Source organism: Spermophilus citellus (assembly GCF_964194105.1).
Source record: "Spermophilus citellus genome assembly, chromosome: 15".
Taxonomy (NCBI): Eukaryota; Metazoa; Chordata; class Mammalia; order Rodentia; family Sciuridae; genus Spermophilus; species Spermophilus citellus.
Genome location: NC_138195.1, coordinates 52,644,900 through 52,716,988, shown reverse-complemented (window position 1 = coordinate 52,716,988; position 72,089 = coordinate 52,644,900).

The window sequence follows — 72,089 nt, the reverse complement described above, 5'->3', positions numbered from 1 at the left end:
AAAGGAGGCAGTGCTTTCAACCATGCCACTTAGCAGAAACCTCCCCAACAATTCATATGCAGTACCACTTTTCTACCTCTCATCCTAGAGAACCATCAATGAGCTGCATGGAGCATGACATACTAGCCATGAGATGCAAGTTCCCCAATTGTTCAGAAACAACACCTAAAATGGGATTAAAAGAATAATAATAAAACACTCTATTCACAGCAATGTCACATGTGGGGAGGCCAGCTCATCACAGCCAAGATTCCAGGGGAGCTTCTGGTCTTGATTCATCCCACTCCCTACTCCATAACTCAATATGAAATGTTCCCAGCATTTCGGAAATGCAAATGTGCACACTGAAAATGTTTGAAAGACATGAGTTTTTTTCAAATAAAGCTCAGTAATAACAAGCAGTAACCAAAGAGACAAGTTCTTTAGATTGCTCTACCCCCAAGCATAGAAACATGAACTCTGGCACCTGCTTAGCTGAGATTCATGGTGGCTTTGTGAAAGATTTCACATCCCAAAGGGACTACAGTTGAGTCATCACTGTTTGAAGGCCCTTTGATGCACATTTTTGCCTCTGAGACCCTCTGGCCAGTTGACTCCTGAGTCACTATGTACAGTTTGGGAGGAGGGTACATGTATCAGTTGCAAGACAGCTGACTCCTAAACCTTGTCCTCTGAACTAGAGCTCCTCTAGAAAAAGAAATCAGAGACAGAACCAAGACTTTTGCAAGTTCACCTCATCATAAACCTTGCAGGTAAAATCTCTTCCACTATTTTAGGCTTGGAAAGTTCCACAATTTAATTCTGAATTGCACAGAATTAAAAAAAAAAAATAAAATCATTTGTGAACTGGGAAAAACAATTCCTAGGACCACTCATTAAATTTTGAGTGTACTTTCTCACCCCTCTCCAACTCCTAAGATTCTAGAGAATCTGTGGCATGATAGGCAAGTACCCTACAATTAAGCTATACCCATGCTCTTTGTGCATTCTGTAGGGGAGGAAGCCACATGGAAACCAGGGCCTCCTGCCTGCAGGCCTTATGCATGCAGGCCTCTGGCAAGCTAGGCAAGGACTCTACTCTTTAGCGACAGCCTAGCCTATCCTGTGGTTCTAAGGAACTAACCAGTGCCCCACCAGTGCCTCACAGTGTTAGAGCAAGTGCTCGAACACTGATCCAACAGTGCTCTAACACTGATCCACAAGCCCATTCCCCCCCACCCATAAACTTTCAAAACACCTAGACTGACCATGAACTCAGGATCCTCTTGCCTCAGCCTCCCTCCCGAGTAGCTGGGATTACAGGCACATACTACCATACCAGCTAACTCTTTAACTCACAGGAAAGAAGAAAGAATACAAGAACCTAAAGAATTTATCCCTCCACCTTAACACAGAGCATACCTAGCCAATTTTAGTTGATCTACCTAATCATTCTCTCATACCTTTGACATTTCCCTCCATTTTTTTTGATAGGAATTCCAGATATATCTCTTGACCTGAAAATACTCCTATATATCTCTAAATTATAAGGAATCATTTTAATATAACCACGAGCTTATTTTTAAATATAAGAGCCTTTGGAAAAGCCCTGTTCCCCAATTCCAGTGTGAGCAGCCATAGACAGTTTTGTTGGTGACAGAAGCTGTCCCTTGAACACAAGCCTACCCTTGAAAGGTGAAAGCTCAAACATACCCACTCCCCAACACTAGTGCATGAGTCCACAGCCTGCCCCAAAAACACATATCTCAGTCCTCCTTAAAAGAGTCTCACCTTTGGAAGTCATGTTGACTCTATGGTCCTCAGGCCTTCTCAGTAGTAAAGTGAGGAACTCTGGAGCCGCATTCATTACTATAGCCAACACTAAACATGCCCAAAGTGGCCTCTCCTCAGACACAGACAGCCAACATCCCCCAAATCCTGCCCCAATCCCAACAAGGGTCCTGGGAAGGACACTCTGCTCCACCCTAATCCACACAAATCCCTAAACACCTCTGTTTACCTGAACATAACCTATCTCTTCAAATCCTATCTTCTGTTTAGCACTCCCTGAAACTAATCTTGGTTGGTACTATTTAATCCCCAATTGAACTTGAGGACAATGGGAACAGACATGTTTAGGTCATAGTGAGCCCCTGACCTTGCACCTCAAACCTTGCGCTCCTTTCTATCACACTATCACAACCCACACTATGAGGCAGAGCAGTCTCCATGCAAAGATGAGCCACATCACTTGCTATAGTATTGATTAAGGAGAACTGAGCTTGGAACAGGAGAGACCACAGATTGGAATTGCATAAAGGTAATATACCACAACAGATTAAACTTTTAAGAGCCTTAGATAGTGTTAGGCCAGGATGCAAAGAAAAGACCACATACTTCAATTAAGATCAAATTAAAGCAAGCTTATTATTTCAACTGGCCGGGCTGGGCTGTCTCTCCCAACACAAACCACAGGAACAAGACAACACTGCAGGTTTCTTCCAGCCCAGATTTATAGCCCAGAAAGTTACCCAAAGGGAGAGTTACAGATGACAAAACTCTGATGAGCATAACACAAATGCTAGTTTATATTTTTGCTGGCCTGAACATCAGAATTTATGAAGGTCATTAGAGCATCAGAGAGGGTCTTTGTATGGCCAGGGAAGGCCAAGATTTAGGAGGTGTCACTAAAGTTTCAGAGACAGCTGCTATCTGATGAGGGAAAGCCAGGCATGGGTGAGTTCAAGACATGAGCAGGCATTCCAACCAAGATCAGAATTTGTAGTCATTTTTCGTAAAGGCAAAATTAGTTTTTTATGTCTTTGTGGCAAGATGGCTCCCAATTTTTAAGAGGGAATCTGGCTGAGTTTATCAATAGTTTGTCAATAAAAAAATTCCTTCTCAGTACTAGAGATTGAACCCAGAGGCACTCTACCACTTAGCTACATCTCCCACACCTTCCTTTTGGGATAGGGGTGGAGGCTCAGGGTCCTGCTGATTTGCTGATGGGGACAGCCAACTTGCAAGTCTCCAGCTTCAGCCTCTGGAGTAGCTGAAATTACAGCTATGCACCACAGTGCCTGCTTAATTTATCTTGTTCTTCATACAGTCTTCTGATAGAACAAAAATCTCCATTTCACAAAGAAACTGCATGTCTTGCATTTTCTTCACAACTCTGGGAACCTGTACTTTCCCAAATGTGTGGGAGAGGTAATGATTCTTGAAAGTCTTTTTTGAACTTCTTGTGTAGAAAATCAACCAATGCTTAATAGTTTATCTCCTTCCTGAATCAGAGAATCTACATGTCCCTCTTTCTATTGAAGGAATTTAACAATTTTCTTTTCTTTTCTTTTTTTTTTTTTTTTTTTTTTTTTTTTTGGTACTGGGACTGAACCTACAAATGTATGAAGGCTGACTCTGCAGCTGAAACAGATTATTTTCTGCCTTATCTCTTAGCAGCCCTATGGGGATATACATAATTATACAGATGAGTCCTGAAACATAGAGAGATTAACTAATTTACCTGAATTCAAACCTTGGGGAGACTGACTACAACATAAAGCAGATGAAAATAACATTTGCAGTGTGTGGGTGGATACATATAATCCCAGAGGATTTGGAGGCTGAGGCAGGAACATCACGAGTCAAAAGCTAAACTTAGTAACTCAGGGAGGCCATACACAACTCAGGAAGACTCTGTCTCTAAATTGTTATAAGGCAGTCTATATGGACAAGGACCAAACAGACTCTGTTTTACTCTGAGACTTCATATCATGTAAGAAATGCTTCTCCAGTGGGAAAGCCCCACATCTGTACCCGGTAATAGTTACCTAGCATAATATACTTGGCAACACAAAATAGCAATTCTTTTACAATGTGAAATTGTTCTCTTTACTTTACCTTTTCTTGGGGGAGCAATATACCTTGTCAGAAATTAATTGCCTAAACATAAGTAATCTTTCTCTAACTTGTACTAAACTAGGGTCATTTTGATTCACTTCCCTTCTTCTTGCTTGCTGCTATGCCAACCTGGGAAGTCCTGAAGAAAATACCAATGTACCCATTGAATTGTCTCACTAACTGCCCAATTCAGCTTCTGAACTTGCTAGCTTACAGAACCCAGATGTAGTTTTTGCCTTTCAATATCTTAAAACACTCAAGTTTGGGGCTATTCCTTGCAGAGACAGTTTGGCTCTTGTAGGGAGAAGATATAGAAATGTAAATAAGTATATTTATTTTTTTAGGCAATATAAATATAGTCATTTATATTGGCTAAATAAAGTCTCTTCAATTTGACAAAATGGATTTGCTGTGTATTTTGAGTGACCTGGCCCACAACAAAATAAAATATACAAAATGGCTGGGGATGTGGTAGAGTTGTTGAGTGGACTGTGTTTAACCCCAGTACTCAAAAATAAATATAATATAAAGTTTCAACAGGGCAACTAAATGGCAGCCAGCAGTGCAAAACTTATATTTAAAAAATTCTAGCTGGACATGGTGGCAAACACCTGTAATCCCAACAGTTTAGGATGATGAGACAGGAGAATCACAAGTTCAAGCCAGCCTTAGCAATAGCAAGCAACTCAGTGAGACTCTGTCTCTAAATAAAACACAAATGAGGCCTGGGAGTGGGCTCAGTGGATGAGTGCCCCTGAGTTCATTCCTGGTCTAAGGAAAAAAAGCTGAAGGAATCCAGTTTTCTAACTTGATTCCAGGATATATATATATATATATATATATATATATATATATATATATATATATATATAAGTGTCTTTGTAACAAAAATGAAAAAAAAGGTACAAGGATCACATTGATGGGCAGTTAAATTCATGGAGGGTGGCAGCAGATGGGTCCTATGCTGTCTGCTTAGGACAACCTCTTTTTGGAGGCAATCATTTGTGTGCTTTGGACTACATGTGCTTTGGATTATTTTGGGAGCCAGAAGTGTTGGAGGACCTTGGAACTGAGAGAGTAGAGCAAACCAAAATTGGATTGAGCCACCAGCTGCTCCAAAAGCCATCTGCATTGTTCCAGGATCCAACCCTCCCCTAGCCACAGCCCCCTCTTCTGGTGCCTTCTTTGACCCATGGACTATGGCAGGTCTACCTCCAAAATCCAGATATCATGCTTCCTTTTGGAACTCTCTGCATGGGATCACAACTTATCCACCATGTGATAGGTGACCATGTATACCAGCTCTGAGGTCCCCACAAAGGACTTCATGAGAAAAGAAAAATTGTGGGGAGTCAGATTGGAAGAGCCCCTGCTAATGGGTGTGCTAAAGAGGATGGTGGTTTAAGAAGGCCAAGCAGACAAATATGGAGATAAACAAGGGTAGAAGGTGAAGGTGAGCAAGGGGATGGAAATGCAAGGAGGCTGCTTGGGTAGCTATGGCAAAGGGTAGCAAAAATTATATGGCAACATTGATACCAATGAGGATTCCAGGAAAGCAATGAAAGAAAAAATAATCAAGGCATGATGGTACAGGCCTGTAATCCCAGATACATGGGAGGCCGAGGCAGGAGGATCACAATTTGGAGCCTCAGCCTCAGCATTTTAGTAAGACTCAGCAGTATGTTGAGACCATGTCTCATAATCAGAAAATGAAAAGGAGCAGGGATGTAGCTCAGTGGTAAATCACCACTGTGTCAGGTCCCAAGCACCAAAAAAAAAATGGGGGAGGGAAGAGAGAGAGAGAGAGAGAGAGAGAGAAAGAAGAGTTTTTAAAAATATTAAAAGTCCCATACGTGGTCGTTTTTCACATGTTGTCTTAATCTAAAGGTGGTCACTTCCCTGTAGAGAGGCCCACCCACCCACTTTAGTCAGCACCACCACCAGAGGTAATGTGCTCTGCTGCCATTCAAACAAAACCACAATGTGAATTTGCAATACAGGAGACTCCTATGGTTTTTAATCTTTCAGAATACCTTAAAAAGAAAAATTTGCATTTAGTATTTACATTTTATATTTTTTTCTACTTCCATAGGGTCAGGCATTTTTAATGATCACAAATAACCAAATCAGCCTTCAGACAGTTCTGATTTCATTGTGGTGTACCATGCTCATTATAATCTCAAAGGAGGGAAAAAAATGAAAACAGGGGTTACAGTACACCAAACCTGCATCCCAGCAATTCAGGCGGCTGAGGCAGAGCATCCAAAGTACTCCTGGGCCATATGGCCAGACCCTGTCTCAGAATAAAAATAAAAATCAAAGTCTTAGGATGTTATTCAATGTTAGTGTCCCCTGGTTCACCCTTCAAGAGCAAAGAGACAGGAAGTTTCTTATTCCCAGCATTCCATTAACTATAGTGTCTGGGTACTGAGCTGGACTATAATTAGATAGTTTCTATGAGGTATTCTTAAAGGTCAAAGATAAAAAAAAATATATATTTTTTTAAATTCTCTATAAAATTGCTACTTTTTAAAATTTGTTGGTGCATTGGTGTGGAAACATGTTGTCCAATATTATACCAGAATTTTATATTGGTGAGTTCTTCTAACAGCCAAATCAAAGGGTTGACCTTAGATTGATTTCTCTGACTTTTACTTTTTCCCCAATGACTCAACATCCCCATCAGCTTTGTTTCCCTCTTTTCTCAGTAGCCTGAATTCACACCAGGAAGTGACCTTTAGTCCCCTCCTCCATCAAGCTGCTTCCAAAACCACCTGGACACACATCCCTACCCCCCACCCCACTGCACCCCACCACACTGCCTTGTTCTCATTCTTTCCTCCCCTCCAGTCAGGATCTCCTCAGAGCTCACTGCATGAATTACACCAAGGAATTAACTCTAAATGGCCCAATCTCATGGGTAATTTTCCTAAGTCATTAAACATATTAGCCAATCACTTGTTTGTTTCCCAAGTTCACATTCTTTATAGAAAGTTTGGCTTCAGAACATGTGATCTGAGTCCTTCATGCTCCCTACAGATGCCCATGACTGAAAAAGCCCAGTGCATACCAGGTCCTATGGATGGAGGTATGTGATGATGGGGCTGTGAACAGCCCAGCACAGGCTCAGGAACATCAACATTCAGGTGAACTTTCAAAAATACATAATCCCTGCATGGCAGGGTGGAGCACACCTGGAATCACAACTACTCAGGAGGCTTAAGTGTCAGGTCAGGTGAGGCGAGCAATGACCAAAGGAGGCAGATTTAAAAAGGCCGCTGAAGGAGTCTTTATTGAGATGTCACTCCGCGCACCTGGACCAGACCCACAGTTGGACAGGAGAAGGGTCTAAGGACAAACGGCGTGGGAGCTCCACCAGACTGGGATTTTATAGGGCTCATGGCAGGAAGGGAAGGGTTTGAGACAGGAAAGGGGATTTTTAGAGTCCCTTGATCTGAAGGAGTTGGTCAGGGGAGTTGACTGAACTCCAGGATTGGCCAGGGGGTTTTGTTGATGGACAGGAGTTAGTCAGGAGATCCCACTGATTGACAGGCATTTCCACCTACACCTGATTGATGTTCCTTTTCTGCTTGGGCTGCTTTGTTCTAAGTCACCACCAGGTCGCCAACACCAACCTAACTTCAAACAGGAGGACTTCAAATTTCAAGGCCAGTCTAGAACTTAGAGACACCCTCAGCAACTAAGCAAAACCCTGTCTCAAATTTAAAAATAAAATAAAATGGGCTAGGGATGTGGCTCAGTGGTAAATTGCACTTGGGTTCAATATTCAATTAAAAAAGAAAAGTAACAGTTCTTTTCTGTATGACAAAAAGAGAACCTAATCCATAAGGATATTTAATATGCCTGTTGAAGTCTCAAAACCACACCCCATAAATTGGGTGAATTTGGCAAACTAATCACTCAGCAAATTAGCTTCTAGGACATGAATTTTGTGGAGATGGTTTGATATCAATTACCCATTCACTGAGTTTGTATTTTCTCCACTAAAATTTTAGCAGCTTGCCTCATTCTCCCACATCACAGCTTTTATAGTTCACTCAACTGTAACAATGCTAAGATAAATTGCTAAGATACATTAGTTTTACATTGTTCAACTTCTCATTTTCTTTCAAGGATATATGTAAACCAGTATTCTTTAGGCCAAAATCATGCACAAAGTTTAATTTTCAACATGAGTAATCATCATTATTTGAAGAGTTTTTTTTCTAATTTACTTATGTAGTACTTGGGCTAAAACCCACCTGAGGGCACTTTGCCACTAAGCTACACTAAGCTGTGTGACTGGCCTAGAGCTAGCAACCCTGCTGCAGCCTCCCAGGCCCCTGGGATTCAAGGTGAAATTTGAAGATTTTTAGTCAGGAAAAATAATCTGGTGCCCCCTTTGCCCCACAAAGTCTCCACACCTTCCTGATTTTCCCTGCTTCCTTTGTCTTTACTTAATCCAATGTCCTGAGGACATTCCTGGTCACAATCCCTGAATACAGAATCAATGCAACATAGACATCTGACTCTACTTAATCCCTATTATTGATTTTTTTGTCAGCTGACCTAGATTGTACCCAATACAAGAGCCCCCAGGTTGCATTTGTCTTCGTCGATGTTGTATAGCTGGGATGAAGCATTATCCCTGCACTAAATGGGCCTGCAGAAACATTTCCTCCATATTTGAGGAAGGGAAGAAATCTGTCCTCCACTCCCATCATATAGAGCTTTGTTAATCTTTCTTTTTTTCCTGCTTCCAACTTCACCTTCATCCAACGTACAACAGACATTTCCAATTCCCTGATGTAAAACAATCAAACAAAAAACCTTCCCTAACTTGCCTCGGCTGTAGGATCCTAACAGGCTGATACTCAGTGGCATTCATGATCAGGACCCTTCCTACTTTTCCATTCTCCTCTTCCTTCACTCAATTTCACATTTGTTTCTTCAAGTCAAAACAGAAAACAAAGCACAAAATACTTCTCCTGATTGTCTGAAAATAAAGTGCTTTTTATTTAAAAAAATAATTTAGATTTCCTGCCCATTATGATCCTGAATAAGTGTGAAGGAAGGAATTTCCTACATCTTCACACATGCCTATTCTACTCTCTACCCATTTCATCAAGACACCCCTGTGGGTAGTATTTATCTCTGTACCCTGTGATACTGCACTGAAAATTTGTGTTTGGAGATGGGAGCTAAATTTAAAATATTTTTACCTAAAAGATAACTAGGTTAGACATGGTGGGTATGTGCCTATAATCCCTACAACCAGGAACCTGAGGCAGAAGGATCACAAGATCAAGATACACCTCAGCAAATTAGTGAGACCCAAAGAATTAACTAATTGTCCCTCAATAATTTAGCTGATTGCCTATTTTTCTCCTTAATTGGAAGTGTTATCTTCATCATACAATAAGTGCTTGTATATAAGAGCTCTATTAGTGGGTATAATTTCCCATTGATCTATTTATTGGGTTTTGCATATTGAATAACAAAGGTTTTTTTTATTATTACAGTTAATAATACTGTGTCTTCATACATCATAGGCCTATCTTATGGGGAAAAGAAAACAATTCTTGTTTTCCATGTTGAGGTCATCAAACCATTCTGAAAGGAGAAATGTCCAGAGGTAAGAAAGTCCTCTGCCAGCCAGGAGGGGACAACAGCACAGGATGTCTTGAGGTTACACAATTCTAGTTCCCTGTTTCATATAAAAGTCAAGTTTAACTGAAATTTACAAATAAAATTTACATAATTTTTGAACAAGACAAATAGAAAACAAAATCCTGGCCTAACCAATTATGGTAGCTCATTTGGATGCCTCCAAAAAGTAACTTTATTTTGGTTAACTTAGCTAGAGTTGCATCCAATCACACTGTATATGAGATGAAATCATGTTTGCCATCCACTTCTAATCAGAATGCTGGCAAGAACTACAAAACACTCCCCTCACCACACACACACCTTGTTTTACACTGGGAGAAACTAAGGAAAATAAACACCAACATCCCACAGCCATTTGGGTGTCAGAGCTGGGTCCCTCATGTCTTGCTGTTCTGCCACACTGCCTCTCAGCAGTGTTGGATAAAGCATCCAAAGAAATGTTCTCAGCAGCATTCCTCACCTCCCAAATATTTTGTAAATGTCATCCAATAATGATGCATTAAGAGAGAATAGTCTCTGTCACTGTGAGCTGCCTTAACTGGCTGAAGCCCATTTACATTACTTGTGGTTGACATTGATACTGTATCCATGGCAAAGCTCAAATAATGCAAACACCCTGCAGACCTAGAGTTCTTCTTGCCCTCAGTTAAAGATGCAGCAATCATATTTTGCACATGTACAAAGGATGCGAGTATTTATATCATTTGTGAAATTTTGCCAACTGCACAACCAGAGATTATGGGTTTATGTTTTGGGTATTAGAGTATTTCCTAGAAAACTGAAAATAAATACGTTATAAAATTCCAAAGCTCAATGTGTCACTACTATTATCCTGGATCCTGTCATGTCTGTAGCAAACACAGTTTGATCAGAGGAGGGATTTTTTTTTATTCTTTTGAAGAGGAAGGATTCTTTACATTATCCCATGGTGTCTTTTGCATCTGCAGGAATCCCACAGAACAGTTTTAATGTTAATAATAATAGGAGAAACATCAACTGAATGCTCACTGTGGGCCAGGCATTGTGCTAAGAGCCTAGCATGCTTTCTTTCATCTAATCCTCACTTTGACCCTTAGGAGACAGATTCTACTAGCCATTATTCCCAGTGGGCCTGAGGAATTAGTAGCTTGTTTGCAATCAGAACAGTGACTGATAGAACCAGGAATCAAACCTAAATCCCTGTAGTTCCAAAGCCTATGTTGGTAACCTGTTCAGAGACAACCAGTTGTAAATTACTGAGGTAGCCAGTAATTTAGTCCCAACTGGTATCAATATATTCACAGTGAAATATGGATGTATATTGATTCCACCATCTAATTTGTTATACAGAAATTACCCCATTTCTTCTTTAAGCAAGGGGTCCAATTGAAATGCTGTTAAATAGCATTTAGGAGGAGAAGACTTATCATGAGTCTGAGCAAGAACTGACCAGAGGAGAATCCTCTGAGGCCACACAGAAGCTGCACAACAGATCTGGGCATTGTAAAAGACCCCAGTGCTAATTCTGATTTGGCACCATAAGTTATTAATACAAGAGGAGGAATAGGAGAGTCCCACTCAGGAGAGCAAGACTGCATGTCAGGATTCACATGGGGCATTCATCCAAGTTCTGGGCAGTGGCACTGAGGGCTTTGGGTAGGCATGGACAGGTTCTTCCCTGAGCAGGTGCACAATTTGTTGTCCCATGGCAGCTGTGGGAGTGATGCCCCTATGCAGCTCCTCTGAACTGGCCACCAGGTTCCATTTCTAGTGTGAGGGCACACCCAGACTAGATGGAGTAGATCAGTAAATGCACATTGAGCTCCAGGGATTGTGAACTACAGATGACGTTTCTTCAAGCAGGACCAAGGTGGATGTTAAGAGGCTTTTGGGATTGGAGGGTGTTGGACAATCAAAGGAATGTGGCCAAGAACTTGGCAAAGCTCAATCATCCTGTGACATTGCAAGATTGAGAGCAGGGTTGCCTTGCAGAACCTAGCCTTCATTAGTGAACTTGGCCTTCACCACTTATAAGTCTTAAAACTGAGTAATTAATCCTGGGGTTCATAAAAGGTCAGCAAATATTTATATTGGTTTGTTTGTTGAAATGCTTTACACTTTTCAAACATATAGAGGATATGAAGGATAATTTATATATTATCAAAAGTTATGTTTACTATATTAGAAATAGAAACTGAAATTTTTTGAATGATTTTTTTCTGATGATTCACTTCAAAATAGCAACAATGAGTGAATTGCAATGAGTACACTTCACAGAAATTAGTCTCAACCATATGGGCCCTTGAAAGTAGTCCTGGGGCTGGGCATGGTGGTTCCCACCTGTAATCCCCATGGCTCCAGAGGCTGAGGCAGGAGGATCATGAATTCAAAGCCAGCTTCAGCAACTAGAAGAAGCCCTGTTTACTAAAAAAAAAACCCCTGCTGTGATTGTAGTTAAGCACCCCTGAGTTCAATTCCAGTACCAAAAAAAGAAACTGTAAAAAGAAAGAAATTAGTCCTAAGAATCATTTTGTTATAGAATATAAAAATCTCCCAAGAACTGATGCTAGGACACAGGTAGACACGATTGTAAATGCAAACTATTTTTAGTTGATACCTTGTTTCTATATTTTTTCTCCATGTATACTGGAAACACAGGCAATATGTAGAAAAGAAATAGGAGATTTCACCACATTATGGGAACAGAACTGGAATTATGTGGCAGAGGAAATTAGTGACAGGGAGGAGTTTGATGTTTCACATTTTATACTTTATTACTTTGTGCTCTAACATAACAAGAAAGTAAAGTGTGTGTGTGTTTGTGTGTGTGTGTGTGTGTTTGTGTGTGTGTGTGTGTTTTGAATCTTAAATTCACACTATTAGGCAACCAATCCCTAACATTGAGCCATAAGAATTTTTGTGGATTTAAATGTTCTTTGATAATTTCCCACTGAGCTAAACTCCTTTGGAATGTCCAACAAAGTATGAGAAATTCATGGCAACTGACTAGGGACTGAAACCTCCAAAAACATAAACTAATTCTGGTAAGGTGGACAAAACCTATTATTCCAACAACTCTGGAGGCTTAGGAAGGAGGGTCACAATTTCAAAATCACCTAAGCAACTCTGTGTCTCCAAAAATAAAGAAGGTCGGCAAACCAGCTAAGTGGAGAAGACCCCTGGATTCAAAAGTTAGGCCATCAAAAAAAAAAAAAAAAACTTAGACTAAGCATTATCACAGATATTAACTGTTGAAGGGGGAAAATTAACACAGCTAACATGATAACTTTATGTGGCTAACTTGATAACTTTATGTGAACATTCTTATCTGGAGATTCAGTGTTCTGTAAGAAAAGATAGCATTTTCCTGTGGAAACATCTAGAAGCAGAATTGCTAGGCATCTGCCACTTCAATCAACATTCCAAGTGACTGTCCAAATAAGACATTCCCCCTGTTAGAGGTGCTATTTATCCACCTATTCTCAGTCTCATTATATGAAGGAAAATATTTACAAAATAAAGGTTTGTATACTACACACCTTTTAAATGCATGCAAAACACGTTTTATTTTGTCATTTAATATCATTTCAGAATTTCACACTGAAATAAGTGTGAGATACATGACAAACATAGCATCTGAATCTCTTCACATGGTTCCAAGAGGGTGGGCAAAGGACAAGTATAAATGCAAGATTTCTTCACTGCTCCTGGTGTTGCTTAAATGGCAAGAACGAGTATAGCCTCTTTAGTAAAAAAACATAATGATAGCAAAATCAAAAGGAATCACAAAAAAATTCTCTATCCTTGGCCTGCTGCTACACAAAACACCCCAGGAGTCAACAGGATATTCAGGAAGAGCATCTCCAGCTGCATGTGTGAATGGTGCCCCCTAGTGGTCTGAGGGATGTAGCCTGCAGAGCTGGGTCCACAGGAGCTGTTGGACAGACAGGAAACTCTCTGGTGGAAGACTTCAAGGTGTTCTATGCCCTAGAGACCCAAATTGTAAAACTGGTTCCAAGTGAAAAGTTCCGTGATACCGCTGTCTTCGAAGTTTCTCTCAAAAACTCAGATCAACTATTTCCAAAGTCTCCGCAGGCACCCTCAGATATCATTGACCTGCATGCCCAAGTGATTGTCAGAACACTCTGGATTCACAAACAGGGACTCTCATTTCAGTGTAGGAGCCACCAGGAGTTCTTGAAGTTGCAGTAGCTGAACCTGTGGCTCAATAAAAGTTCTGCTTTCAGTGGGGACCTGGGCTGCTCTCTAGCAACTTGCTGTCCATGTAACACAAATGGTAGCCCATGTAGGAGGATGGAGGTATCCAACTCAATTATGGTCCAAGAAAGATTCTGCCAAGAATGTGAATTGTAAATCAAATGACACAGCAACGGCATATGCCTGCCACAGTACACCACAGGCACATTCACTGTGAGCACAGTGGGAGAGTTGATGGCTGGGGGGGAGATTTTTAAAGGCAAAGGTATAACGAACTACAACACATATTTCCAAATAATAAATCCTGGCAACTGTAGTAAAGAACAAGAGAGATGTAAGTTCAAAGTTAAACATACAATTTCTGGACACACATAGCTGCAGAAGTCTGTGCTAAAAGGCTGAATTCCAGCAGACTCTTGTAAATTCTTGTCAAGCAATCCTGGCTGAGATGTCTTCCTTCCTAATGTCCTAGCTTGGTTTTTGTTGGTTTGTTGGTGATGGTGGACACACATGAAAATCCATTGTGATACCAATGACACTGTCAAATTTCAGAGAGTCAAGGCTGTCCTGGCAGACTATAATATCCTGAAGATGCTGCTCTGCTTCAGTGAGGAGAGCAGCAGCCTTCAGACCCTGCCATTCAAAGGCACTGTAGAGGACCTTATCTCAAAGGTGGAGATCATTTGTGAATCAGGCTGTGCCAGATGGATCTACCTAAGCACACATTGGTTTGAGTCTCCCAAGTGCTGTCTTTGTGCCTGTTGCTGTGGCAGTGGCTGCCTGAGTCCAGCTTTCTCCAGAGCACTACGAGAGGCACAGTCAGGGATCTATGACTGCTGGGTACTGCTACCCCTCCAGAAGACACTGAGAGTTCAGGAAGCTGTGAGCAAGGGCTGTTAGCTGGGATAAAGGGGGTTGTAAGAAGGATTGGGGGAGTTGTTTTTTATTTTATTTTATTTTTTTTAAATTTCTAGAGCTTTTGTGATTTTTTTGAGTTTTTTGTTTGTTTTTTGGGTTTTTTGTTTTGTTTTGTTTTGTTTTTTAAGAAAATTTCCTACACTGAGCATCTTTATGTGCACATTCAAGAGACTCTTAGCTCTGACCCTGATAGCATGATTACAGGATGACTTGTGACAATAGGTCCCTAAAATTCAATGCCAAGGACTTCAGTTAAAATTTCAGCCAAGTCATCAAATGTTTCATATCTCTGCTCAGTTGGGCATGTTAGAATTGGGTCCTGAACTTGCAGTTGCTCTTGGTAACTCTGAGGCAGTTGCAGCTGTGGATTATAATATTCCCAGTCACTCTTCTGCTGTGGTCCACACAGATCAAAGAGGTCCATGTCCTGCTGCTGCTGCATCTTTCCCTGCACACTACTGACACAGGGCAAAGGCAAGCCATCAAAGAGTTCATACCCTTCACCCCAGACCTGCTGGTTTGGGGACCTGGGCTGCTCTCTAGCAACTTGCTGTCCATCGAGTGCAAAAGGCTCTGGAAGAACACTCAACCCCATTTGTGGAGTAGATGTGCACTGAATCTGAGACCTTGTGTCCTCTCCATTCTTTTGAGAATCCACATCCTGCTCATTTGGAATGGAGGGCAACTGCTGCCCCAAGACATCATGCTTCTCAGTCATTAAAAGTGGGTCCTGAACAGGCAGCTTCTCTTCATTACTCTGGGGCTGTTGCAGCTGTAGATTATAATATCCCCAGTCATTCTGCTGCTGTGGTACCCACAGATCAAACAGGTCCATGTCCTGCTGCTGCTGCATGTTTCCCTGCACAGTACTGACACAGGGCAAAGGCAAGCCATCAAAGAGTTCATAGCCCTCACCCCAGACCTGCTGCTTTGGGGAACTGGGCTGCTCTCTTGCAACTTGCTGTCCATCTAACACAAAAGAGTCACAGGAGCCATTCTTTTCACTGGGGAGTCCCCATGTCTCCACAGGAAAGGAGCCAGCGTTTCCCTGTGCAGCCTGCTGGAGGCAAGAAGGCTGTGCAGTGGTGCTGTTGTCATATTGCATCTGGGCCTCCTGGTGCCCTAAAACAGGATGATGCCCTTGGACTGGGAACTCATGTCTTCTCCTGGTGACAACTGCTCTCTGTTTCTCTTTTAGTCGTAGTCTGGATCTTTTATTTTGAAACCAAATCTAAAAAGAAAGAAATTATTTTCAATAAAATATTTTATACTAAAGCTTAGTTTAGGATGATCACTGCTCTGCTCATTGGCCTGGGGTAGACACAAAAAAGGCAATCCATCCTGGGCTGAATCATGGAGGTGATTGTGGAGGTTATGAACAGTGCACAATTCCAAACTCCCAACTCTTCCCAAAATCTACCAAAATTCTTCAGTGCATGTGAACATAGCTTTTCAAAGTCTCCCAACTACCTCTCTGCAACCTAAGAGAGCCCCCGGTTCCCTGCATACTTTCCCACAGCCTCTTGATTTTTCTCAAGCTGCCCCATCAACACCCATTCATGACTCCATGTCCTCTAAGGTTATTCATAAATTTGTTGCATTTAAAAGCAATAAACAGAACAAACAAAAGTTTGTCAAAACTGGACAGTGTGTGATACATGTGATCCTAACAATCGAATAGAACAACTCTAATCTACATTTTTTTTCCTCCTTCATCAATTCAGTATAATTGCAATGTGGGCAACAGTCCACAGAGTTTTGATGTATGTGTATAAAAATGACAAAATGCTTTTTAGAATAGGTAACTTAATGAGCTACGGTTGCAGAGGCTCACAGTCAAGAGTGTATGGAAGCATTTTGATATTTGATCACTCCTGAAACCCATCTCCCAATCAGGATGAAATTAGGTTAACATCTAGGAAAATCTTTGATCCCCACTTAGGAGGTTTAAAATTATAACTCTACATAACAAAACTAGTTCTCTAAATACATGCTCTCATTTTCCCTTCCAACATAATTAAACACAAAGAAAATAAGATGTGAGAATCCATAATTTGTCAACAGTTAGCAGGTGGGTTCAAAATGATGAGACCAAAAGGCAGGTGTTCCCTTTCTCATTTCCAGACTCCCTAGGATCCTCTCCCTGACCATGCTTGCTTCCGCATCACATGGGCTTATCCTAAAGTGTTGCACTGCTTTTCAAACCAGTTCCTCTCCCTGACATTATCTGGTTATAATTTTCTACTTCTTTGTATAGCATCATTGATTTGCAGGATGTTTGAAATGTTTCCAGTTCATGCAACATTTGAAATATAATAAATTCATAGCTGACAGAGAATTTGCTATTCTTTTAATTTTCAACATTGTTATTGTATTCCCTTTCTTATTTTCTCTAACAAAACGTTCTCCTAGTCTCACACAACAAATATTTTCAACAAACATTGAATATTGATAGAAGAGAGGTGTATGCAAACCCAATTCACTATACATTAGGGCAATCCCAATACACTAAAACTCTGTGCAGCATAAACAATAATTCACAAAAATCATCATATCAGAAATTCCAAAACAAAATATTGGCTCATGTCCCAAATGGCTACAAAGTGCCTACTAATGCTATGAGGTGCCACATGTGGGACATAATTGAACCAAGTCTTTCTCCTGCACCTTGGGCAATCACCTCTTGGGAGTTAGATTGGCATACCATAGTTAGCAGTTTGCAAATAAAATCCTCCAATGTCTCTGCCAAAAACCAAATCAGGACAAATTGAATTGCCATCCTTAAATCTTATCACTGAATGCTCAACATCTCTGCAAACTCTTTGTCCCTACTTTAAAATATCCAATCTTCCCAGTTTTCCATATTTCCATAGTCAGCACCATGATTAAAAACTGGCACAGTTACTATTCTGAATAATTACTGAGCATGGTATTGGGTGCCTACTCCCAAAGTTGCCTCACGGTTTTTGCTTTTTCATAAAAGTAACATAATAAATTCACACCCACACTGAAATGAAACTGTGACAAAGATCACCAATATCCTATGTGAAGAAATAACATGAGACATTTTCAAACGATCGTTGTATTTACTGTATTATATAAAAAAGATATGTTCATGCAAGTTTTCCAAATTTTGACTTACGTTGACTGAGCTGATGGCGCAATGCATTTGCTTGGCCAGTTCTTGCCGGGTCCCAAAATCTGGGTAGGAATTCTGTTCAAATGATCGATTAAGAATCTCCAAGTCATGTTTTGTAAATTTGTGCCGGGGTTTTCCTAACCCTTTTTCCTGTTTTGTTTCTTCTACTTCCATAGGACTATCTCCAACTGAAGATGCTAAAAGTGCAGAAACAGAAAGAAAAAGATTGAGGATTGCCAGTAGAATCCAGAGAAAAAAATATTATTTGTTCACCAAGATTTTAACAATGTAGAGCTCTGCCTCACAACTTCTTCATATTAATAACACCAAAAATGGATTAACTGCCGATCCTTAAAAATATGAGGAGAACATGTGATTATAATATGCATGGTAGAGAAGAATTTTAGTCTAGCCAAAATTCAAAATATATAAAAAGAGACAAATAAAGAGTGTTAAGTCATAACAATAATTGAGAAAATACAGATAAACCAGCTCATATCAATCTGATAACCAATACTTTAAATGGTTGGTGGAAGAGTAGGGGATGAATAAGATTATATAAAGTAGATAGGAGGCATTGGGTTGGGACAAGTATTTATCATTCTTCCATAGAACACAAAAATGAGACATTCATTTCTGATTCAAAAGAAATTAAATTTAACAAGTGGTCCTGAGAAAAGTGGATATCCACATGGAAAGGATAGAGTTGGACCTTTTACCGAATAGGGAAATATTAACTCAAAATTCAAAGAATTATAAATAAAGCTAGAAAAATGCATAAAACTTGCTGCAAAAAAAAAACAACTTGGGAGAAGTTTTCATGATATTGAATTTGGCCATCATTTCATAGATATATCATCAAAAGCACAAACAAAAAAATATATTAGACTATATCTAAATAAACACTGTGAATGAAAGGACACAAGAAAGAAAATGAAAGGACAATCTGTGGAACAGGTGAATCCCTTTGAGAACCACACCTGATAAAGTGTTGATATCAAGAAATAAAGAACCATATCTCTGAGATGGGCAAAGGATTGGAATAGACATTTCTCCAACAAACATAAACAAATTGTCATTAACCCTATGAAAAGATGGTCAACATTACAAATCATTAAGAAGGCAAATTCAAATTCACAGGAAAATCTAACCTCACTCCCATCACTAATGCTACTATCCACAAACCAAATAAGCAAAACAAAACAACTGCAGAGCAGGAGCAGAGGAACTGGAACCCCTGATGCCCTGTGGGTGGGAAGACAAAATCGTGTAGCTACAATGGAAAAAAATATGGTGATTGCTCAAAAATCATTAAAAATTACTATATTATCCAGCAATATAATTTGTATGAGGTACCTAGAGTAGTCAAAGTCATCAGGACAAAAATACAATGATAATCCTCAGGAACTGCAGAGGGGGCTCTGGGAGGGTGTGCTTTAATTGTCACAAAGTACCAGTTCTATAAGATGAAAAGAGTTCTCTGGAGAGTTGCTGGTAATGGTTGCAGGACAATGACATGTAGGTGATGAAACTGAAGTATACATTTAAAAATGGTGGTGAGGGTACATTTTACCTGATTCATTAAAATTAAAAAAAATAATAATAATAACTCAAGGAAACAGATCCAAAAGAGAAAATCTGAATCTGTACATGTTACACAAACATAGGTTACTTGGCAGGAAAGTCACTTATAAAATAAATAACCTGTGCCTGAAAACAGATTTAATTCACTCTCAAAGTGGAGCCTCTTTGGCTTTAAAGGGCCAACCTACATATAAAGTTGCAGGGCGCATGCATTTTTCACACAGGAACTTCAGGGGCTTCAACGTTGACTCCATTTCAGTCAGATTGAGCCCAGAGCAATTTTCTCTCAGTCATGCACCAAATAACAATGTTGTGGCCAAGGATGGACTGGATATATGATGCTGATGCCTCATGGCATATCATTGAGTTACTGTTGACATCAGAGTTATATTAGATTTTGTAGGTTCACTCTATGATGTCCACACAAGAAAAATCTCCTCATATGTTTCTCAGAAACAATCCTCACCATTAAGCAATGCCTGATTGAAAATGTTTTTTTCTTTTTTTTTAAAGATTTTTACATGAGAAATTCAATTACTCTTAAAATACAGGCATTTTCAGTTTGGTCTTATATAGCAAAAAACAATTTTATATAGAGAAAAAATTTTGAACATAGTGTTTAGTCATCATGGTGAGCTAAGGAGAGTACATTTGAGGCTTCTCCCTTTCTAGAAGTGGCTGCTGAGAAGAGTAAAGAAAGCGATGCTTTTAATAATGGGACCTAGGAGACAGAGAGTTTCTTCAGCTTTTCCTAAGCAGTACCACATTTCAACCACTTATTCTAGAGAACCATCAAAGATGTGCAGCATGAGGTACTGGACATGAGAACGCAAATTACCCAGTGTTTTGAAACAACACCTAAATGGGAATTTAAAATTTAAAAACAACAACAACAGAATCATCTATTCACACTTGGGGAGTCCAGGTGAGCACAGCCAAGTTTTCAGAAAAGCTTCTGGTCTGGTTCATCCCACTCCTCACCCAAAAACCCATATACAAAAGTTTCAGATTTTCTGAAAAGCAAAAGTTCATCCTTCAAATGTTTGAAAAACGGGAGGTTTTTGGAAGTCAAAACTCAGTAGTAAAAACAGTAACCAAAGATATCATCCTGTGAACTGCAATAGCCCCATGGGTAGAAGCAGGGCCTCTGGTGCCTACCTACCTGAGATCCATGATGGCTTTGTGGAGAAATTCACATCCCATACAGACTGCAGTAATTCAACACTGCTGTTGTTTTGGGGGGAGGGGGAGTTTCCTCAACATTTTTGCCTCTGAGACCATGTGCCCAGTGGACTCCTGTACACTTGGGAGGAGGGTCATGTAAGTTGCAAGACAACGACACCTGAACCCACAGCCTTCACCTTTCAGCAAGAGCTCATCTACAGAAAGGAATCAAAACTACAACAAATTCTATTGAATGTCCAATATGCACACAAAAGATTTTGCCAAAATCTCTTACACTATCCAATTTCTTTCTTTTTTTTTTTTAAATTGAGAGAGAAGGAGTGAGAGAGAATTTTTTAATATTCATTTTTTTAGTTTTCGGCGGGCACAACATCTTTGTATGTGGTGCTGAGAATGGAACCCAGGCAGCATGCATGCCATCTGAGGGCACTAACACCTGAGGCACATCCCCAGCCCCTATGCAATTTATTTCTAAATTCCACTGAATATTAAAAAAAAAAACTGAACTCTATAAACAATCCCCAGGACCACTCATTCAATTCTTCTAGTATATTTTCTCACCCCTCCCACATCCTTGGGTTCTGGAGACCTAACTCAGGACCTGGGACATGCTAGGCAAGTACCCTACATTTAAGCTATGCCCATGTCTTTGTTCGCATTTGATTTCTTTGTTTTGTGCTGGAGGATGCCAGAAAGAACCAAGGCTTCATGCACAGGGGCTCCTGCCTGCTCGCAAGCACTCTGCTACAGAGCCACACCCCAGCCTATCCTGTTGATTTGATTTTATTTTTCTCTTCACTCTGGGCCCTTTACCACCTCTGTCCCCATTAATATCTAAAAACTCCTAGACTGGCCATGAAGTCAGGATCCTCCTGCCTCAGCTACCCACATAGCTGGGATGATAGGCACACACACACCATGCCTGGCTAACAATTTATCTCACAGGAAAGGAAAAAGAGAATGAGAACCCAAAGAACTTATCCCTGGGCCTCAACCCAGAGTAGTACCTTGCCAATCTAACTAGATCTACTCACCAATGCTACACATCTTCTAGGCACTCCGCTTAATTGTGCGTGTGTGTGTTTTAAGTGGGACTACCAGATATATGGTTTGGCTTGGAAATATTTCCAAATATCTCTAAATTTTCTAAGAAACCTCTTGCACGCAGTCCACACCCTGCCACGAAATATCATAACTCAAACCTCCACTAAAGAACCTCACCTTTGGAAGCCATGTTGCACTTCTACTCCTCACGCTTTCTCCCTGGTAAACTGAGGAACTCTGGAGCAGCATCCTCTAATATAACCCATGCTAGACACGCCCACAGAAGGCTCCACCCCTGAGTGATGACGCCAATACCCATACCACGCCCCTTGCCCCAGGCCCAGACAGGCTCCCTAAGGCTGCATATTCAGCCCCGCCCTAGCCCACAGTATAGCCTAGACTCCTCTGATGACATTTAACCTACCTCTTCCAATCTTGGTTTCCATTCATTGAGCACCCACTGAAGCTAAACTTATTTAATCTCTACAACACCCATGAAGTGTCTGTACTACTTTATGCCCACATGGAATTGAGGGTACTAGGAATGGAATTGTTTAGACTTTTCAGAGCCACTGACTTCAAACCTCCTCTCACCACATTCTCACAGCCCAGACACACTATGTGTTCTTACAGTCTTGACTCAAGTAGGAGACACATCACTGGATATAGTATTGCTTAAATAGTACTGAGCTTAGAATTAGGAGAGAGTATACACTGGAATTGAATAATAATATTATATGGCATAGACTAATATTTTATGAAACGTAGATCATTGTTAAAAAAAAACACCTTTTATTCTTGTTTTCATTAAGGCAGCATGAACATACAGGCACTCTACACTGAACTACACCCATAGCCATTTTTTATTGTTTTATTTTATGTTTTCATCTCAGCAACTTAATGGCAATAGTGCAGAAATTAAAATTTTTAAACCAAAAAAGCTGAAGGAATCCAGTTTTCCAACTTAACTCCACCATAGACAGTTTCTCTGTAACCAAAAATCAAGAAGAGGCCCAACAAACAGATTGATGGGCAGTTAAATTTACGGAGGGCCTTTCACAGCCTATGACAGCAGATGGGCCCCAAGCTGTCTACTTAGGACAATCTGCCATTTGAGGCACTGCACGTGCTTTGGGGCACATGGGGGAATATTTTAGGAACCAGAAGTGTTGGAGGAGACTGGAGACTGAGAGAGTAGGACAACCAAAATTGGGTTGAGCCACCAGTTGTCCCCAAAGCCATCTGCATTGTCCTGGGATCCCACTCCCCCTAGCCACAGCCCCCTCTGCTGATGGCCTTCTTTGCCCCCATGGGCTCTGGCATGTCTAGTTCTAAATTCCAGGTCTGATGCTTTCTTTTTGAACACTCTGCATGGGATCACAACTTATCTACCATGTGATAGGCGGCCATGTATATGAGCTCTGAGGTCTCCAACAAGGACTTCATAAGAAATAGGAAGGAGTCAGATGGGAAGAGGCCTGACTAATGAGAAAACTAAAGAGGATGAGAGTTTCAGGATGTCAAGCCAACAATGTGGGAGATGAAGAGAGGCAGGAAGCTGATTGTGAGGCAGGGATGGAGATGTCAAGGAGGTGGATGGGGTGGTGGTGATAAAATGGGCAGCTTAAAATGATATGGATGGAAATGTTGATACCAATGAGGATGCCGAGACAAGAAGGAGAAAAAAAAATAAGCCAGTCTTCCTGGTGCAGGCCTGTAATCCCAGCAACATGGAAGGCTAGAGCAGGAGGATCCCAAATCCAAGCCTCAGTCTCAGCATTTGAGCAATTCTCAGCAGTATAGTGAGACCTTGTCTCAAAATAAGAAAATGGAAAGAAGCAGAGATGAAGTTCAGTGCTACAGTACCACTTGGTTATGTCACCAGCTCCAAAAAGAGAGAGAGAGAAAATGTTAAATAAATAAATAAATGTCCCATGACCTGGTCTTTCCTTTTTATTTCTTCAAAGTACTTTAGAAAGAAAAAATTGCAGTTTTTATTTTCATTTTATATTTTTGTACATTTTCAAAGTGTCAGGCACTTTTAATAGCCAAACCAGCCTTTAGAGCCTTTATTGTACTTTGACCATGTTCAATATAAACTCAAAAAAGAATATATATATATATATATATATATATATATATATATATATATAATCAAAATAGAAATATGGCTGCAGTGGCACAATCTGTAACTTCAGTACCTCAGGGGACTGAGGCAGAAGATCAAAATCTGCCTGGCAATGGAGCCAGGCACTAGCCAATAAATAAATAAATAAATAATCAAAATCTTGCTATAAAAGACAGTGTTAGTGGCCACTGGTTCACTCCTAGAAGGAAAGTAGAAGTGGGTATCTTATTCTCATTCCGGAAATTTTTGTCTCTATGCACTTAGCTGGACTATAAGTTTTTCGTTTGTATGAGATCATCTTAAAGGTCAGAGATTAAACATCCTTTTTTTTCTTTCCTTTATTATTTACAAATTTGAAGATTTTAAAATTTGTTGGTGTTTTAGTATGAAATCATATTGTCCAATATTATACCAAAATTTTGGTGGTCACTACAACCAACAGGTGACTTGTTCTCTCTTGCCACATATAAATGGAAATGTTGACACCAATGAAAAACAAGGAGAGAAAAAATAAGCCAGGCTTATTTTTTTTAGAGTTCCTCTAATAATCAAATAAAATGTTGGACTTGAATTGATTTATCTGGATTTTTCTTTTTTTAACCCCAATAACTCAAATTTTCCATCACCTTTGTTTCATTCCTTTCTGAGTACCCTGAATTCAAGCCAGGTAGTGACCTCCTTTCCTCCCCTCCTCCATTCAATCCACCTGGACAGACACCCTCACTGCCTTGTTCTCCTTCGCTTCTCAACTCCAGTCAGGCTCTCCTCAGAGCTCACTCCATGATTTACACCAAGGAATCAGCTCCAAATGGCCCAATCTCATGGCTAATTTTTCTAAGTCATCAAAAGTTTTAGCCACTCATTTTTGTTTGTTTTCCTAGTTCACACTCTGTATGTGAAGCTTGGCTTCAGAGCATGTGACCTAAGTCCTTCATCCTTGTTACAAATGCCTGTGAAAGTAAGAACCCAGCACACACCAGGTCCTCCAGATGGAGCCTTGCAATAATGGAGTTTTTAACAGCAAAGTGCAGCCTAAGAAACAACATTCTGCTGAACTCTGTCGTTTTTATTTTGTTGTTGTTGTTGTTGTTGCTGTTTTTGTTTCCTGTTTTTTTCTTATAATTAGTTGTAGATGAACATAATATGTTAATTTATTTATTTTTTTTATGTGGTACTGAGGATCAAACCCAGTGCCTCACAACCATGAGGCAAGCACTCTGCCATCAAGCCAAAATCCCAACCACTCAGGTTAACTTTTAAGAGTACATAATCCCTGCATGGTTGGGGCAGCATACCTGGAATTCCAAGTATTCAGGAGACTGAAGCAGGAGGATTTAAAGTTCAAGGCCAGTATGAATCTTAGTGAGAACCTAAGTAACTAAATTAGATCATGTCTAAAAATTTTACAATAGAATAAAAAGGACTGCGGAGAAAGCTCAGTGGCAAAGTGCCCCTAGGTTCAATATTAAAAACATCAACAACAACAACACAATAACACTTCTTTGTTTCATGATGGAAAATAAATGTGTTCAATAAGGCCATTTGACATGCCTGTGGAAGTCTCAAAACCACACTCCATGAACTGGTGCATTTGGAAAACTGATGACTCAACAGTTGGCTTGTAGAACATTGAATTTTGTGGAGATGATTTGATATCACTTGACCTTTCACTGAATTTTTATTTTGTCCACCTAAATTTTACCTGCTTGCCTCATTCTCCCACATCACACCATTTAGTTCACTTAAACATAATAATCCTAAGAAAAATAGCCAATATTTTTTAGTAGATTCTCTGTTCCACCTCTAATCTCTTCAAGGATACATAGAAACCAGTATTCTTTAGGACAAAATGGAGTACAAACTTAAATTATCAACATACTTAATCATCATTACTTGAAGTTTTTGTAAAGTCCTTTCTTTATTTAGTCCTTTCTTTATTTAGGTTGCTTTGCCACTAAGCTATATTCCCATTCTTTTTATTGTTTTGTCCTGAGGCAGGGTCCCCCTAAACTGCTATGACTAAACTAGAGCTAGCAACCCAGTTATAGCCTCCCATGTCCCTGAAATGCTAGGTAAAATTTGAAGATTTTAGTCAGAAAATTATCTTCTGGTGTCCCCTTTGCCCCACAAATTCTCCCCATTGATTATCCCTTCTTCTTTGTTCATTAGTGAGTCAATGACCTGAGGGCAGTCCTGGTCAAAATCCCTGAATGCAGAATCTCACAGGATCAATGCAAAATAGACACTTGTCCCTATTAAATCCCTATGATTGATTTTCCTGAGAGGTGAACTACACTGTAGTAGCCTGAGAGCCCCAGACTGCATTGACCTTCATCATACTTCTGGGACAAGGTATTCCCCCTGGCACTAAACAGGCCCTCAGAAATATTTCTTCCAGTGGGGCAATCATTGTTGTGGCACACTTTAATTAAATACCTGGTCAGGCTTGAAGCAGGCCATGAAACTTTATTTGTCATGGCACGTGAGAAGTGCAGCAAGCAAGTCCCCTCTGCAACCTCTGACACTGTGCAGCAGGTAGGGTACCTTTATACCTAATTGACCACAACAATTGGAATGACCAAGAGATCTTTATTGTAGCAGTGCAAAAGAAGAGAAAGGAGAGAGAGAGAGAGAGAGAGAGAGAGAGAGAGAGAGAGAGAGAGAACCCAGAGAAGAAGGAGACCAAGAGCAAGAGAGGGAGACAGAGAGAGAAAGAGCAAGAGAGAGGAGCCCAGCAGGAGGGAGTATTTATAGCCCAAATCTAATGGGGTCTCTGGGCTGCAAGCTGCCTTGGCGGTATACAGTGATTGGATCATACAGTAGTGTCATTTGCTGTCTTCAGACAGAAGGGGCAGGGGCTAGATGTGGGTTTCCATTGCAACAGACAGGTTTGGGTCCAGTATTCAGCCTTGAGTGGGGTTCAGTGTTCAGACTTGATGCAAACAGGTGATAAAGGACCCCACAGAGAGTGGTTTGAGTGAATGGGTTATTTTGTAGCTAACATTTGTTCAGCCTGACCTGAAGACAACTTATTTGAGCCTGCCCTGCATCTAACAATGGTCATGTAAATACATTAATGTGACTGGTGAAATGTGGTTGTTCTACCAGCTTGGGCCTTCTAACATAGTCTTAGAAAGAGAAAAAAACATGATGAACTTTTATTTCATTCTTGTCCTTAGAGGGTGGCTGGGGCCATGAGGGCTTTCATTCTTTTTTGGACACACATTTTCTCTTTTGACTCAGGTGTGATGAATATTCTGTGGGCTGGAATGGGTGTTGGAAGTTAGCAGTCTCTCAGGACTGGTTATCTTCAAAGAAATTAGTGGGTTTAAGTTGAACCTCTTGGAGAGACTTAGCAACAGTGAAGTAGAAGCAGTTTATTTTGGTAAGGCTGGATGTAGGGCCCTGGAGGAATTAACATTTTAATCTAGCACAGGTGGTCTGCCAATTTCTGGATCCAAGCTGGCTTCCATTTCTGTGATCTGACCAAATCTGATACTAAACCTGTTTTTCTGATATCTAAGATAGTGCTACCAATATTTTCACCAGGAAACTACACTGACTGTCTTTAATTGTTTTTTCATTTTCCAATCTAATTTTAGGTGTGCCTACTGCTGTAAGAAAAGGTGAATTAAAACAACATGGCTGGGGCAAACACTTTGGATCACCTTTTAGAAATTTAAATATACCTGTTGGGACTTTTAACTTAGTACAATTCTTTTCAGTGAGGACAGACAGGAATTTTAAACCTGTATCATTTACCAAACACATACAGACATGCAAACACATGGTGTGCATACATACACAAAAGAAAACAATAAACAAAGGCTTTGTAGATTTTTGAAACATTTTACATTGAGGACTAATCCTTTTAAATTGGTCTCTGAACAAAACAATGTGTAAAAACGAAACCTCCATAGTTGGGTAAAATAGGATTGATCAGGAAAACACATTATCCTCTGCAGGCCATATGAAAATTATAAGCTCAAAAAACAATGTACAATTCTAAAAGCCTTCCTGGTGTTTGGCCTGATGTAGCCCTCAAATGTAAAAAGCATTTAATAAAAGAAGTGAGGGCTTGTGGGAACTCAGAGAAAGAAGGATTTTGATTTTCTGCATTGTAAGGGAATATAGACAAAGGCTGTGTCCACACCCTCCCTGAAGGGATTTCCCAAAGAAGCAGCAAGGGAGCCTGCTTCCATCAGAGTAACAGTTCAACTTTTGAGGGAGAATTGTCTCCTTTAAAATCGGATTCTGTTGTGCCTTGTGTGGTGGCATTTTCCCTGGAGTTTGTGGGGCTTATTAGAGAGTTCAGGACAGAGTATTCTGCTTGGGTATCCACTGCAAGATTGACACATTGGCCCCATTTCTTGGCAATTATTATAGATTGATGGGGGCTGAGAGGTATCTGAGTTTTTTTGATCTGGTTCTAAGCCAGCTTTTCCTGGTCTCTTAAATAGCAGTAACAATATTTTAGCCTGGCATTTTGTAGCTTTATCAGCTGTGGGCCATGGTTCTTAAAAACCTCCTTGACCAACTCCAATAGTTGGGACATATTTATGGTGGCAAATTTTAGTAAAGCAACATGAGAGTGCAATCAAGAGAGAGGGAGAGACTCCTAAAATAATTTTGACTTTTTCTAAGTCTCAGCTTGGAAGAAGTTAAATAGATGTTTTTAAATCTATATTTTCACATGAGTTATCTGCTGAGCCTTTTTGCAGCCATGTATATTCCAGTGCAAGCCTTAATGAGGAGCCTAGGGCTTTTTAACCATTCCCCACACCACCCAGTGGGGGGTCATCAGGCCAGGTTAGGATTTGGGTTTCCCATGACAAAGCTAACAATTAAAACAATAAGTAGAAACAAAAGGAAGATGAAAGTCAACAATTTGACAGCATGCTGAGCATGACTCAAGTCAGAGGATGGTGGATTATTCAGTCCCTGATGAGTCCAATCTGCCAAAATAAAAAGAAAGGAATTGCTGGGGTGAACAGTCAGAGGATATTGTCAGCAACAGAGACAGACATGAACAAGCAAGAGGCAGACATGGACAAGGCACTCTCTCCTGAAATACCCTGGCATCAGACCATCCCCAAGGTCTATTTACTGGCTCAATGTGTTAAACACCCTGTCAAAAATTGCTAGGGTTCCAGGTCTGAGCTGCACCAGGTCCTCTTTCACAGGTGGCTTTGAATCCATGAATGCAGGGTGTCCAGACCACGCAACCCAGAGAGCTCCCACAAATTCAGAGGAATGGCTATCTTCTCTGTGAAGCAAGGTTCAAGAATCCCTCATGCCCCAGAGCCACATTCCTGACTCCTGAAATCTGGCTGTGACCTCCAAATGTTGTGGCACATTGGAAATAAATGACTGGGTCAGTCTTGAAGCAGGACATAAAACTTCATTCACCATGGTAGGGGTGCAAAGGCAACAAGCAATCTTTGACCCTTTGCAGAAGGTAGGGTACATCTTAATAACTAAAAATTGCAAGCAACCAGTAACTCAAACATTACCAACATAAGAACTTGGTCAAAGTGACCTAGCTAAGGTAGTAGTACATGCTCCCACCCCACCAAAAAAATGGGGGACTAAAAGAAGAACATCTTCCATTGTATAAGAATAAAAGAAAAACTGTTTCAGCTGCTATGCATTGCTTAACAATGTCTGCTAAGAAGGATGGGAGAGGTGGGTTTTCTTTTGTGAGAGCTATTTTGTTATATGCAATGGAGTCCCACTGTAAAATGGAGTTTGTCTGCTCAAGGCACATATAGTTTAACCCATAACATGATGAAATCTTAACTCCATCCCATCATAGAGAGCTTTCTCAATCATTCATTTTCCCTGCTTCCAACTTCACCTTCATGCAATATACACCAGACATTTTCAATTCCTTAATGGAAAACAAACAAATGAAAAAACCTTCACTAACTTGCCTTGGCTGAAGGATCACAACAAATTGATACCCAGTGTCCTTCAGGATCAGGACCCTTCCTGTTTTCCAGCCTCACCTTCCTCCACTCCCTTGCACAAACATTTATGCATGCCAAAATAAAAAGTTAAAAAATAAATAAGTAAAAGCAACTGCTCCTGATTCTCTGCATGCACGATGCTTGATGTATATTTTTAAAAATTTGATCGTATTGCCCTTTCTCCATTATGGTCTTGAAAAAGTGTGGAACAGGGGCTTACTCCATCTTGGCATATGCCCATTCTACTCTGTAGCCGTCACACTGGAACACCCTGGTAGGTACTCATTATCTCTGTACTCTGTGATACATCATTGCGAATTTCTGTTGAGGGATGGGAGCAAAGTTTAAAATTATTTTCTCCCAGAAGATTACTTGGTCAGGCATGGAGAGTGAATGCCTCCAATACGTGCAACTCCGGAAGCTGAGGCAGAAGGGTCACAAATTCTTGACCATCATAGATAATTTAGTGACACCCGGTGTCAAGATATAAAGTATGTGTTAGAAATGTAGGTCAGCAACAGAGAGCATGCCTACCAAGTACAATACCCTAAGTTTAATACTCAGAATCATTTAAAGAAGAAGAAGAAGAAGAAGAAGAAGAAGAAGAAGAAGAAGAAGAAGAAGAAGAAGAAAGAAAAAAAATAATGCATTTTAAAATGATAAAATTAACATATAACTAGGGGAGAGAGTATTTATCTAATGCTCACAAGGTTCTGGGTTGGATCATCAATAACACACACACACACACACACACACACACAAATGAATAACAAATAAACCATCCTACACCATGATCAAATGGGATTTATTCCTGAAATATAAGATAATTCAACATGTGGAAAAGCAATGCAATCTAGTACATTCGTGGAAGGAAGAACAGAAACCACATGATCATTTCAGCTGATGCAGGGGAGGAAAGCACTTGACAAAGTTCAACACTCATTCATGATAGAAACAATTAATAAACCAAGAGTAGAAGACATCAGTCTCAGCATCATAAAAACTATATAAGAAAAGCCCACAGCTGACACCAAACTTAATAGTAAAAGACTAGAAGCCTCTCCTCTAAGATCAGGAAGGAAGCAAGGATGCCCAGGCTTGCTACTTCTATTCAACAGAGTACTAGAAGCTCTGTGAGCAAGTAGGCCAGAAAAAAAAATAACAGACCTCCAAATCAGAAAGAAGATGTAAAGTTGTCTGTTCATGGATGACAAAAAAAAACAGCCTAAATGTTCCTTGCAAAACTTTCAGAGATTACTTCAAAATTCATCAAATTATAGGATAAAAATAACTTATGTTCCTATGTGCTACACATGAAGAGTCCAAAAAAGAATTGAAGAAATAAATCTTATTACGTAAGGAAAAGAAGTATGACATAGTGGGTGGTGTTGTGGCTCAGAGGTAGAGCACTTGCCTAACATATGCAAGGTCCAGGTTTGACCCTCAGCACCACATAAAAATAAATAATTATATCAAAGATATTGTGGACAGTGACAACTAAAAAATAAATATTATAAAATAATAAAATAAGTTAAAAAATTACCAGAGAGACAAAAGACTCAATTTTTCAAAACTTCAGAACATTATGGAAAGAACTGGAATGAAAAACAAATAAGTAAAAGGTGTTGTGGGGTGTCACATTGAGTGACCACACCTTCCAGTCCTGATGCACCACAGGGATGTGGAAGATCACTGTAGTCTGGCACAGTGGTGTCATGACTTGTGTCTCAGTCTTTTCCCCTGCTCAGAGAGCAAGGAGGTCCTCTTTTAGGGGTGTGCCCCTAGGTGGGAGCTACACTCACCTGCTCCCTTGAAGTCCTGCCCTTTCTGGCCTTTTTTGAATAGAATTTTCTAAGAACAAGAGTTCCCCCAATAAAAGCTCACTTCTGTATATGTTCCCTCTCTCTTGTCACCCTCTTGTGGCTTTCTCATGCTGTCCATTTTGGGAGCCTCAGAAAAAGAGCCAGGGAAGCTGTTCTGAAGCTAGTGTAAAGGTAAATTGTGTCTGTGTTTTACTTTGTGTCCCTGCAAATTCACACGAGTGATCTTAGTTTAGCTGGCCACACTGGTCAGGGGCAGCAAAGTATCTTAAGTTCAAGAGCTGAAAGACTTCATATTGATAATATTTCCATATAACCCACACTGCTGTACAGATTCAATGCAGTTCTTATTAAAATCTCAATGGTATATTTGTATATATAGGAAAAAACAACTTAAAATTCATATGCAATCGCAAGAGATTCTGAATTGCCCAAGGAATCCAAAGATGGAAGAATTAAGAGATGTCACAAATTCTAAATTCAACACTTCACTATTCTACAGTAAAAACGATGGTACTGACATGAAGAGCAAAAGACAGACCACTGAAACACAACAGTGAGCCAGGAAGAAACCCATGTGTATATGGAAAGATGGTCTTCAACAAGGGTGTCCAACTCCACAGTGGGGAAAGGACGTATAGTATAAATAAAATTGATGTTCATATGCAAAGAATGAAGTGAGATTCTTATTTCACGCCATATGTATAAAACAACATGAAATACAAGATAGACTTAAATAAAGGCCTTAAGCTGTAAAAATCCTAAAAGAAATGATAGCTTAATGACATGAAATGGCCTCTTGGATTGGCATTAAAAGCATAGGCAACAAAAACAAAAGAAGACAAATATGACCACATGAAACATGAAAAAGTAGGGCTAAGGATGTTGCCCAGTGGTAAGTATGTGCTTAGCATGTATAAGGCCTGGGTTTAAACTCCAGTAAATACACACACACAAACACATGCATACAGACACACACACACACACACACACACACACACACACACACTACTGATTCTGTTTCCCTGGTTGAACTGTCATTTATACATATTTTGTTCCCTCTTTGAGGAAAAAGTTTTTCAGTTTGACACAGGATAGTTATACAACTTTAGGTAGAAGTATCACTTTGCTACTGTTCTTAATTGAATAACTTGTGCTCATTTGAAGTATGGCTTCAGAAGATTTGTATGGGTGCCAGGTTGACATGTCTGTCACTCCTTTGGTTTAAAACAATGATTATTCTGAAAATTCTACTGAGAAATAATTTCAATTGCTATGCTGCTACAAGGTAAACAATGTGTAATTTTTATACAACTGATAAGTTTAAGATATTTCAGATGAAAGAGAATATTAGACAATATATTGGGGGATGAATAATGTAATCTAGGAGCTAAAAACAATTAGCTACATTAGCCCTTATTGAGTGTGTCACACATGTCTGTGTATGGACCATGTGTGTTAGTTCTAGAAGAAAAAAAATGAACTAAAAGAAACCACATTTTTGAATAAAGAAATGATACTCTCTCTCTGGACTCATACAATTTTAATCAGATGACAAAATACCAAGAGACTCATGACCTCTAATACCCCTACAAATGACACCATGAAAGGTGAGGGGGAAATGAGGACCTAGACTGGGTGCCTCATTCAGGGATATGAAATTAACCTAATCAGGGGAAAACACATCTGAAGCAAAAGGATGCTCAAAACTTCTGCCCAGGAACATCTTGGTATTACATTTGCTGTATCTTACATTTTCTTTGGGGTCGTAAATGATAATTCTTGTTTTAGTGACCTAGATCCTGTTTCTTCTACATAATGCTAGTGTGTTTTAATAATTATTTTTGTTTTCAATATCTAATAGCAAGGGAAATTTATGTGAATCTCCCATAAGCATAAAAGTGTTATAGAAATTTGAGCCCAAACTATTTAAAAATTCTTTTCTACTCTTCCAGACAAAGAAGCAGAAAATTCTTTCTTGTACTTAAGGGACTGCCATAGTTTAAACTTGAGAGTCCCCCAAAGGCTGAGATGTTTAAGGATTTGTCCCCAGCATGGTGCTCTTGGGAAATGATGAATGTTCAGAAGTAGGGCCTAGAGGAGATTTGTTGGGTCATTGGGGGTGTGCTCTCAATGTCAAGTGATTTTTGGTTTTATTTTATTCATTTATTTATATGCAGTACTGAGAATCCAACCAGTGCCTCTTGCACACATGCTAGGCAAGTGCTACCACTGATCCACAACCCAGAACTAAGGTGAGCAGATTTTTTAAACACATGCTCTCATCATGAAGTGCAGCCTTCCTCCAGGCCCAAAAGCAGTGTGCCAAATTGACACTGGAGTGAAATCTCCAAAACTGAGCCAAAAGAACCCTTCTTCTTTACAATTTGATTATCTCGGGTATTTGCTATACTGAGAGAAAGCTAACAGGCACAAGAATGAAAACTAATAATCCTGATTGAATAGTTGAACCATGATCTCTCTTATGAGAGCAAAATCTTCTTTGCGTATCTTCATTGGACCAGCCTGGCCAGGATATGTCTTTGAAGAATAGTTGAATTTAGGGCTGGGGATGTGGCTCTAGCCGTAGCGCGCTCGCCTGGCATGAGTGCGGCCCAGGTTCGATCCTCAGCACCAAATACAAAGATGTTATGTCCCCCGAAAACTAAAAAGTAAATATTAAAAAAATTCTCTCTTTCTCACTCTCAGAGAGAATTCAATTTAGTCTTGTGACTTTCATCAACCAATTAAATATAAGTAGATTGAAATGTGTGTAATATGAGAAAGATTTATCAACTATTAGGCATATTTCTTTTTAATTTACAAATGACAATTTTATTTTATTTATGAATCTAATGTAATCTTTGGAGTTATTTATTACCATGGCACTATTTAGACAAAAATGACTGATCTACAAAACTTCTGTTGTATTTTAAAACCGTATAATACAATTGAGTCTTTGAAAATATTTATTGAATTTCCAGAAATACATGTATTATAATTGCATATGAGGTCCCTTTTGTCAATCAAAATATACTTCCTGTGAAACTTAGAGAAAAACCCATTTCCTTATTGAAATATTTCAAGAGGCTTGTTCTCTTTTCAGGCTCAAAAATGGAGAGGTAGAACCTAAGGTCCACACCACTTCAAGGATCATGGAAAGGCATTTACTCTGCTGTTTACATCATGAGCAGAAACTGATTTAGGGTTGTGAAATAAAACATGTGGGAAGCCATTGGTTTTGCCTAGGCTCCAAAATAGAATAAACACACCAAATCAACATGGAGTTCCATCCCAGTAGCTGAGTGCTATGCATCTCAAATGGTTCTAAAGGCCATGTTTGGGTTGGGTTGCCAGGCTGTGGTACCACTGGGAGGTGGTAGAAACTTTAGGAGGCAACTTCAGGTAGAAACACATTGGAAGGCATTAGGTCTTTGGGATCTTGTACTTGAAGGGGATGTTGGGATCCTGACCTTTCATCTCTGGTCTCTTTTTGCTTCCTGGCTACCATAATGTGAGAAGTTTTGTTCAACAACATGCTTTCAACCATGATGTTCAGCTTTACCATAGGGCCAAAGGGATGAGACCCAGGGATCATGGACTGAAACCTCTGGAACTCCTTTGAAGTTGCTTAACTCGGGTATTTTGTCACAGCAATGGGAAGCAAACATTGAGTTTTGGTTCATGTGGAAACCTATAAATCACTTCAGCTGTAAACAACTAAATTGTCTCTATACGTCACTTCTGTTTTCTATCAATGATGCATAATTATGTTATTGCCAACAGTTCCTCAAATCTGTTATGATTCTGAAGGCTACCTGATTTACAAGTCATTTTTGTTAGTTTCTTAAATAAACTCATTTTGAATTAATCTCATCAAAGATGTTTTTCCGGCTTATTCAGGCATCCATTTAGGGACAGTGCAATGTCACTTGGAATTTTACTTCATGAAGAAAAGGAGGCCAGGGACTCACAATCCACAAGTCAACAATAATGAACTAGAGTGCTCCTGCACACACACCAAGTGAGGAGTGGCAGCCCCTGCTCATTAGGGAGGCTTCACTAAAGCCAACTCAAAGACACTTTGCAGCACCTGTATCTTTTCTGAAAACCAGTCTTTGAAATCAACCCATCACTTTCAATGAAGCTTTAACATCAGATTTTACAATCCAGCTCAGGAACTTAACCACAATTCCATGGTGCTCAGTCACAATCATGGGCATAATGGCACACTGCATAACACCGAGGCCATTTTGCTCTCAAATACTCAGGTTGCCCTTTGCAATTTGTACAGGAGTCACACATTCTCCAAATCATTTTTATGTCAAGTACCTTTTATTGAGAGCAGATGTGGTGTGAGTCCATGTATTATTAATAAAACAACACTCCAAGAATCTCAGGTGTGGTCCTTTTGGGCGCCCTATCTACCATGCATGTGGTCTTTGACAGATGAATAGATAAAGAAAATGGATGACAGATAGATTGATCTTGCATGTGTCTGAAGAAATGAATCAACTTTTGCTCAAACCACATTTGTTTGTACCCTCTGTTCTCTCATTCCATGAATCTGTCAAGATTTATAAAACCCAGTTTGACTTTTTCACATCTTCATAATGGACCAGTAAATGGACAGACTCTCTCATGAGACATCTTGTTATGATATGCCTTTGAAATGTGGAGCTGGATTTTCCAATGACTGTATTTCAACCACTGTGTGGTAACCAACCTACCATGAACTGAAGGAAGATTTAAATTTTGTATGAAGGGGGGCACAATGGTGCACGAATGTAATACCAGCAACTCTGGAGAACTGCAAGTTCAAAGTCTGCTTCATCAAATTAACAAGGCACCCAGAAATATTGCAAAAATCTGTCTCAAAGAAAATCAAACAGCAACAAAAAATACTTTTCTGGAAATGTGGCTCAGTCATTAGATAATTGAAAGATCTCCCAGGTTCTAAGACAGGAAAAATTCATATCATAAAAATGGCCTTAATATTAAATAGAGGATGCCATCAGAAGCCTACCAACCAAGAAAAGACCAGGACCAAATTAATACAAAGCTGAGTTCTGTAGGACCTTTAAAGAAGGACTAACACTAATAATTTTCAAACTATTTCATGAAATAGAAACAGGGAACACTTCTGAACACATTCTATAAGGTCAATATCACCCTGATTTCAAAACCAGACAAAGACACATGAAAGAAAGAAAACTTCAGATGAATATCTCTAATAAATACAGATGCAAAAATTCTCAATAAAATTCTGCAAATCCAAAATATTGTACATGATCAAGTAGGGTTCATCCCAAGGATGCAAGGTTGATTCAACATATGGAAAACAATAAATGTAATTCATCACATCAATAGACTCAGAGAGAAAAATCATATGATCATCTCAATAGATGTAGAGAAGGCATTTGACAAAATACAGCACTCTTTCATGTTCAAAACATTAGAAAAATAGGGATATCAGCAACATACCTCAAACTTGTAAAGGCTATCTATGCTAAGCCCCAGGCCAACATCATTCTAAATCTTGAAAAATTCCAAGAATTCCCTCTAAAAACTGGAACAAGACAGGGATGCCCTGTTTCACCACTTCAATTTAACATAGTTTTTCAAACTCTAGACTCAGCAATCAGACAGACAAAATAAATTAAAGGGATATGGATAAGAAAAGAAGAACTCAAATTATCACTATTTGCAGAAAATATGACTCTATACCTAAAAGGCCCAAAACATTCCACCAGAAATCTTCTAGACCTAACAAATGAATTCAGTAAAGTAGCTGGATATAAAATGAACACCTATATCAAAGGCATTTCTCTACTTGAGTGACAAATCCTCAGATAGAGAAACTAGGAAAACCACCCCATTTACAATACCCTCCAAAAACAATAAAATACTTTGGAATAAACTTAATGAAAAAAGTGAACGACCTACAATACAAACTAGAGCACACTAAAATAAATAAATATATCAAAATAGAAATTTAAAGAAGACCTTAGAAGATGGAAAGATCTACCTTGTTCTTGGATAGGCAGAATTAATATTGTCAAATGACCATACTACAAAAAGCACTGTACAGATTCAATGCAATCCCAATCAAAATCCCAATGATGTTTCTTATAGAAATAGAAAAAGCCATTGTGAAATTTATCTGGAAAAAAAAAGAGACCCAGGATGTCAAAGCAATTCTTAGCAAGAAGAGTGAAGCAGGTAGCTTTACTATTCAAGACTTTAAACAATACTACAGAGCAATAGTAACAAAAGAAGCATGTTATTGGCACCAAAACAGACCTGTAGACCTTGGTACAGAATACAGGAAGGAGAGACTAACCCAGGTAACTGCAGTTATCTAGTATTAGACAAAGGTGCCAAAAACATACATTGGAGAAAAGATAGCCTCTTCAACAAATGAGCTGGGAAAAGTGGAAATCCTCATGTAACAAAATGAAATTAAACCTCTATCTCTCACCATGCACAAAAATCAACTCAAAGTGGATCAATGACCTATGAACTAAGCCTGAAACCTTGAACCCAAATCTCCGTCATGTCAGATTAGGCCCCTACTTCATTAATAAGACTCCTATAGTGCAAGAAAAAAACTGAAGAATCAATAAATAGGATGGATTCAAACTAAAATATTCTCCCTGATAAGTGGAAGCTGATCCATAATGGGGGGAGGGGGGGATGAGAAGAATGGAATACCTTTGATTAGGCAAAAGGGAGGGAGGGGAGGGAAAGGGGGTTGGGGGCAAGAAAGATGATGAAATGAGAAGCATATCATTACCCTGGGTACATGTATGACTGCAGATATGGTGCAAAACTACATAGAGTATGACCAGGAAATGAAAAATTGTGTACCATTTCTATACAGTAATTCAAAATTCATTCTGCTGGCATATATACCTAACGGGAATAAATAAATCAATAATTTTTTAAGAACCCCATTTACCAAAAATAAATAAATAAAATAAACCAAAATGTACATGGAGCAACTGAAAATTGATGGGAATACCTGTGAAATTTTATATGGGAATTTGCTTTGAACACACCTTATAGGACCCAAACAATGACACACTTCAAAGACTGAAGCCTTTATTCACCTGAAAATTCTACATACACCCACCTGGGTTCCTCTTATACAGGGGAGATCTTAGAATAGTCCCGGCCACCTGGAGCACACAAAGACCTTTAAGAATAGGTCTGGGGTGACAAGAAAGTAACAGAGTGCCCTTGTCAGGATCCTGATGTATCAGGTCTGACTCATCTTATGGCTTCCTTATCCCTGTGAACCTTGGTCCCCTGGTAGAGCTGGATGGAGCCCCTCAGAGACACCAGGCAGTGTAACCATCTTTAGTTTGTGACCAGACACAAACTGATGACTCCTGTCCTGTGTGGAGTGTCAACTGCCCTGCTAGGGATTCAGTCCCCAGCTCCAGCCAGAAACCCTGCTTGGTCTTTGCTTGGCAGTGGGGGAATCCCACCTGAGAGCTGTCAAGAGATATCTCATTGCGCCTCGCTGGGCTGAAGCCTGATTCCTCCTCCAGAAGCAGAACTGTGCCAGCTTCTTCCAATTATGGCTTCCGCCCTGCTTTAGAGGAGGTGACCAGCCAGTGCCTGGCATCCAAGAAAGAAAAAATAAAACAGGACTTGACAGGCAAGAAATGTGACCTGGTCCTGGGAACTTCAGCATCTCAGTTTTCAGGCTCAAGAATTGGCAGGGGGTCACCAAGCTAATCCTGATTGTAGGCGGATGACTTTGCAGAGGCCCTGAAACCCAACTTTCCACCAAGGCCTCTCACCCAGCAACCTCTTCCTGCTTGGACACCAAAGGCTGAGTCCAGAGTGGGTGTCCTGAGAGCTTGCAGATGCCTTTTGATGAAACCCCACCTGGACCCACAGAGATCTGCTGATGGAAACCAGCCCTTAGCTTAGCACCGCCCCCAACACATGGACCCCCAACCCAGCAGACCCCAGAGCCTGTCACAGACGCTGGCCTGTGAAAACAACCTGTGCAATAGAACATAGACGTTATAACCATATACAATGAAAGTAACACACCGCTACACTTGCTCTAGCCTTGAAAGTTACCAGGCTACTTTGACCAACTCTATGACAGGACATTTGATAACTTTCAAAAATGTATTCTTGAAAAAATTCAACTTCCCAAAAATGACTCAAGGAGAACTACTGGGAATCATTGAAAAAATACAGAATCAGTCATAAAAAATCTTCCTGTAAAGGAAAGGTCAGACTCAGTCATTAAAAAAATCCAAACATTTCATAAAGTTATACATGTAAATTTTAGAGAATAACAACAGAGATGACGTATCTAATTCATACTAAAGCTACAAACCCTTCAAGATAGTGCTGGCAAAAACTTGAGTATCAGGAAAATCCTGAAAATAGGTGAAAAAATGTTAATTGAAGTATTAGGGACCTTAACGTAGAAACACACAAATAGGATACATGTATGATGATCTACTAGGCTTTCTCAAAAACATTTGTCTTTAAGAAAAATCTATGCAGATAAATATGACTGGGTTATAATCTTGCAATCAATGAAAACAGCATTTGAAAATTCAAAATCTACAGAAAGGGAAGGCATAAATAAATTCAGGTAATGATTGGGGTTGAGGTTCAGTGGGAGAGTGCTTGCCTAGCATGGAAGAGGCACTGTGTTTTATTCTCAGCACTGCATATAAATCACTAAAATAAAGGTCCATTGACAACCAAAAAACATTTAAAAATAAATAAATGTATTAGTTAGCTAGTTAGTTAAAAACAAACCCAGTTGAGTTTTCTCTTAATATTGGTGTAAAAAAAAATGCTTTTGCCCAAATCCAAATGCAACTTTCGAAAGTTTAGGGCAGGGACTGGTGTTGTGGCTCAGAGGTAGAGCAACCATGTACCACATGTGAGGCACTGGGTTCTATCTTCAGCACCACATATAAATAAAATAAATATATTGCATCCAACTATAACTAAAAAAATAAATATTTTAAAAATATAGGGCATATAAATCTAGTCCATGTGTTTTTACTGGGTGAATGCCTATGTGTAAATTCAAGAATAATCATTACTGTTTCAGCTCTTCTTTCATTTTCAGAATTATCATATTATAAAGCTAATTTTGAAACTTTGATATTTCACTGGTCATTATATCCTAAACATTCTCAAAATAACTGCATTTGTCTGTTATTTTTAACTGTGCTGTGCTAATCTTAGATTTTAAACATCCCTTAAAGCTACAAGTGGTAAAGTTTAGTGATGCTACTGGGACATATTGGGACATTTAAGAGGTGGGGCTTATGGGGAGAATTTTAGGTCATTGGTGGCAGATCTTCAAGGGGATTATGTGGGCCTTGCCCCTCCCTCTTTCTCCCTATGTCTTCCTGGTGGTAGACAGTTTTACTCTACCCTGATGCAATATCTCCCTTTAGGCCCAACTGACCCTGAACTGAAACCTCCAAAACCATGAACCAAGCCTGGCCTGGTCAACCACACCCATAATCCCAGCAACTCAGGAGGCAGATGCAGGAATACCACAAGTTCAAGGCCAGACTGAGCAACTTAGTGAGAATAGGTCTCAAAGAATAAAAACAATCCTGGAAAGTAGTTCAGTGTCAAAAAGCCCTGGATTTAATCCCCGGACAACTTAAAAAAAAAAAAAAAAGCCAAATAATCCTTGTCACAGATATGAATTATAGTGGTGGAGAGCTAACACAGCTAGCTGGATTACTTTATCTGAAACTTCTTATCTGGGGGTTCTGTGTTCTGTAAGAAAGGACCATCATTTTCCTATGGAAACATCTAGTAGCAGACTTGATAGACATCTGCAATTTCAATAAACATTCCAAGTGACTACCTAAAGGGATTGTGTAAATAACAGATTTCCCTGTTGGAGAGTTGCTATTTCCCCATATGTTTTCAATCTCATTATAGGAAGAAAAATATTTTTCAAAATGAAGGTTTTTATGTTACACAACTTGGAAATTCATACAAAACGTGCTTTATTGTGTAATTTAATACTTATATTTATTAGATTGTGCAAGTAAAAAATGATATGAGACACATGACAAACATAGCATATCAGATTATTCACAATGGCTATGAGGAGGTGGGCAAAGTACAATAAACACAAGAGCAAAGTTTCTCTAAAAGTTCTAGTGTTACTAAATGATCATAACCAGTATACACCGTTTTGCAATTAAATATTGTTAGAGTAAAATGGGAAGTGCTACCACAGAGAGCTCAGGCCTTGGTCTACTTCTACACAAAACACCCCAGGAGTCAACTGGAAATTCAAAAGTTGTTGTTCCTCTCTTCCACTGGCATTGTGTGAATGGTGCCCCCTAGTGGTTTAAGGGATGTAGCCTGCAGAGCTGTTTTTGCAGGAGCTGTGGAAGAAACAGGAAACTCTGGAATACTTCAAAGTGTTCTGAGTCCTAAAGACCAAAATTGTGAAAATGGTTCCAAGTGGGAGGTTCCCTGGTACCCCCCACTTTGAAGATTGTCTCAAAAACTCATATTGACAATATCTGAATGCTCACCTGGGCACCTCAGACCAACATGCCCAGGTGACTGTCAAAATACAATGGAATCCCATCGGGGACTCTTATCCCAGTGCAAGAGGCTCCAGGGGTTCTTGAGATTTCAGTAGTTGGAGCTTCTACTTCAATGGAAGCCATGTCTTTGGTGGGGAAAACTCAGGTAGTGCTGTGCCTTTCAGGTGGATGAAGTTGTCTATTTAAATAACAGAGAAAGATGCTTCCAAGAATGTAAATTGGAAATGGAATGACACTTTAATAGGCATATGCCAGCCACAGTATAGTAGGAAGGCATATACCTGCCACATATGCTTGAGTATATTCACTATGAGCACAGTGGGAGAGCTTAGGGCTGGGGAAGATTTTTAAAGGCAAAATTAAAAAGAAGTACAAAAGAAATTTCAAAAAAACAACAATTCTAGGCATGAATGTTAATCCCAAGGATTATGTGAGTTCAAAGATAAGTAGACAGTTGATGGACAGACCTCCTTGCAGAAGTCTATTCCTAGAAGGTTTCATTCTGGAAGAATGTTGTGAACTTTTCTTGGGCAATCCTGGGTGAGATGCCTTCCTTCATAATGTCCTATCTTGTCTATTTGTAGGTCTTTGTTGTTGTGTTGTTGTTAGATTTGACACTGAAGGAAATCTATTTCGATATCAATGATGCTGACAACTTTTTGAGAGTCCAGGCTATCCTGGAAAGCTATTCTGTGTCCTGAATATACTGTACTGGTCCATGGAGGAAAGCAGCAGCCTGCAGAACCCTCCATACACTGGCACCTTAGAGGATCTTACCTCCAAGTGGAAGAAAATATATGAGGCAGGGCTGTGCAAGAAGTGTCTAGCAAAACACATGTTTGTTTAAATTTGAGAAGTGCTCTCTTTGTGTCTGTTACTGTAGAGGGTCTGCATAAGTCCAACCTTCTCCAGAACACTTTCTAATGCTTTGGAATACCTAGTCACATGAGCCGCCCTGTTCACTAGGACCTCTCTGTGTCTTCATAGCAGAGGAGCCAGGTCTTCCCAGTGGATTCTGCTGGGGGCGAGAAGGCTTTGCAGTGGTAGTGTTCTCAGATGGCCTCTGGGCATCCTGGTGGTGGAAAACCTGATAGCCTTGGACAGAGCACTCCTGTTGTTTCCTGGCAGCAATTATCCTCTGTTTCTCTCTAGCTGGTAGTCTGGATCTTTTGCTACTATACCAATTCTAAAAAGAAAGACAAATTATTTTCACTCAAGTATTTTATAGGTAACCTTAGTTTCAGCATTACCACTGACTTGCTTCTTGACCTGGAGTAGACACAAAAAAGAAAATGCTTCCTGGGTTCTCCATATAATGGAGATTGTGAATGTTGCCCAATTCCAAATTCCAAACTGTCCCCACAGTCTGTAGCAGCCCTTCTATCCATGAGACACCAGGCTTTTCAAAGTCTCCCAGCAACTTCTCTGCAACCTCTGTATTTACAATAAACAGATCCTGAGCTGCCCTACACACACTCTCACAACACCTTAATTTTTCTCAAGCTGCCCCATCTACATACAGTCATGACTCAGTGTATTGTACAAATATTCTTAAGTTTGTTGTATTTAAAATATACATACAGAACAAGCAAAAATTTGTTACAACTGGGCAGTACATTGTACATGTGATATGAACAACTGCACTGAACGACTCTAGTCATCATGTTTTTCTCCTGCATCAATGGAGGATACCTGCAATGCCAGCCGTAGTTCCCAGAGTTTAGAGGTGGGTGTATGGAGATGAGAAAATGCTTTTTAGACTATGCAACCCAATGAGCTAGGGTTGTAGAGGGGCATAGGCAAGAGTTTCTGTAAGCCTTTTGATATGTCATCACTCCTGGAACCCATCTCCAAGTTGAGAAGAGCTTTAGGTTAAGAGTAGTCTTCCATACATGTTTAAGACTTTAAAATTGTCACTATATATAACACCTGGGACCTCTGAAAACATGTTCTCATTTTTTCTTTCTAACATTATTATAACAGAAACATGAGGTGCAAGATTCCATAATTTGTCAGTGGTGACAGAGGGGTTAGCAAGTAGGTTACAAAAATTAAGCCAAAAGGCAGGTGCTCCTGTTCTCACATCCAGACCACCTATGATCTCCCTGACCAAGCTGTCTTCTGATCACATGGGCTTCCTCTAAGCACGTGTATCTCATTTCAATTAAAATTTTTTTTTCAGTCATTACCTTGTTCAGATTTTCTACTTATTTGTCTAACATCACTGAGTTGCAGGACCTTTGAAATACTTCATTTTATGGAATTTTTCTAACACAGTAACTTCATTGCTTACATACTATTTGCTATTCCAGTATCTTCCAAAGCTCTTCTTATATTCCCTTTCTTATTTCCTCCAAAATTGTCCTCCTTGTGTCAAACAGCCAACATATTTCCTGGCCCATAGATAATGACAAAATAGAGATATATGAAAAACCCTTTTCAATGTATACTAGAGCAATCCTGAGATGGTAAAATTTTGTGCAGCTTTAACAATTATTTTGTTAATATATAGCTATTTTACAAAACCAAGTGCATCAGAAATTTCCAAAACAAAATATTGCTTTATGTAACAAATGCCTAAAAGTACCTACTAATGCTGTGCAGTGCCATGTGTGGGACATAATCAAACCAAGCCCATTCTCCTGCACCCTAGGCCATCACCTCTTGGAGGTTTGACTGACATACCAAACTTCACATATCTGAATAAAAACTCCTCATGTCTCTGGTATAAACCGATCAGGCAAAAATTGTACAAACATCCTTAAATCCTCTCACTGAATACCCAACATCTCTAAAAACTATCAGTTCCACCTTCAAAATATTCAATCTTCCTAGGTCTCTAGAATTTCACTGCTAGCACCCTGATCAAAACTGCACAGGATAATTACAAGAGCACCTTACTTGGTGCCTACTCCCAAACTTGCCTCACAAGAGTCGATTTTTCCATAAAAGTCCTATGATACATTCACAAACACACTAAAGTGATACATGACAGAGTATCATGCTGTTCTATGTGAAGAAATGACATAAAAATTTTCAAAAATTATATTTTATATGTCATCTACAAAAAGTTATGTTCATGTAATTTTTGGACTTTTGACTTACATTGATTTCACCTATTTGACAATGCAATTGCTTGGCCAGCTTCTCCCGGATCCCAAAACATGGATATGGATTTTGTTCAAAAGATCGATTAAGAATCTCCAAATCATCTTTTGTAAATTTGTGCTGAGGTTTTCTTTTTCCTCTTTCTTGATTTGTTTCTCCTTCTTTCTCATGACTATCTTCAACTGAAGTTGCTGAAAAACATGGAAATATAAAGATCAGAATTTAGGAATACTAGAGGCATCCAGAGAAAGAAAAGATTATTCGTTGATTAAGATTTTTTAAAGGTGGAGCTCTGCCTCACACCTTATTCACAATAATAATAAAAAATGGATTAAGGGCCTATCTTTAAAAATATGAGGATACCATGATATTCTGATGTGAAGAGTGGGAAAGGATTTTAGTCTAACAAAACTTCAAAAATATAAAGAAAGAGACTAATGCAAAATGCTCAGCCAGAATAGTAACTGAGAAAGTACAAATAAATCATCTCACATTAATCTCACACCCAACACTTTAAGTGGTTGGCAGTAGAGTAGGGGAGGAATAGGATTAAATAAATTAGGGAGTAAGCATTCAGATGATACAAGTATTGATGTTTTATGACCACCTTCATTTTTTGCTCTATAATATGAAGTTCAAAGGGAGCTTACTGTTCAACATAACAATCAAATGAAGGATACTGACATTTTTGCAGGATGTTTACATGACCTTTTCCTAACCCCTCTCCAACAGGATGGCAGTTTTAAAACACTGGTGCCAAGGACTCCCCAAGTGTTTGTATGGGGGCTTTGTTTGTTTGGTGGTACTGAGAATTGAAGCCAGGGCCTCAGGCTTGCTAGGCAATCACTCTTCCAATGATCACACTCAAAATAGAAAAAGCTAAAAGGCTGGGCATGTAGCTCAGTGATAGAGCACCTGTGGGTTCAATCCCCAGCACAACAACAACAACAACAACAACACAAAACAAAAAGCAAGAAAAATGAGAGCCTAAAATGGGGGATAGAACTGTAAAGAATAGAGATTTTATGAGAATAGAGTTATTAATAAGATGAAAATAAAATACTGTGTCATTATTTTCTTTTCTGTAAGAAAAATATACACATAATTGACATGAAAGCAAATGAGAGTCAAAACATGTCACTATCAAATAGAATGAAAAAAACCAATTTAAAGCTACAAGAACAAAGTACGGACACACACACACACACACACACACACACACACACACATGCACACAGAGACACACAGGTGTGAGGCATATCAAAGAAGAAAAATGGCAGTAGTAGTCCCCATTTTTCCTTCTCCCACTTCTCTTTCCCTCCAGTGGCTTGGGTTTTCAGTATTTTTCAGAAGGGTAACAGATAAACCCAGTAGCTGTTCCACTGGCTTTACAATAGCTTCATTCAAACCCTTTCTTATTTTTATTTTGAGACAGGGTCCAACAAAGTTGGTCTCAAACTTGAGATCTTCCTGCTTCTCAAATCACACAATGCATTGCTGGGGCTCTCCACATTCCCTGGAATCTACACACCCTGTATCATCCCACCTCTTCAGGCAAGGTAGAATGCATTAACCTCATCCTAAAGGAGACCCACACCAAGCTGTCCCTTGAACTACATCTCGATTGGGTCAAACTTCTCCAGTCACCCTGTTTCACCTTCAGGTGCTCCCCAAAAGACCAACTCAAACTTCCCCTTTTGTGGTGATGCATGCCTACCCTAGTACCTGGGGTGAACCCTTCACCCTGCATTCTTCCAGAACATCTCAGTCATCCCCTCCTTAGTTTCTTCAGAACACAGATTTGGAAACTCCAGGAAACTTTATTACCTGATCTCTTCAGGTCACACATCTCTTTCCCTTTATCCCCAGGTGACTGGGTATATTTCTCTCCTTCTGGTGACACACCTACACTGACACCCAAATGGAAGGGCCCCCTGAGGGTTATATTGTGCACTCCCACCACTGCCCACCTACAGGAATCCCCAGGCAAACTGACTTCATGGATTCACATTTCCAGACTGAAACCAGCTCCGCCTCCAACAGAGGGAGCCCAGACTGACCTTTCACAGTCCTCCTCTCACAAATCCATCTGCTCCACCACACCTGAGAGTCCTTTAAAGCTCCACATCTCACACCTGAGGATTCCTTCCCCCTTCCCGAGTATGACCTTCCTCAACCTGAGAAACCCTCACAGCAACATGCCTCACTCTCGTTCCCCTTCTCTCTGCCACCCTCCTGGTACCCACGTCCCTCACATCCACTCCTTCTGCCTCCTCAGACACCCCAGATTTCCCTCTAATGGGGATTTTCCTGTTTTGAGCCTTTCTACCATGGATCAGAGATTCCTGCAGGACCAAGTAGCCAGATATCTAATCAGATCTTTAACCAGTTTCGCCCCAGGGATTTCCAGCTACCTGCCCTCTCGGAGGACACATGTCCCTTATGTGAAGGCGTCACCAATGGCTGATGCAAGTTCACCATCGTGGTTATGGAGCTACAAAATGGAAACATGACTGGGAATGTCACTAGCATGTCACCCAGGGTTTCTAGACCCACTCGCTCTCGTGTGCCTCCTCCTGACCGCTGGTCTCTTCTCAGCCAGTCCCTCTCACTGGACCTCTGGTCAGAAGCTAATGTGGCATCTCCTCTTCCCTCTGCCCCTTGCCTTCAGGTATCTTTGGTGTTCTTAGGCTCATCATGTGGCGCACCTGGTTCGTGGATCTTCTGGAGGCCCTCCGACAGGACAGCTGGCTGGTTGCCCCCTTTTGCAAGGACAAGGATTGGACGAAGACTAGCCATAACCCTTGGCTTCCAGGAACGTTTGTGGACCTCAGCCCCAACGAAATCCACATCTTCAGCGCCCTGGCCTTTACAGCCATGCTTCTCTTGTCCCCCCGCCCTGGCCATCCCTCCCTTCCTTCACACTTGTTGTCCCTCTCCAGCAGGAAGGAGCCAGACAATTTCGTCACCCTGCTCTCAACACAAGAACAAAATGGGAGGAACATTGGGTGTGAGGGAGACTCCCCACTGAAGTTCAGGTTTCCTCTATTCTGACGAGAACACGGAATCCTTTACCCTCCTGCTGCTCTCCAAAGGGCGCCAAGCCCAAGAAGCCAAATTCAAAGGTTTCTTGACCAATCCCCAGAGGAAAACAGTGTCTGCTCCCTGTTCCTGAGTCACTCAGCCAATCAGCACCTGCCACGTCACCTATGAAACCCTTCTTAAGCCCAAGCTTGCAAGTTCACACCCTCTCTGGCCTCTTCCTCCTCTCTCTCTGCCCTCCTCCCCTCTTTCTTCCCTCTTCCTCTCTTCTCTCTGCTCTCTGCCCTCTTCCTCTCTCTTCTCTTCCGCTTCTTTCTCTGCTCTCTTTCTCTTTCTCTCTGCTCTCTTCCTATCTCTCTCTGCCCTCCTCTTCTCCTCCTCTCAGGAAACTCTGAGCTTGGAAGCAGGAGAGACCACAGATTGAAATTGAATAAACATATTATAAGACATCAGATGAAAGTTTTATGAGCCTTAGATAGTTTGTCAAAAAAATGTTTGTTTGTTTTTTTTTCCTTCTCAGTACTAGGGATTGAACACAGAGGCACTCTACCACTGAGCTACATTCCCCAGCCCCTGCCTTTTGGGGTGGGAGGATCAGCATCCTGGTAATTTGTTGATGGGAGTATCCAAATTTCAGTTTTCCTGCTTCAGCCTCTGGAGTAGCTGGAATCACAGGTATGTGCCACAGTGCCCTCTTAATTCATCTTGTTCTTCATACAGTCCTCTGATAGAACAGAAATCTCCATTTCACAAAGAAACTGCATGCCTTTGAATTTTCTTCAAAAATCTGGGACCTTTGACTTTCCCGAATGTGTGGGAGAAGGTAATAATACTAGGAAGGTTTTTTTAAACTTCATGTGAAAAAAAAATGCAACCAATGCTCAATAGTTTCTCTCTTTCCTGAATCAGAGAATTTTCACGTCCCTCTTTCTATTGAAGCAATTTAACAATTTGCTCTTTTAATTTTTTGATGATGTTGCTACTGGGGATTGGACCTACAAATGTATGAAGGCTAATTCTGCACCTGGAACAGATTTTTCCTTCATTATTTCCTAGCAGCTCTATGGGGATATACCTGATTATACTGATAGAGTGCTGAAGCTCAGAGAGATTAGGTAAACTCTGAGGAGACTGAACACAACAACATAAAGCAGATGAATGGGAGTGTAATGCCAGAGGCTTGGGAGGCTGAGGCAGGAGGATCGTGAATTGAAAACTAACCTCCATAACTCAGTTAGGCTCTAAGCAACTCAGCAAGATTCTGTCTCTAAGTAAAATATAAAAAAGAGCTGGGGATGTGGCAGAGTTTTGAGTGGTCTGAATTCAACCCCCAGTACCAAAAAATAAATATAAGGTTTCAATTGGGCAACTTCATGGCAGCCAGCAGTGCAGAAGGTAAATTAAAAAATAAAATAAAATAAAATAAAGCTAGCTAGATGTGGTGACACAAGGCTGTAATCCCAGCGGCTCTGGAAGTTGAGACAGGAGAAACATGATTTCAAAGGCTTAGCAATTGCAAGGCACTAAATAACTCAGAGAGACCCTGTCTCTAAAATACAAATTAAGACTGGGGATGGGACTCAGTGATCCAGTGCCCCTGAGTTCAATCCCTGGTTTAAAAAAAAAAAAAAGAAAGAAGAAGAAGAAATCCAGTTTTCTAACGTGATTCCAGGATATATAGTGCTTCTGTAACCAAAAATGAAGGGAAGGCACAAGGAACACATTGATGGGCAGTTAAATTCATGGAAATTCTTTCATGGGCTGGCAGCAGATGGGTTCTAGTCTGTGTGTCATTGGAGGCAGTCATTTGTGTACTTCGGAGTACATGGGGGAATATTTGGGGAGCCAAAAGTGTTGGAGGACATTGGAACTGAGAGAGTAGAGGAAACCAAAATTGGATTGAGCCACCAGCTGCTCCAAAAGCCATTTGCATTGTTCCAGGATCCTACCCTCCCCTAGCCACAGCCCCCTCTGCTGATGCCTTCTTTGCCCCATGGACCCTGGCAGGCCTAGCTCCAAAGTCCTGATCTCATGCTTTCTTTTGGAGCCCTCTGCATGGGATCACAACTTATCCACCATGTGATAGGTAGCATGTATACCACCTCTAAGGTCCCAACCAAGGACTTTGTGAGAAATAGGAAATAATGGAGTCAGATTGAAAGAGCTCCTGCTAATGGGAATGCTAAGGAGGATGATGGTTTCAGAAGGCCAAGCAGACAGTGAGAAAGATAAAGAAGGGTAGAAGGTGATGGTGAGGTAGGGGATAGAAATGAAAGGAGGCTGCTGGGGTAGCTCTGGCAAAGGGTAGTGAAAATGATAAGCCAACCTTGATACCAATGAGGATGCCAAGAGAGGAAGAAAAGGAAAAATAAGCCAGACATGGTAGTACAGGCCTGGAATCCCAGAGACATGGGAGGCTGAGGCAGGAGAATCACAATTTGGAGACTCAGCCTCAGCATTTTAGTAAGACCCAGTAGTATGGTGAGACCATGTCTCAAAATCAGAAAGTGAAAAGAAAAAGGGATGTATCTCAGTGGTAAAGCACCACTGAGTCTGGTCCCCAGCACCAAAAACAATTAAAATAAAAAATAAAAGAAAGAAAGAAAAGTTTTTAAAAATCTTAAAAGTCACATACACGGTCATCTTTCACATGCTGTCTTAATCTAAAGGTGGTCACTTCCCTGTAGAGAGGCCCACCCACCCACTTAGCACCACCACCAGATATAATATGCTCTGCCACCACTCAACCAAAACCAAAATGTGAATTTGCAATACAGAACGGTCCTACCTTTTTTTTCCCTCAAATTACATTAAAAAGGAAAATTTGCATTTTGTATTTACATTTTATATTTTTTACACTTCCATAGGGTCAGGTATTTTTAATGATCACAGATATCCAAACCAGCCTTCAGACAGTTCTGATTTTATTGTGGTGTACCATGCTCATTATAATCTCAAAGGAGGAAAAAATGAAAACGGGCTGCAGTGGCCCAAACCTGCAACCCAGCAATTCAGGTGGCTGAGGCAGAGCTTCCAAAGACTCCTGGGCAATATGGTCAGACCTTGTCTCAGAATAAAAATTAAAATCAAAGATTTAGAATGTTATTCAGTGTTAGTGTCCCCTGGTTCACTCCTCATGAGCAAAGGGACAGGAAGTATCTTATTCCCAGCATTCCATTAACTATAGTGTCTCTGTACTGACCTGGACTATAATTAGTTTGTATGAGGTATTCTTAAAGGTCAAAGATAAAAGATATTCTTCCTTTTTTTAATGTCTATAAAATTGCTATTTTATATATTTTTTAATTTGTTGGTGCATTGGTGTGGAAACATGTTGTTCAATATTATACCAGAATTTTATTTTGGTGAGTTCTTCTAACAGTCAAATTAAAAGGTTGACCTTAGATTGATTTCTCTGACTTTTACTTTTTCCCCAATAACTCAACATTCCCATCAGCTTTGTTTCCTTCTTTTATCAGTAGCCTGAATTCACACCAGGAAGTGACTTTTAGTCCCCTCCTCCATCAAGCTGCTTCCAAAACCACCTGGACACACATCCCCACACCCCACTCCACTGCACCCCACCACACTGCCTTGTTCTCATTCTTTCCTCCCCTCCAGTCAGGCTCTCCTCAGAGCTCACTCCATGATTTACACCAAGGAATCAGCTCCAAATGGCCCAATCTCATAAGTAATTTTTCTAAGTCATCAAACATATTGTCCAATCTCTTTTTTGTTTTCCTAGTTTGATTTCTTTATAGTAAGCTTGGCTTCAGAGCATGTGATCTGAGTCCTTCATCCTTGCTACAGACGCCCATGATGGTAAGAACTCAGCACACACCAGGTCCTGCAGATGGAGCCATGTGATGATGGAGCTGTGAACAGCCCAGCACAGGCTCAGAAACATCAACATTCAGGTGAACTTTCAAAAATACATAATCCCTGCATGGCAGGGTGGAGCACACCTGGAATCACAACTACTCAGGAGGCTGAAGAGGGAGAACTGCAAAGTTCAAAGCCAGTCTGGAACTTAGACCCTCAGCAACTAAGCAAGACCCTGTATCACAATTTAAAAATAAAATTAAAAGAACTGGGGATGTGTCTCATTATTAAAGTGTCCTTGGGTTTGATATTTTAAAAAATTAAAATTTCTTTTCACCATGACAAAAAGTGAATATATTCAATAAGAATATTTAACAGTCCTGTTGAAGTCTCAAAACCACACCCCATCAATTGGGTGAATTTGGCAAACTGATGATTCAGCAAATTGGCTTCTAGGAAGTGGGTTTTGTGGAGATAATTTAATATCACTTGCTTTTTCACTGAGTTTGTACTTTTCCCACCAAAATTTTAGCAGCTTGCCTCATTCTCCCACACACAATATTTATACTTCACTCAACTATAATAATGCTAAGAAAAATACTTAACATTTATTAGTTTTACTTTGTTCTACCTCTAATATCTTTTCAAGGATATATATAAACCAGTATTCTTTAGGTTAAAATCATGCACAAAGTTTAATTTTCAACATTATTAATCATTACTTGAAGAGTTTTTTCTTATTTATTTATTTAGTACTTTGGCTTGAACCCAGGGTGCTTTGCCATTAAGCTACATTCCCAGTCCTTGAATTTTTATTCTGAGGCAGGGACTCACTAAACTGCTGGGACTGGCCTAAAGCTCACAGCCCTGTGGCAGCCTCCCAAGTCCCTGAGATTTTGGGTGAAATTTGAAAATTTTTAATCAGGAAAATATACTCTGGTTCTCCCTTTGCCCCACATAGTTTCCACGCCTTACTGATTATCCCTGCCTCCTTTTTTCTTTACTTAATCCAATGTCCTGAAGATATTTGTGGTCACAATCCCTAAATACTGGATCAATGCAACATAGACACTTGTCTCTAGTTAATCCCTATTACTGCTTTTTCTGTCAGCTGACCTACATTATACCCAACCTGAGGGCCCCCAGGCTGCATTTCTCTTCTTCACTGTTGTATCTCTGGGATGAAGCATTACCCCTGCACTAAATGGGCCCACAGAAATATTTCCTCCATATTTGAGGAAATGATGAATCTTTCCTTTATTCCCATCATATAGAGCTTTGTTAATCTTTTTTTTTTCCCTGCTTTCAACTTTACTTGCATCCAATGTACAACAAACATTTTCAATTCACTGGTATAAAATGATCAAAAAAAAATCTTCCCTAACTTGTCTGGACTGTAGGATCTTAACAGGCTGCTACACAGGTCATTCATGATCAGGACCCTTCCTGCTTTTCCACCCTCATCTTCCTTCACTCAATATCACATTTGTTTCTACAAGCAAAAAATACTTATCCTGATTGTGTGGAAATGCAATGCTTTCTATTTAAAAAATATTTAAATTGCCCACGATTATGATCCTGCATAACTGTGGAGGAAGAATTTTGCTACATCTTGGCATATGCCTATTCTACTCTCTAGCCATCTCATAAGAACACTCTTGCAGGTAATATATATATATATCTCTATACCCTATGATACTGTGCTGAAAATTTGTGTTTGGGGATGGGAGTGAAATTTAAGTTTATTTAAATTTATTTTTCCCAAAAAAGATAACTATATCAGACATGGTGAGTGCATGTCTATAATCCCTGACCTTAGGGAGCTGAGGCAGAAGGATCACAAGTTCAAGGTCCACCTCAGCAAATTAGTGAGGACCAAATAGTTAACTACTTACCTCAGAATAATTTAGCTGATTGCCTATTTTCCTCCTTAATTGGAAGTGCTACCTACATCATAAATTAAGTGCTTGGATATGTGAACTCTCTTAGTGGGTATTATTTCTCATTGATCTTTTTATTGGGTTTTGCATGTCAAACACCAAAGGTTTTTATTATTACAGTCAGGAATAGTGTGTCTGCATACTTCATAGGCCTATCTTATGGGGAAAAGAAAACAATTCTTGTTTTCCATGTTTAGGTCATCAAACCATCCTGAAAGGAGAAGTGACCAGGGTAAGAAAGTTCTCTGTCAGCCCAGAGGGGACAACATCCAGGATGTCTTGAGGTAACACAATTCAAGTTCCCTCTTCCATGTGAAAGTCAAGTTGAGATGAAATCTACAAATAAAATCTACATAATTTTTGAACATGACAAATAGAAAAAAAATCCTGGTCTAACCAATTATGGTACCTCCAAAAAGTAACTTTATTTTGGTTAACTTAGCTAGAGTTGCATTAAATCACACTGGATATGAGATGAAATCATGTTTCCCATCCACTTCTAATCAGAATGCTGGCAAGAACTGCAAAATACTCCCCTCACCACACACACACCTTGTTTTAAACTGGGAGACACTAAGGAAAATAAACACCAACATCCCACAGCCAATTGGGTGGCAAACCAGGGACTTCATGTCTTGCTGTTCTGCCGAAGTGCCTGTCAGCAGTTTTGGATGAAGCATCCAAAGTAACATTCAGCAGCATGCCTCGCCTCCTAAATATTTTGTAAATCTCATCCAAGAATGATGCACTAAGGGAGAACAATCTCTGTCACTGTTAGTGGCCTTAACCCCCTGCTTCCCATTTACATTACTTGTGGTTGACATTGATACTGTATCCATGGCAATACTCAAAAATTGCACACACCCTGCAGACCTAGAGTTCTTCTTGCCTTCAGTTAAAGATGCAGCAATAATATTTTGCACATATACACAGGATGGGGTTATATATAACATTTGTAAAGTTTTGTCATCTGCAAAACCAGAGTTTATGGGTTTATCCTCTGGGTATTAGAGTATTTCCTAGAAAACTGAAAATAAATACATTATAAATTTCCAAAGCTCAATGTGTCACTACTGTTATCCTGGATCTTGTCTTGCCTGTAGCAAACACAGTTTGACCAGAGGAGGGATTTTTTTTCTTTTGAAGAAGAAAGTTTCTTTACATCAACCCATGGTGTTCTTTGCATCTTCAGGAATCCCACAGAACAGTTTTAATGTTAATAATAATAGAAGAAACAATCCACAGAATGCTCACTGTGGGCCAGGCATTGTCTAAGATATAGCTTGCATTCTCTCATCTAATCCTCACTTTGACCCTAAGAGACAGATTCTGCTAGCCATTATTCCCAGTGGGCCTGAGGGATTAGTAGCTTGTTTGCAATCAGAACCGTGAGTGGTAGAACCAGGAATCAAACCTAAATCCCTGTAGCTCCAAAGCCTATGTTGGTAACCTATTCAGAGACAACCAGTTGTAAATTCCTGAGGTAGCCAGTAATTTAGTCCACCTGGTATCAATATATTCACAGTGAAATATGGATGTATATTGATTCCACTGTCTAATTTGTTATAGAGAAATTACCCCATTTCAGCTTTAAGCAAGGGGTCCAATTGAAATGATGTTAAATAGCATCCAGGAGGAGAAGACTCAACATGAGTCTGAGCAAGAACTGACCAGAGGAGCATCCTGTGAGGCCACAGAGAAGCTGCATGGCAGAAGCTGAGCTTTGTAAAAGACCCCAGTGCTACTTCTGATTTGTCACCTTAAGTTATTAATTCAAGTGGAGGAATAAGAGAAGCCTGCTCAGGAGCACAGGATTACTTGGCAGGGTTCACATGGTCACAGGGCATCCATCCAAGATCTGGGCAGTGGCACTGAGGGCTTTGGGTGGGTGTGGCCAGGCTCCTTCCCTGAGCAGGTGCACAAACTCTTCTCCCATGGTTGCTGTGGGTATGATGGCCCCCACGCAGCTCCTCTGAATGGGCTACCAGGTTCCATTTCCAGTGTGAGGACACACCCAGACTAGATGGAGCAGATCAGTAAATGGGCATTGACCTGCAGGGGTTGTGAATCAGAGATGGAGCTTCTTCAAGCAGGACCAAGGTGGATGTTAAGAGGTTTTGGGGATTGGAGGGGGTGGGACAATCAAAGGAATGTGGCCAAGAACTTGGCAAAGCTCAATCATCCTGTGACATTGCAGGATTGAGGGCAGGATTGCCTTGAAGAACCTAGCCTTCATCAATAAACTTGACCTTCACCATTTATAAGTCTTAAAACAGAGGATTTAATCTTAGGGTCCATAAAGGTCAGCAAACATTTATATTGGTGTGTTTGTTGAAATGCTTTATACTTCTCAAACATATTGAGGATAGGAAGGAGAATTTTTAGATTATCAATAGTTATGTTTTCTGTATCAGAAACAGAAGCAGAAATTGTTTGAATGATTTTTCTCATGATTTACTTCAAAATAGCAACTTTGAGTGAATTGTATGGATACACTCCACCAAAATTAGTTTCAACCTCATGAGCCCTTGAAATTAGTCCTAGGGCTGGGCATGGTGGAGCCCACCTCTAATCCCTGAGCTTCAGATGCTGAGGCAGGAGGATCATAATTTCAAAGCCAGCTTCAGCAACCAAGAAGAGGCCCAGTTCACTAAATAAAATATTTTTAAAAAACTGCTGGGGGGCTGGGGATGTGGCTCAAGCGGTAGCACGCTCACCTGGCATGCGTTCGGCCAGGGTTCTATTCTCAGCACCACATACAAACAAAGATGTTATGTCCGCCGAAAACTAAAAAATAAATATTAAAATTCTCTCTCTCTCTCTCTCTCTCTCTCTCTCTCTCTCTCTCTCTCAAAAAAAAAAAAACTGCTGGGAATGTAGTAAGCACACCTGGGTTCAATTCTAGTACCCAAAAAAAGAAATTGTAAAAAAAAAATGAAATTAGTCCTAAGGAAAAAATCATTTTGTTATAGAATATGAAAAAGCATAATGAAAAATTTAAAATGAGTTGTAGGGCCAGAAATATGGCTTAGTAGGAGAGCACTTACCCAGCATGAGCAAGGCCTAGGGTTCAATCACTAGTGCAGGAAAAACATTAAATAAAATAAATTTTATTGCTTTGCTTATTAAACTTGAGTCTGAATTGGGTTTAATATGATGACAAATGTTAAAAAATATTATGAAAGGTTGCTTTTATCACACTATGAATTTTATCATACAAAATTAACACAGTATATAATAATATTTATAACATATAACATGCAATGCTTATAAAATGCATCATAGGCAAAACCACACCAGGTTGTACATGCCTATAATTTTTGCTACTGGAGAGGCTGAGGCAAGAAGTTCACAAGTTGGAGGCCACCCTCAGCAATTTAGTGAGGCCTTTTGTCAAAAAAAAAAAAAAAAAAAAAAGAATGGGGTTTATCTCAGTGGTAAATTGCCCCTGGGTTCAATCCCTAGTACCAAATAAATAAACAAAATATATCATACAGGCCTTGGGTTGTGAGTCAATGGTAGAGCTGTTGTCTCACATGCAGGGGCACTGGGTTCAATCCTCACCACCACATAAATAAGTAAAATAAAGGCATTGTGCTCATCTACAACTAAAAATAACAAAGAAAAAGTCTTTAAAAATGTATCATACACTTTTTTACACTACAAAATACTTTAGAAATCTTAGAAAACTTTGTGTAATTTTGATGGCCTCATTCCCTTGATTTGCTTTTTGCCATCTTCAGCTATGATACAAAGGGCTTTTCTGGTTTCTATGTAACTTATCCATGTTGAAAGATGCTGGGTTTGTTTCACCAGAATAATTTTCTAATTTTACATTGATTTTATTATGTCCTTGATTATTCAATAAAATAAAATTTCTCACTGAGGAGAGAGCTAAACTTCTTTAGAGTTCCTGTCATTTTCTAGGTTTATTCTTAAATGTCCCCTTCAAAGAGGAAAAGAAGTATTATCTCTCAAGCTCCCATGGCCCTAAATTAAGTGTTCACACTGAACAGTTTTTGATTTTCACCTTCCTCAAATCACTCCTAAAGGTGGAATAGAAGGCTTGGTGTGCTGGTGCATGCCTGTAATCTTAGCAGCTCCAGAGACTAAGGCAGGAAGATAGCAAATTCAAAGCCAATCTCAGCAATATAGAGAGGCTGTAAGCAATTTAGTGAGACCCTGTCTCTAAGTAAACTATAAAAAAGGGCTGAGGATGTAGATTTGTTGGTTAAGTGTCCCTGGGTTCAATGCCCGGTACCAACAAACAAACAAATGTTCTGGAATAAAACTAATGATAGCTGAGCTCATCAAGAAAGCCCATTGAAAATCACAAAAACTTTGTGACTCTACCTTATACAAACAGGTGCCAGAAACAATAGGCCTCTTTGATAGGATTACTGATGAATTGCTTGTGAATAAATGAGGTTTTTTTCAATGTTTCTTTCCACATTGTAGACTATAGAAGCATTGTCTATAGCATACCTTTCCACCTTATCTGGTTTTGATTTCATGGAAGCTATTTTACAATTCTGCAAAATATAGGTAGCCAATAGCAAGGAAAAATAACCCTCATCTCTACACAGGTATATTCTGCTGTGCAGCTGGGTTCAGCTAACTTTCCCTTCTGTCTGTTGAAGAAGCTCATTTGAGCCCTATCTGTGCTTCTGTTTTAACTCTCCTTTGCTTGATATTAAGTCTGTGCTTTTTGACTTCTCCTTTTAGTCAGATATAATCTGCCTAGTTTCCTCATTGATTCAGTGAAAATCCCTAGCAATTGTTCATTTTATATCTGTTTGAAGGTCATGATTTGACCTTTTAAAATATATGTTTTCAAACAATGCATAGGGTAAATGTTCATTACAAATAAGGCAAACCTTAAGCTTTAGAGTTTAATTCTCACCTGTAATACCAGTAGTTTGGGAGGCTGAGAATTGGAGTTCAAAGCTAGCCTCAGCAACTGTGAGGCCCTAAGCAAGTCAGAGAGACCCTGTCTCTAAATAAAATACAAAATAAGACTGGGGTGTGGCTCAGTGGCAAGGTGCCCCTGAGTTCATTCTTGGATACCCAAAATAAAAGAATTGAACACACTGTGGAACCAGCATCCAGGTCAAAGGACAGAACAATATCAGGGACTCCCTGGTTTTTCTCACAATCACTACCCTCCCCCAGCCCACAAAAGAACTTGACACTGAGTTCTCCAAGCTTGGATTCATCTTGCCAATTTTTGAATTTCATACAAATTGAATCACAGCATTTTTGTGAAAATTCCTCACATTGATTATGTTTTCATCCACAAGTTTGCATACAGTGGTAAAATATTCATTACCACATCTGATGTCAATTGGAATTTGGGTAGTTCCATTTAGGACTATTATTATAGAGCATTTATCAACATTTCTATTGGTATATTTTCACAATCATGCAATTTCTACTGTGGAGTGGAATTGCTAAGTCACATTTATTTCTCCATCTGTCTAAAACATGAATTCACCTTGAGAATCTTTGATCTAATCAAACACAACTAGGTTCCTTTTACCCTTTCCTTTCTTTATTTGTAGTTCATTTCATCAATAGTGAGAAAACTAGCTCCTACTAAATATAGCAGGCTTATTATTTGCTCAATCATAGAAACCTATAAAATAATTTCAGAACTGCTAACCTGTATGCCCTAGCTGTGTCTGCTGAGAGGGCCTGGGATCAATGGCACTCCAGTTGCAATGAGCACAAACAGAACCCCAAGAAACAAAAGCAGAGGCCAGATGCAGTGGTGCACACTTGTAATCCCAGCAGCTCAGGAGGCAGAGGCAGGAGGATCACAAGTTTGAGGCCAACCTGGGCAACACAGTGAGACCCTGCTCAAAATAAAATCTAAAAATCTGAGGGGTATAGCTCAATGGTAGAGGAATTGCCTGGCATGTGCAAAGCCATGGGTTCCATCCCAAGCAGTACAAAACTAAATGAATAAATATATAAGGAATTGTTGAATGTGTTACTGGTGAGGAGTGCTGGGTTCATTGTCTCTGTTAAGCAAAGAATTGAAGAACAGGACACAGAGATAGTAAGCAAGAAGTACACTTATTGTAAAAGCAACAGAGTTTCAGAGATAGGCTTCTCTGAAAAGAAGGGGCCCCAGAGCTGGGAACTCAATAGGGGAGTTTTGGCTTGTTGCTTTTATGATCTCTGGAATTTTCTCCTTTACTTATCTCCTTTCCTGTCCATATGCTCCTCACAATTATTGATTGGTGTCCTCTGACCACAAGTCTGTTTTAGTTTTTCTATTGGATTTACCACTTAGGAGCATGAATGCAGAAGTGTTTGTCTGACTGGGTCCCCCACTTGTGTCCTCCATGAGCACTTTCATCAAGGAGTAAGTTGACCCCATCAGAAGACCCTCTCCCTGCTTCTTTGTTCTGGCCCCACTCCAGGCCTCCTCTCTCGCCATCTTGCCCTAACTGCCTAAGCCCTTCTACATCTAGAAAACCACTTTTGGAAACACAGTGTTCATGAATAGTGAGCCGGGAGTCAGCAATGAATGAAAGGGTTAGTAGTAAAAACAAAGTGATAAGATATTTACATAGTATTAAAGAATCTCCCATGAGATATTTATTACAAAAGGAAATTTCAAAAAATGTTTTTAGTTGTAGATGGACATAATACTTTTAGTTTTATTTATTTATTCTTGTGTGGTGCTCAGGATTGAACCTGGTGCCTCACAAGTGCTAGGCAAGTGCTGTACCAATGAGCCACAACCCAGCCACAAAAGAGATCATGGAGCCATCACCTTTATCACACCCTCTTCCTTCCCCCTGTACCAACCTGACCCTCCTCTCCTCTTATATCTTTTCCCACCTGGCAAGAGGATGGGAATGCATACTAAAAAGATGGTAGCTTAAAAACAAAATAAAAACAACCAAAAAGCTTCCTAAATCGGAACTTTCTAAGTTTTCTCCCTCCTTTCCCCACCCTGCCCCAGATGTCCTGGTTCTCTTCTCTGAGTATAGCTTGCTGTGGTCTTGGGCTAGCAGCCTCCTAGGCAAAGCCCATGCTGCCTTGTGGGGCAACGCTGAGGGCTCTCTTGGCTGGGTCTCGCTGGTGGGTCTGGAAATACTTCCTGGTGCCAAAAGCCAAAGACAAGGACACCTTGTGTGGTTCAGGCACTCCCAGCCAGGAGGCTTTCCATTTGGGCTGACTCTCATCCCATGACTGTGCTCAGAGAGAGGGCTACCTCCCAGCTTTCTGTTTTCCTTGGACCCTTGCTTTGGGCATGAGCGAGGAGAGCAAGCCCCAGAGTAGGCTGCAAACCTCAGTACACACTATGGGCACTGGTACAACCTGGGCACCTTGGGGGCAAATCCCCACACCTCCAAATGGTCTCTGTGTACCTTGGGCCACCTCCTTGATCCTCCCAGACCTTGCATTCAGCATAGGTATCACTGAAACCTGCAGGGTAAGGGAGCATTAAAGAAAAGAGAGACTGGAGGCTCCTGCATCAAGGGTGCCTCATTAGCTCAGGTCAAGAGTGTTTTATTCTGGAAGCAGGATGCTCATGGCAGAGACCCTCATACACCCCAGGAGCTTCATTCTCACCTGGTTCACCCTCCACATTCCCTCATTATCTGTGATTTTCCTGGGACCTGAGAGTTAAGAGGCTCCATAATGCTGAAGACGTGGATTTTGCAGGTAGACCTAAGTGCCCTCCAACCTGGAAGCTGCAACTCTCTGACTTTAGATTAAATATATTCATACATTTTCCTAGAAAAAGGATGAATATATTTAATGAGGATGAAGATACTTACCTGGTACAAAGATTAAATGAGATAAGGCATGTAGAGTCCAAAACACCACTGAAATTAGAGAAGGCATCCAGCAAATGACAGAATAATAATAAATGATGGTACTTGCTGGCCACCAGTGTGCTTTGTGGCCTGGCTCCTGGTGGGTATATTCTCTCAGTTATTTTCACTGATGCCATTCTTCCCAATTTTGAATTTGATGGCTCATTTTTAGAGAGAGAATGTTCAACTTTAGGAAACTGGGCCCTTATTGTCTTCTTGCCCAGAAATATCAATATACATTGGGCTGGTTTCTTTAAGTGTGAAACACACAGTTGCCATAAATTCAGGCAGTTTATGGAATCATTCAAGTAGTTCTGGTCCTACCATATTTTCTAGGTAAGCAAATCTTCAATAGCAATAATTTGTCTCCTTCACAATACTGCCTCTTTTGATTTGTCCTTTATTGCATTGAACTGCCCTTGAGTACTTGATTAATTAATTAATTCAATGTCAGCATCTCTACATTTTCCTGGTGTAAGAAAGAACAAATGCCATGAAAGAAGGTATATGTCTGTATTCCCACGGCTGGGGAGGCTGAGGCAAGAGGATTGAGAGTTCAAAGCCAGGCTCAGTAATTTAGAGAGATCCTAAACATCTTAGCAAGACCCTGTCTCTAAATATAAAAAAAAAAAAGGCTAGGGATGTTGTTCGTGCAGCTCAGGGGTTAAGAGAACCTGGGTTCAAACCTCTGAAAAAAAGATTTTAAAAAAGGAACACAGCTATCATTTATCCTCTATGCATGTGTCAAATGTTTGATTAACAAAGAAGGAATTTTCCATGGATATGTCCCTTAACTTATACCTTAGAGTTTATCATTATTGATAAGTCATCAATAACTGTTTAATTTCAATAGTTAAGTATTTATTGAAATGATACCATTATTTTGATTTTTGATTCTTTAACTATGAGAAAAGAATGGCGGCCCAAAAAATTTTCAGAATACCATTTGGGAATGAATAGTCAGAAAAAATTTAATTTATTTTCAATTATCAGTTAGTTAAATGACTTGGCTGACTTGAGAGGCTGTGACAGGAGGATCACAAGTTCAAGGTCAGCCTGGAAACTTAACCAGGCTCAAAGCAGCATAGTGAGACACTAAAAATAAAAAATTAAAAGTCCAGGGATGTGGGGATGTGGCTCATTGGTAAATTACCCCTGTGTTAAATCCCTAATACAAAAAGAAAGAAGGAAAGAAAATTAGCAGCTAAAAGATAGCCTATAAATTAGAGCAGGAGGATATTTAGATGTCCATTTCAGGAAAAAAAACTTTAAGTTAGAAATATTTTTTAAATACATTTCAAAAACCACAGAAATATTATAAATGGAAAAGAGATTACATCTTTAATAACCTTTAAAACTACTTGAAGAAAACAATGGAAATCATTTTTATAATTTTGGAGTGTGGAATCATAAGCAAATTGTAAACTCTAGAAGTCACAAAAAATTTTTGAGAAATTTGGCTACCTAATATCTAAACTTCCTGAGCAAAGACACCAAAAAGATAGTAAAAGGGAGGTCTGGAGAAAACATTGCCAGCACCAATAAAAGACATTTACATTAATAATCAGAATATACAAAGAAAAGGGGGGAAATAGAAGGGAAAATTATTTAAGTAGACAAATGCAACCCAATGTCACTTCTAAATAGCCCCAACTAAATAAAACCCAACAAGAAGATACCATTTTGAAGCATAGGATGGTTTTATTAAAAAAAAAATTAGGTGTTGGGGATCATCCCTGGACACCTGGGTCTGTGACCTCAGGTCCTGCCACTCCAGAAGTATTTTATGTAAAGGACACCTCCTCCACACTATTCCAACCAGACAGTGATGTCAGAGTTGGGTGCGCACTGGCTCATCTGTGGTTTAGTGAGAGTTGGGGGCAGTGTTTGCCTTTTGGACGAAACAGAAAGGTTCTCTCATACTGTGATTGCCAGGACAGGAATCTAGTCTTTCCAGAATACTCAAAAATGGGGACTAGGAATGTGGTTCAGTGGTTGAGCACATGCAGGCCCTGGGTTCAAACCCCAGCATGGTGGGGGGAGAGAGCGAGAGAGAGAGAGAGAGAGACAGAGACAGAGACAGAGACAGAGAGAGAAAGGAAGGCAGGAAGAGAGGGAGAAAGGGAGGGAGAAAAAAAGGAAAGAAACGTGGTATTTACAGCTGCCTGTTAGACCAGGACGCAAGAAAAGACCACTGACTCCAATTAAAATCAAATTAAAGCAAGCTTATTATTTCTATCGGCTGGGCTGCCTCTCCCTCCCAAAATGGTGGGAACAAGACAGCAACCCCAGCTTTCCTGCAGCCCAGCTTTATACCCCAGAAAGTTACACATCGGGGGTTACAGATAACAGAACTCTGACAAGCATCACACTAATGGTAGTTTACATTTTTTGCTGGCCCCAACATCAGAATTTATGAGGACCATTAGAGCCTCAGAGAGGGTCGTTGTCTGGCCAAGGAAGGCCAATATTTATGAGGTGTCACTAAGTTTTAGAGAGGGCTGCTATCTGGTCAGAGAGCCAGGCATGGGTGAGTTCAAGGCACGGGCAGGCATTCCAAGCAGGTTCAGAATTTGCAGTAATTTACAGTAAAGCAAAAAATTATCTTTTCATGGCTTTGTAGCAAGATGGCTCCCAATTTTAAGAAAAGATCCAGTTGTGTCTATCACTGCCCTCCCTCTCTAATGCCTGCACTACTTCAAGTGCACTGAACTCCAGTAGAAGGGAGCAAGAAGGTCTCAAAACGAGTCCTCCAACAAAGCCCACTACCTCCCATACCACAAGTGGTAAAACCCCCAAGAAGCACTTGGCTACAAAAATCGCATGAAATGAGCACTCTCTAGTGTAGAGACGAAGAAAACTCAGACTTACAGGCCCAGTGTTGTGGTTCTCTGACATCTAGTTTGTCCACTAAATTTCAGATTCATTAACTCCTCTTCCAGAGTCTGGTATGAGAAACTGCTCCGATTTAAAAACAGATTTGTGCTTCCAGAGGGCAGCTATCCCACTTTGTGGGAAGCAAATGAAGGCTCTCTGGTTGGCTTTTTAGAAGACACAAATAAGATCTGTGCTATCCATGCCAAACGTGCAGTAGTTATGCCAAATGACCTCCAAATAGCACTCTGACACATTGAGAACTTATGTAAGAACCTACTATGGGGCGGGATGTATGGGTAGCTGTGTGAAAGCCTCCCATGCATGAGGCCCTGGGTTTGATTCACAGCATCTCAAAAACAACAAACCAAACCACTATTTTTAGGTCTGATGTTAAACATCCCCTCTGTCCCCAAGGTGTCAAAAGGTGCCTCAGTGGATGATTATAAGTAGAAAACTAGGGGAGAGGAATCAGGTATTGGCAGCTTTTCTATTTTTATTTGTGTGTGATTTTTTATATAAATGTTAAATATGCAAAGCATTAATGCAGATCAAAATGTTTAAATGAACAAATTCTGGCAGTTCAGCTGTATGATGATTATAAAGGTCTGCTATTATTTTCTTTTTTTGGACTGTGGCAGCATTTTAATTGTTTACAAACTAAGTTAACTTCTTACTGACAGCCACTAAATGTAGTTTGTAGAATTGTGATCATACAGTGGATTTCACTCACTATGCCTTTCTGAGTTGTCCCACATGCTAGTGCAGGTTTTTAATACTGTCCATCTTCTGTGCTGTTTTTATAAATTTCCTATTAAAATATAGGAAACCAGGCACTGTGACACATGCTGATAATCTCAAGTATTCCAGAGGTTGGGGCAAGAGATTGCAAGTTCAAGTGTTTTGAATCTTAAATTCAGGGGCAGAAAACTCTGCAACTTAGTGAGCCCCTGTCTCAAAATAAAAACTTAAAAAGGCCTGGGGATATAGCTCAATGGTGGAATGTCTCTGGGTTTAATCCCTAGTACCTAAATAAATAAATGCAACTGTTAAAAAGATATATGTTTGTATGTTGCTGCGTCTTAAAAGAAAAAGTAAAGATTATTAAATGAGATCTGTCGACAAAGACTCAGCACCGTGTCAAGAAAGGGGCCTAGGTGGAGTGAATCCGCCACGACTCCAGCCAAGGTGGAGTGAGTCCATCACGACACGAGCAGTAAGGCTGCAGCCCCCGAGCTGCTGGGCTCCCACGGCCCCTTCTCCTTCTCCTCTCCACCTTTCCGCTTTGCTTCTCCCCCGCCGTCTCTCCTCCCATGCTCACTTCCTAAATCTAGATCTCAATTTCTTTCCCCCACCCCGCCCACTCTCCCGCATGTCCAGTACCCGGCCCGCGCGGGCCCCGAGGCGCTGCCTCCCCTCCCCCAGCCGCACCCCCTCCCCGGGGGTCCCGAAGGCCACAGCTGGGCCGCTGCTGCCACCGCCACTTCCCGCGGAGCACCATAGAGCAGACTCTTCACCACGGGAGTGAGCTGCTGAGTAAAATGGAACAGCTGATAAGATGAGTGACAATTTAAAATCTAAGTGATCCAACATGGCGGCAGATGCGGAGAGATCAAGTCTCTAACCCCTTCAGCTGCGTGAGCATAGGGAGAAGTAAACTGTCAAAATACTGTTCGCTCAGGACCACTAGGCACTGTTGAGCTGAAGGGGATCCCGGGTGAACAGTCTGCCCCTCTCAGAACACACCGAGCCCGGATTGGGCTGCATTCTAGTTCTGGTTCGCCTGCTTCTCGTGACTCAGCACTAATGATCCCGCTGAAATAACTAGTCGGCCCACCTGAACTCACAGAGGTAAAAAAGCCAACTGAGCACGATAGTCAGACCCAGGGTGTCGCTCCCACCAGTGCTGACAACAGAGGTCCCTTGCACCAGCTACCAGAGGAGTTGCTACCTGAGGGCAAACAAATTTGCTGGGGGTCCTCAGCCCCAAGCACTACAAACTGAGGGTCTGAGGGAGGCAAACAGAAAGGGTGTGCCCAGGCATCCATGGAAACAGGGCTCCCAGGAGCAGCAGACCCAGCGTGTAGCCAGTATTGTGGCGAGCTTCACAGGTGAGTGGGGCCTGGCTTGAGGGACCACAAGAGAAGGCCCTAGGCACTCAGGATTGGAGACCTGCACAGTCTGGGAAGAAGAACTGAGGCACAGTGATTGGTTCCCACCCATCAAGAAGAGAAGTCTGGCCCAGTGGGCATAGCTCCATCTACTAGAAGAGAAGTTAATTGAGCTCTATGACTGCATTTATTATTATTTTTATTTTAATGGTTATTATTGGTACTTTTTTTTTATTTTATTTTCACTTTTTGTTGTTGATGTTGTTGTTGTTCTTTAACTTTCTTATTAATTGTTTCAATTTTTTTTAATTCTTTTTATTCTATTATTATTACTATTATTTTTTAAACTTTAATTTCCATTTGTTTATTATCATTATAATTATTTTGGTTTTAAATTTTTATTGTTTCATTTTTTCTTTCTTTCTTTTCACTTTTTTTCTTTTGTCTTTTCATTTCTTTTCAATTTTCTTATTCCCCCTTTCTTGAATTCTACCTGCCTACACTCACTCTCTTTAGTGACTTCTTCCCTTCCCTTCTAATATCTCTCCTCCCAAGCATCAAATAAATTTATAAGAGTAAACAGTAACTCAGCAGTCAAACAGAACAAGAAGTATCATGAGCATAAAAAAGCAAGGAAGAAAAGGAGTACAAACAATGAAGGACAGCCTAAATATTCAGGAGGACCTAGAGTCATCAGAAAAATGTCCATATAAAGAACTCAAGGAACACCTTAGACAGATGGAAAGGAACCTTAAAGATCACATTGAAAAATTACATAAACAGATAAAAGAAGAAGTTAAGCATCTTCATCAGGAGATAGCGATTATAAAAAAATCAAACAATAATTCTAGAAATGAAGAAAACGATAAACCAAATTAAAAACTCAATCGAGAGTATCACTAACAGAGTGGAGCAAGTAGAAGCCAGAACGTCAGATAATGAAGACAAAATATACCATCTTGAAAAGAGTCTAGCGAACTCAGATAGGCTGGTAAAAAATCACGAGAAAAACATCCAAGAGATTTGGGATAACTTAAAAAAACCAAACTTATGAGTCATCGGGATAGAGGAAGGCACAGAGATTCATACCAAGGGAATGAGTAACCTGCTGAATGAAATAATTACAGAAAACTTTCCAGAAATAAAAAAGGAACCAGGTATACAAATTGTAGATGCATACAGGACACCGAGCACACAAAATCACAGTAGACCAAAGCCAAGACATATTGTTATGAAGATATCCAATATACAGAACAAAGAGAAAATATTAAAAGCTACAAGAGAAAAGAGGCAGATTACATTTAGGGGTAAACCAATAAGGTTAACAACGGATTTTTCATCACAGACTCTGAAAGCAAGAAGGTCATGGAACAATGTATTTCAAACACTGAAAGACAATGGATGCCAACCAAGAATTCTGTATCCAGCAAAATTAAGCTTCAGATACAACAACGAAATAAAAATCTTTCATGATAAACAAAAGCTAAAAGAATTTGTAGCCAGAAAACCAGCATTGCAAAGCGTCTTGGGAAAAACTCTACACGAGGAAGAAATGAAAAACAATAACCAAAACCATCAGTGGGAAGTGCCTCCATAAAGACAGAGGATGGGGGGAAAGCTAATCATGGAGAAACAAACTAAATTAGAAAAAAAAAAAGAGATAAATAATCAAACATGGAAGGAAGTACAAACCATGTATCAATAGTAACTCTAAACGTTAATGGCTTAAACTCTCCAATAAAGCGACATAGGCTGGTAACATGGATTAAAAAAACAAATCCAACAATATGCTGCCTCCAGGAGACACATCTGATTGGAAAAGACATACAAAGGCTCAAGGTAAAAGGTTGGGAAAAAATATACCATGCACACGGTCCTCGTAAGCAAGCCCTTCAATAGATGAATGGATAAAAAAAATGTGGCATTTATACACCATGGAATATTACGCAGCACTAAAAAATGACAAAATCATGGAATTTGCAGGGAAATGGATGGCACTAGAGCAGATTATGCTTAGTGAAGCTAGCCAATCCCTAAAAAACAAATACCAAATGTCTTCTTTGATATAATGAGAGCAACTAAGAACAGAACAGGGAGGAAGAGCAGGAAGAAAAGATTAACATTAAACAGAGACATGAGGTGGGAGGGAAAGGGAGAAAAAAAGGGAAATTGCATGGAAATGGAGGGAGACCCTCATTGTTATACAAAATTACATATAAGAGGTTATGAGGGGAATCGGTTAACAAACATGGAGGGAAATGAATTACAGTAGATGGGGTAGAGAGAGAAGATGGGAGGGGAGGGGGGATAGTAGAGGATAGGAAAGGTAGCAGAATACAACAGTCACTAATATGGCAGTATGTAAAAATGTGATGTGTAACCAATGTGATTCTGCAATCTGTATTTGGGGTAAAATTGGGGGTTCATAACCCACTTGATTCTAATGTATGAAATATGATATGTCAAGAGCTTTGTAATGTTGTGAACAACCAATAAAAAAAAGATATATGTTCATGAAGCATGTTTTATATTGGGGGCAAATAAAGAAATAGTCTGTATAAATAATGGTAGGTCCATCCACAGGATCCTTTTAGCTCCTACATGGAATAAAGTAGATTTATGTGTACTAACTTTCATAAACTTTTTTCAAATTTTTGATGATCTCCCAAGAATTGATGCTAGGACACAGGTAGACATGAATGTGAGAGCAAACAATTTTTAGTTGATACCCTGTTTCTAAATTTTTTCTCCATATATACTGGAAACACAGGCAATACGTAGAGAAGAAATAGGAGAGTCCACCAGTTATGGGAATAGAAATGGAATTATTTGGCAGAGGAAATTAGTGACAGGGAGGAGTTGGATGTTTTGCATTTTATACTTTATTACTTTGTGCTCTAACATAACAAGAAATTAAAGTGTGTGTGTTTGTGTGTGTGTGTGTTTTGAATCTTAAATTCACAATATTAGGCAACCAATCCCTAACTTTGAGCTATAAGAATTTTTGTGGATTTAAATGTTCTTTGATAATTTCCCACTGAGCTAAACTACTGTGGAATGTCCAACCAAGTATGAGAAATTCATGGCAACTGACTAGGGACTGAAATCTCCAAAAACATAAACTAATTCTGGTAAGGTGGACAAACCTATTATTCCAACAACTCTGGAGGCTTAGGAAAAAGGGTCACAAATTCAAAACCACCTAAGCAACTCTGTGTCTCCAAAAATAAAAAGGGTTGGCAAACTAGCTAAGTGGAGAAGACCCCTGGATTCAAAACTTAAGGCATCCAAAAAAAAAATTTAGAATAAGCATTATCACAGATATTAGCTGTAGTAGGGGTAAAATTAACACAGCTAACATGATAACTTTATGTGGCTAACTCGATAACTTTATGTGAATATTCTTATCTGGGGATTCAATGTTCTGTAAGAAAAGATAGTATTTTCCTCTGGAAACATCTAGAAGCAGAATTGCTAGGCATCTACCACTTCAATCAACATTCCAAGTGACTGTCCAAATAAGACATTCCCCCTGTTAGAGGTGCTATTTATCCACCTATTCTCAGTCTCATTATATGAAGGAAAATATTTACAAAATAAAGGTTTGTATGATACACGCCTTTTAAATGCATGCAAAACACGTTTTATTTTGTCATTTAATATCATTTCAGAATTTTACACTTAAATTAATGTGAGATACACGATAAACATACAATCTGAAACTCTTCACAATGGTTCCAAGAGGGTGGGCAAAGGGAAACCATAAATGCAAGATTTCTTCACTACTCCTGGTGTTGCTTAAATGACAAGAATGAGCATAGCCTCTTTTGTAATCAAACATAATGATAGCAAAATGAAAAGGACTGACAAAAAATTCTCTATCCTTGCCCTGCTTCTACACAAAACACCACAGGAGTCAAAAGGATATTGAGGAAGAGGATCTTCAGCTGCATGTGTGAATGGTGCCCCCCCAGTGGTCTGAGGGATGTAGCCTGCAGAGCTGGGTCCACAGGACCTGTTGGAGAGACAGGAAACTCTCTGGTGGAAGACTTCAAGGTGTTCTACGTCCTAGAGACCAAAATTGCAAAACTGGTTCCAAGTGAAAAGCTCCGTGATACCGCTGTCTTCGAAGTTTCTCTCAAAAACTCAGATCAACAATATCCAAAGTCTCCCCAGGCACCCTCAGATATCATTGACCTGCATGCCCAGGTGACTGTCAGAACACTCTGGATTCACAAACAGGGGCTCTTATCTCAGTGCAGGAGCCTCCAGGAGTTCTTGAAGTTGCAGTAGCTGAACCTGTGGCTCAATAAAAGTTCTGCTGTCAGTGGGGACCTGGGCTGCTTTCTAGCAACTTGCTGTCCATGTAACACAAATGGTAGCCCATGTAGGAGGATGGAGGTATCCAACTCAATTATGGTCCAAGAAAGATTCTGCCAAGAATGTGAATTGGAAATCAAATGACACAGCAACGGCATATGCCTGACACAGTACACTGCAGGCACATTCACTGTGAGCACAGTGGGAGAGTTGAGGGCTGGGGGAGATTTTTAAAGGCAAAGGTATAACGAACTACAACACATATTTCCAAATAATAAGTCTTGGCAACTGTAGTAAAGAACAAGGGAGATGTAAGTTCAAAGGTAAACATACAATTTCTGGACACACATCGCTGCAGAAGTCTGTTCTAAAAGGCTGAATTCCAGCAGACTCTTGTAAATTCTTGTCAAGCAATCCTGGCTGAGATGTCTTCCTTCCTAATGTCCTGGCTTGGTTTTTGTTGGCTTGTTGGTGACGGTGGACACCCATGAAAATCCATTGTGATACCAATGACACTGTCAAATTTCAGAGAGTCCAGGCTGTCCTGGCAGACTATAATATCCTGAAGATACTGCTCTGCTTCAGGGAGAAGAGCAGCAGCCTTCAGACCCTGCCATACAAAGGCACTGTAGAGGACCTTATCTCCAAGGTGGAGATAATTGTGAGACAGGCTGTGCAAGATGGATCTACCTAAGCATACATTGGTTGGAATCTGGCAAGGGCTGTCTTTTTGCCTGTTGCTGTGGCAGTGGCTGCCTGAGTCCAGCTTTCTCCAGAGCACTACGAGAGGCACAATCAGGGATCTATGACTGCTGGGTACTGCTACCCCTCCAGAAGACACTGAGAGTTCAGGAAGCTGTGAGCAAGGGCTGCTAGCTGGGATAAAGGGGCATGTAAGAAGGATTGGGGGAGTTGGTTTTTTTT